The sequence below is a fragment of the Acanthochromis polyacanthus genome, chromosome 6 (genome assembly GCF_021347895.1).
Source record: "Acanthochromis polyacanthus isolate Apoly-LR-REF ecotype Palm Island chromosome 6, KAUST_Apoly_ChrSc, whole genome shotgun sequence".
Taxonomy (NCBI): domain Eukaryota; kingdom Metazoa; phylum Chordata; class Actinopteri; family Pomacentridae; genus Acanthochromis; species Acanthochromis polyacanthus.
Genome location: NC_067118.1, coordinates 11,205,463 through 11,277,551, shown reverse-complemented (window position 1 = coordinate 11,277,551; position 72,089 = coordinate 11,205,463). Strand labels below are relative to the sequence as shown.

The 72,089-nt window shown below is 38.2% G+C and overlaps 2 protein-coding genes across 2 annotated transcripts; one reads left to right on the top strand and one right to left on the bottom strand.

Annotated features, from left to right (window-relative positions):
• The first annotated feature begins 24,640 nt into the window (after window positions 1-24,640).
• On the top strand, window positions 24,641-53,008 carry si:dkey-72l14.3 (Glyco_hydro_56 domain-containing protein). Its single transcript, XM_051949370.1, has 7 exons — window positions 24,641-24,999; window positions 41,912-42,547; window positions 46,406-46,654; window positions 48,478-48,624; window positions 49,201-49,287; window positions 50,075-50,281; window positions 51,252-53,008. Exons 2-7 carry the CDS (start codon window positions 41,969-41,971, stop codon window positions 51,639-51,641), a joined length of 1,659 nt encoding a protein of 552 aa, XP_051805330.1. The 5' UTR covers window positions 24,641-24,999; window positions 41,912-41,968; the 3' UTR covers window positions 51,642-53,008.
• Window positions 53,009-53,106: 98 nt separating this feature from the next.
• borcs6 (BLOC-1 related complex subunit 6) lies at window positions 53,107-68,021 on the bottom strand. Its single transcript, XM_022206317.2, has 7 exons — window positions 67,942-68,021; window positions 65,175-65,770; window positions 64,742-64,928; window positions 63,901-64,083; window positions 59,306-59,469; window positions 56,594-56,677; window positions 53,107-56,133 (listed from the first exon to the last, which is right to left on the bottom strand). The coding sequence occupies exons 2-7, from the start codon at window positions 65,757-65,759 to the stop codon at window positions 56,008-56,010; spliced, it is 1,329 nt and encodes a 442-aa protein (XP_022062009.2). The 5' UTR covers window positions 65,760-65,770; window positions 67,942-68,021; the 3' UTR covers window positions 53,107-56,007.
• Window positions 68,022-72,089: the final 4,068 nt, after the last annotated feature.

Sequence of the window (72,089 nt, the reverse complement as noted above, 5' to 3'; positions counted from 1 at the left end):
TATATAGTCTGATGGCAGTGGGGATGAAGGACCTGCGGTAGCGCTCCTTCTTGCACTGAGGGTGTCTGAGTCTCGTGCTAAAGGAGCTGCTCAGCTCCACTACAGTCCGGTGCAGTGGGTGGGAGCTGTTGTCCATGATGGATGAGAGCTTGGTCAACATCCTCCTCTCACCCACATCCATCACAGAGTCCAGTGGGCAGCCCAGGACAGAGCTGGCCCTCTTGGTCAGCTTGTTCAGTCTCTTCATGTCCCGCTCTGTGCTGCCCGGGGCCCAGCAGACGACAGCGTAGAGGAAAGCAGAGGCTACCACAGTGTCATAGAAAGTCCTTAGTAGAGGTCTGCACACTCCGAAGGACCTCAGCCTCCTCAGAAGGCGGAGGCGACTCTGGCCCTTCTTGTACAGAGCATCAGTGTTGTGGGACCAGTCCAGTTTATTGTTGAGGTGAACACCCAGGTACTTGAAACTGTCCACTGTTTCAATATCCTGCCCCTGGATGTTCACTGGTGGATGTGGGAGTGTCCTTCTCCTGAAGTCGGCCACCATCTCCTTCGTCTTACTGGTGTTGAGGCACAGGTGGTTGCACTCACACCAGTCCAGCATGAATAAGCTGATACGAGGAGGTGATCTTAATTGTGTATTACATCCAACATTAGACCGCTCTTCAAACACCCCTTACAATCTAACAAAAACAGCAAACACTATTAATGCATTCTTTAAAATGTATAACGTATCTGATCCATGGCGCTTTTTGCACCCTCTGACAAGACAGTACTCGTTCTTTTCTCCTGTGCATCATTCTTTTACTCAGATTGATTCTTTTTAATTGATAATCACTTGCTTACTTCCATTAAGACTGGCAGATATGAGCATCGTCATCTCAGATCACGGGCCAACAAGTCCTCAAATTCATACGACCACATAGGTCGTATGTAACATGCACCGGAATACGACCCATGAGAGCGTATTTACGTTAGTGCCCCTACGGGGAAAAGGAACACATTACGGGATTTAATTCGCAAAGCGGCTTTTCCCTCGGGAAACGGCTTTTTCCTCACTTTCCCAACACGGGTTTAGGGTTATGGTTAGGGATAGGGATAGAGATAGGGATAGTGTTAGATAAAAGTTTGTTCATGGTGACGTTTCACCTGTGACACCGGAGTGTCGATATTTACTCAACCGCTAGAGGTCGCATAACGTCAAAACGTAACACTCGGTCGTAATACGGGCGTGTACAGACGACCTATGTGGTCGTTTTTTGTTTGAGGACAGGCTGCACGGGACCCTACTACTCCAACTAGATTTTCCAAAGAAAACTACTCGCTGCCCTTGGCGCTTTTGCAATGTTCTGCTTGCCGATCAGGCATTTGTTAAACATATCAATTCACAAATTGATTTTTTCTTGTCTATAAATGACAGACCTGACAAAAGTAGATCCACTCTCTGGGAATCCCTGAAAGCTGTGTTAAGGGGAGAAATTATTTCTTATGCGTCTTGGGAGGGCAGGACTAGAAAATCACGTCTCAAACAGATTTCTGAGCAAATAGCAGAAATAGATCGTAAATATTCAACTGCACCATCCCCTGAACTTCTTAAAAAAAGGTCAGCTCTGCAGACGGAGTTCGACTTGATGACTACAGGTCATATAGAGTAGCTATTATTGCTGTCTCATTCCAACCTATATGAGCACTCTGACAAAGCAGGAAAGGTTTTAGCCCAGCAGATTAGACAATATTCTACATCCACTTTAATAACAAGTATTCGTACACATGATGGTCAGATCTCTTCTGATGAGTAGGAGATTAATGATGAGTTAAAAAGATTTTATTCCACTCTTTACACCTCTGAAGTGCAGCATAACCCTGAAAAACTTGATTCCATTTTTTCAAAGCATAAACTTACCTCAATTGGATGAAACATTCATGGAACAACTGGAACAACCACTTTCTTTGGTGGAAATTAGAACAGCTCTCTACAGTATGCAGAATTCAAAGGCACCAGGCCCTGATGGATACAGTGTAGAATTCTTTAAGAAATTTGAAGATAAGTTACTCCTGATTTTAGTATCTGTTTTTGAAGAATCTCTTTCACTAGGTCACCTACCACCTACCTTATGTCAGGCCTCTATATCTGTTATACTGAAGAAAGATAAGGATCCTTTAAATTGCGGATCATACCGGCACATTTCCTTACAGCTAAAAGTCTTGCTCACCGACTGGAATCTACTTTACCATCTATTTTTTCTCTGTATCAAACTATCCATCTATCCATCCTCTATACACCGCTTTATCCTCATTAGGGTCGCGGGGGGTGCTGGAGCCTATCCCAGCTGACTTGAGCGAAGGCAGGGGACATCCTGGACAGGTCGCTGGTCTGACACAGGGCTACATATACAGACAAACAAGCACACTCACATCTACGGGCAATTTAGAGTAACCAATGAACCTCAGCATATTTTTGGACTGTGGGAGGAAGCCGGAGTACCCGGAGAAAACCCACACATGCACAGAGAGAACATGCAAACTCCATGCAGAAAGATCCCTGGCCCAACCCGGGATTCGAACCGGGATTTTCTTGCTGCAAGGCGAAAGTGCTAACCACTACTCCGCTGTGCAGCCCCGTATCAAACTAGGTTTATTAAAAAACGTCTGTCCTTTTTTTAATGTCCGGCGACTTTTAAATATTATATATTCCCCTGAACCTAATCACAGACTGCCTGTTATCTCGCTTGATGCCGAAAAGGCGTTCGACAGAGTTGAAGGGAACTACCTTTTTCAGAGTCTTGAGAAATTTGGATTTGGACCCAAATTCATAGCTTGGATACAGTTACTATATAACTCTCCATCGTCCTCTGTTCGTTCCAATAACACCAGTTCTCCTTACTTCCCGCTGTAGCATGGCATAAGACAGGGTTGCCCTCCCCCCTCCTGTTTGCAGTGGAGCCTCTTGCAATTGCGTTGCGATCTTCGTTTGATGTACGTGGCATTAGAAGAGGTGAAGTGGAGCATAAACTGTCATTATATGCCGATGACTTACTTTTGTATATAACAGATCCCCAGATGTCTTTACCTTCTGTTATGATAATAATTCAGAAATTCAGTGAAATGTCAGGTTATAAGATAAATGTTTCCAAAAGTGAACTTTTTCCATTAAACCCGACTGCACAGTTTTATCCATCTGACTCCTACCCTTTTAAAGTAGCTTGTGATTGCTTTACATATTTGGGTGTCATCATAGCTAAAAGAATTCATGATCTCTTTAAGCTAAATTTTGCTCCGCTTTTGGAACATACCAAAGTAACTTTTGATAGGTGGTCATTACTCCCTTTTTCATTAGCTGGCAGAATAAATTTAATAAAAATGAACATTTTACCCAAATTTTTTATATCTTTTTCAAACTGTACCCATATTTATAAAAAAACTCCTACTTTTCACATCTTAATAAGATTATTTGTGATTTTATTTGGAATAAAAAGCCACCTCGTATTCGCAAGGACTTTCTACAGAGACCTAGAGCTCTAGGGGGCATGGCATTACTGCATTTCCAGCTTTATTACTGGGCGTGTAACTTGAGAACTTTAGCATATTGGCTTCAGGCCTATATAGAAGACAGTCCACCCTTCTGGCTACAGATTGAAGCACACATCTCTTGTCCAACATCTTTACCTGCTCTGTTGTACTCAACAATGCCTATTGCACAACAGCATATGATATCTGCCCCCTTATTGAACCAGTCTTTGCGCATCTGGACTCAGATGCTGAGGCACTTTGGCTGGCATGCAGGATCAATCTGTGTCCCACTGTTAGCAAATCATCAGTTTCTTCCCTCATTTCGCTGTAACACTTTTCAGGTTTGGCATGAGAAAGCAATGGTGTCATTTAAGGATCTGTACATAGCGAATATTTTTGCCTCATTTGACCAGCTTAGAGCAAAATTTAATTTACCAAACTCTCATTTCCTAAGATACTTGCAGGTTCGAGATTGGCTTCGCAATCATACCAGATCATTTCCAATAATTCCTGAACAGCAGTCGATCGACACTTTGTTCCCAGCTGATCCATCCGCGAGGGGCACAATATCTAACTTATACTTAAAGCTTTCATCTTATCAAACAACTTCTTGTGACGCATTAAAAGAAGCATGGCAGACTGATCTAAATATTAACTTTAAAGATACTGAGTAGTCAAATACAATGTCAAGAATACATTCCTTATCAATATGTGCCAGGCATGGACTGGTCCAGTTCAAAATAGTACATAGACTTCATCTATCTAAAGCCAGACTTTCAAAAATTTAGCCATCAGTTACTGACTCCTGCAATAGATGCGGTAAATCTCCTGCAACTTTAGTTCATACTTTGTGGCATTGTCTAAGACTTTAAGAATACTGGTTACCCATTTTAATGCGCTGTCCAAAATATTTGGAAGACCAGTTACCCCAAACCCTCTTACAGCCATTTTTGGAATCAAACCTGAGGACAGCAATCTGCCAAAGACTCAGTCGAACTGTATAGCATATGTCACTCTCCTAGCTAGAAGGCTTATTTTAACACAATGGATACACCCTAACCCCCCCTCATTCAAACACTGGGTCAGGGATACATTATACTACTTGAAGCTAGAAAAAATACGTCTTTCATTGCAAGGTTCTAAGGACAAGTTTCTCCATATCTGGAAACCTTTTATTTTGCATTTGTTGGAGCAGATATAACATCATTATATTACAAGTTTATCTGTAAGGACTGCACCCCCCCCCCCCTTTTTTTTTTCTTTGTCTGTTTGTTCTTGTTTATTTTTTTTGTTTTTCTTGTCTGAACTGTTCGTGTTTATTAATTAATAACTATTATCTTTAAGAAGGTTTTTCTTCCTTCTCTCTCTTAAGGTTTTCTCTTGTCTACTATTATTGTTTTTTGCTGTACTATTAATATTATAAGTATTGATAGACATATTTTTTTCTTTTCCTTTTTTTCCTCTCTCTTTTGTATGTTGTCGAAATGGGTAGGGAACGGTTAAAAAAACTTACATTTGTAAGGAAAATAATTTTGTTTGTGATCATTCAAACTTTAAATAAAGTTGTGAAAAAAAATATTCTACTCAACATTGAATCACTAGAAAATTTGACTTCTTAGACAAGAATTCACAAAATTTACAAAAAGCCTCTTTCATGTCAAAGTGAAAACAGATTTCTACAAAGTGATGTCATTTAATTGCAAACAAAATAAAAAGTAAGGGATTTAGATGTGTCCTTCACTGCAATTACAGCATTAAGTCTTTACACATCTGGACACTACAATTTTAAAGTGATAAAACTCTGTCAGATTGCACTGGGATCATGAGTTAACAACTAATTTCAAGTCCAGCCACAAATCTCAGTTGGATTGATTTCTGGGCTCTGAGTTGTCTCTGAGTCAAGAACATTAACTATTTCTGTATAAGCTTTGACTGTTTACTCCAGCTCATTGTATTCATCATCATCATCATCCTTTACACCAAGTGGTGTGTAGGGCAGCAACAAAGTTCCTCCACTTCTGCTTGTCCTGGGCCAGCCTTGTCAATGAACTCCAAGAGTGCTGCATGGCCTCCATCTCACCCTCTACTGTTCTTCTCCATGTTGTTCTTGGTCTTCCTCTCTTTCTTTTGCCATCTGGGGTCCAGTGCAGTGCTGTTCTTGTGATTGACTGTGGGTCTTTACGGAGTGTGTGTCCAATCCATTTCCATCGTCGCCTTGTGATGATGGTGCCCATGTCTTGTTGTTGGCATTTCCTTAGCAGTTCTTCATTGGAAATCTTTTTGGGCCAAAATATTTTTTGAATTCACCGGAGACATGTGGTGTGGAAGGATCGAAGCTTGAAAAGATCTGCTTCAGTCATTCTCCAGCATTCTGCTCCATACAGCAGTGTTGATACAACGCAGCTCTGGTATAGTTTCAGCTTGGTGTTTGTGTTGTACTGTGTTGATCTCCAGACATTATTCATTCCCCTAAACACACTCCTTGCTTTGCTTAGTCTACTATGGATGTCTTCTTTTGTGTCGCCCTCGGGTTTGATGATGCTTCCCAAGTATGTAAAGCTATCCGTTTGTCGTAGATCTTCTCCGTTTACCTGAACGGGGCTGGTCTATTCACATTCAGTGTCATTGTCTCCGTCTTCTTGATGCTGATGCGGAGCCCTATTTGCTGCCCATATGTCTGTGGTCTGGTGGTCTTCTCCTGCATGTGTTGGTGTGTATGGGACAGCAGTGTCAAGTCATCGGCAAAATCCAGATCTTCGAGAGTGGAGAACAGGCTCCAGCGGATTCCCCGAGGGGAGTCCTCGGTTGTCTTTCTCATGACCCAGTCAATGGCTAAGTTAAAGAGAACTGCTGACATCACACATCCCTGCCGGACGCCGGTTTTAACGTCAAAAAAGGTGTCACTGTGTCCAACCGAGCATCTAAAGTTGTCGTAGAAGCTCTTGATCAGGTGTACTAACTTGCATGGGATACCATAGTTTCGAAGAATCTTCCAAAGGCTTTCTCTATGAATGCTGTCAAAGGCCTTTTCGAAATCTACAAAGTTCACATACAGTTGTCGCTGCCACTTGATGCACTGCTCTATGATGTTGCGGAGTGCAAAGATCTGATCTGCACATCCTCGGTGCTTCCTGAACCCTGCCTGTTCTTTTCTCAGCTTGTCATCCACAGCATTTGATATTCTGTGAATGATGATCTTGGCCAGAATCTTGCTTGACACGGACAAAAGGGTGATCCCTCTCCAGTTGTTGCAGTCACTGAGGGCTCCTTTCTTGGGGATCTTGACAATAACTCCTTTAGTCCAGTCTTCAGGCACTTTCTCACCTGCCCATATTGCTGTGAAAAGGGGCTGCAAGATGGTGGCTGCGAGCTCAGGGTCTGCCTTGAACAGTTCAACATCAAGATTGTCCTGACCTGGTGACTTTCCACTCTTGAGGGTCTTTATGGCAGTCACTATCTCCTCTTTTGTTGGCGGCTCGATGCTTATGTTCAAGTCTTCTTCAGTTTCCAGGATGTCAGCTGTTTCCTCAGGTGATGGTCGGTTAAAAACTTCCTGGAAGTGTTCAGCCCATCTGTCTTCTTGTTCTTTCTCTTTTGTTAGCAGTTTTCCTTGCTTGTCCTTGATTGGGCCCCCTGCACTCCCTTTGAACTTTCCACACACTTGCTTGGTGATCTTGTATAGCCTCCCTTGTTCTCCTCGGGCTGCTGCCTCTTGCGCCTCAGCTGCCAGATGTTCCATAGCCTCTCTCTTGTCACGGCGTGCAAGTGTCTTCACTTTCTTGTTGGCGTCTCTGTAGATCTGTTCGTCTCTCTCTTTCAGTCTAGGGGACTTAGTCTGCAGCATCTTTTTCTTGATCTCTCTTCTTTCTTCAATAGCATCCCGGGTTTCCTGTTGTATCCAATCCTTCTTGATTTTAGTCTTTCGATGTCCTATCTCTTTCTTGCTACTTTCGGTGTACAGTGCAGCAACTTGCTTCCAGGATGTATCCACATTGGTGTATTCTTGCTCATTGTATTGATGGAAAACAATTCTTCTCCCAATTCACAGTTCTTTTACAGACTGCATCAGATTGTCCTCAAGGATTTCTCTATACTTTGCTGCATTCATGCATTCATTTAACCTTCTACCTTAACAAGCTTTTGAGGGCCTGCTGTTGTGAAGTATCCTCACATGATGATGCTGCCACCACCATGCTTCACAATAGGAATGTGTTTGTAATTAATGTAAAGGTTTGGTGTCCATCAAAGACGGCATCCATAAAGCTCAATTTTAGTTTTATCAGACCAAAGAACTTTCTTCTAGTTAAGTTCAGAGTCTCACACGTGACTTCTAGCAAAGTCTAAACGAGTATTTACCGTTTTTCTCAGTCGCTTTGGTACATTTCTCGAATTATCCTCGACATTTGCAAAACAGTAAGTGCATTTCTCATAACAATTAGTACAAATAGCAAAACACCAAGGATTACCTGCAAAAGCCTCAAAAGTAAATATCTGTGTCAATAAACATGTCTGTGCCATCAGAATGGCAAGTCCTTCTGTCATTGTGTGGATAAGACAGTCAATTGCTTAGTCATGTTGTTAATATAACAGTGTACTCTGGAGGGATGTTCTGATGTAAACTATGGCCAACGTTTTGTTGACAATTATTGTAAATTGTAAGTTACACCTTAGTGGATGTGGGAGATTGACTACAAGAGACTGGACAACATTCACATTTACTGTAATTTGTTGACACACCACGTCATTGTAATACAGAAAGGAAAAAGACAGCACTGCATAGCACAAAGAAAAACAAAAAAACTAAAGTAGAAATGTGAACATAAGAAAATCTGCATAGGGAAAACTGTACATGCAGTGCTGTAGGAACCCCAGTGCAGTGTTCCTACTCCTCCTGACGTTCCTGTCTGTTGGGCCACAAATTCTCATCCACATCACAATGAATATCTTCTCTTGCGATGCAGCGTGGAAAGAATCTTTTAGAGTGTCTTATCCAGCCTCTGCAGGCATCTACTGTGATATCATCACACGCTGCATCCATGGCAGCCAGAAGGGTCATCTGTGTATGTGGCAGGTGATCTTACACTTTCCATCTCCATGCTGAGAAAAATTCCTCAATGGGGTTAAGGAATGGGGAGTAGGGTGAGAGGAACTCCATCAGTATCCTGTTGTGGGTGGAAAACCATTTCCTGATGATGTTGGAGCGATGGAAACTGACATTGTCCCAAACTATCATGAACTTTGGCAAGTTCTCTCCAGTCTGACCCCGCTCTTGTTCAGGGATGAGATCCCTGTAGAGAGTGTCTAAAAAGGTGACAAGATGCTCTGTATTGTGTGGCCCAGTTATTGGAATATGAGTTACCGCACCATTCTCAGAGATAGCAGCTCTCATGGTTATGTTGGACTGACACATCAACTGTAGCTCTGTGGCCGGTGATATTTTGACCCCGCCTTCTGCATTTCATTAGGTAGAAGCCAGCCTCATCCATGTAGATGAAGTTGTGTGGTGGTTCACTTGCTTCCAGTTTCATTATACACTATATCCAGAAGACACTAAATGAATTTTACAAATTACATGCATTTCATTTTGGATGAGATATAGTTATGTCAAATGTATACAGCACATATTGCATCTTCTTTACTACAGCCATAGCAAACGTGTCAAAGTCACACTTACCGTACTATATATCACTATACCATGTTGTCGTGTTTACTGTGAGGTACAATTACTGCATGCTCATACATGTTTTACCTGTACACACTGGTAGTGCAGCTCCTTCACTCTTTCAACATTTCTTTCAAATGGAACAGTGTATAACTGCTTCATATTAAATTTGGGTCTTTTCAGCACCCTGTCAATGGTTAAGATGCTGACTGTTTGGATGTTTTCAAAGATGGAACTCCTTCAGTGGAGTCATAGGTGTCTTGGTGGCCTCCCTCACTATCCTCTTTCTTGCATGGTCACTAATTTTTACTCTAGACCGATTTTCGACTTCTTTCTTTCGTAAATATAGATTTAGCTCTACTCCAAGAGATATTCAGTGATTTGAAATTTCCTAGATCCATCCAGACTCATGCTTTTCAAAAACCTTTTCGCAGAGTTTCTTGGAGTGTTCTGCAGTCTTCATGGTGTAGTTATATGTAGGAGAACGGATTCAACAGTGACCGGACATTCCAGATACAGGTGTCTTTATACTACAACCACCTAAGACACATTCACTGCACTCAGATGATCAAAATTTCACTAAATGTGTGACTTCTAGCATTAAAAGTCTCACATTTGGCTCACTTTAGACTTAATGAGTCACTTTAAAGGCTTATACTTATGAAATCACATATTTTACATTTTAATTTAATTGCCATCACTTTGTATACTTTTAACATTAAAGCTGCTGTCCGGAGTTTCCGTTTGTTTTCAATTTATGTATCATTTTTTAACAAAGCTTAAATGTGTTAGTCTAGTTCGATACTATAATATAAAGTTAGTATAACACGATATGAAAATTTATTCCTGAGCTCCGCCTTCCTCTCATAGACCCCCATGTTATTCCAAAAAGCGCCAGTTGCTGCCGACCAATCAAGTTCGAGCTTCAGCTTTGTCATGCTGTCAATCAACGGTTACGCGCACAGCAAGCAAGCCCATGCAGAGCTGTGGGAGAGCTACGCACTACGCAACCGCGCGCACATTTGTTTTGCTTGTGGAGGAGCTGAGAGAGCATCAGGGCTCAGCAACTTCCAGAAAAGTTACCAATCTCACGGCTTGTCAGGCCAAGAGACTGCAGGACGTTTTTTGGCTCGGGGTGCTCGCGTCGCTCCCCGACCACGGCCTCCATAGCCCACCTGCGGGCTTCGTTTAGATGCCGTGGTCGGGGTGCTCGCCTCGCTCCCCGACCACGGCCTCCATAGCCCGCCTGACGGCTTCGTTTAGATGCCCGACCTCTGGAGGAAGCTGTTGGGGCGTCTGGGACATACTCTTCGTCAGAGGAGTCATGCAATTCTGAACTCTAGATAGAAATAAATAAACAATCTAACACATATACACGCGTAAATGCACTAAGTTTAATAAACAACGTCATCGAGAGGGATACACGAGTGTAATCACATATTGAAACTTTACTCGTTCGTCCTAGCAGATTCATGTTATTTTGGTATTAGGACAAGTTAGACTCAATACAGCATTCTAACGTAATTCCTTTATTATTTACTAAATGTACGAAATGCAGAAGAGGGGAAAACAGCAAAACAGGCCATATGCTGCAGCACTCCGGGCACTTCTCTCATGTACTGCGCGCGTGCACAAATAAAGGGGCGAAATCACAGGCAGGGAGGGTGGGACCAACAGCGTTTTGGGAGACGCTGCGATTCAAACTCCGGACAGCAGCTTTAAAGAGCCTTTTTTTGTAAATACTTGTCCAAAAAGCCAAATTATTTTGACCTTGATTCAATGTTGAAAAGCAGCAGAAATGAAAAGGAGGGTGAATACTTTTTATAGGAACTATTTGTATGTGACATATACAATGGCCTGCATACTCAAGAGTGAGCTGATGTTAATAATTGGCCTTTTTCAGACAGGAAATCAGTATCAGTAGTGGCTTTCTCTGTTAAAACAAAGGCTCTCTGGCATTCAGACATGGCACAGATGTTCCACAATGGCTCTACTTAATCATGACAGGAGCATTATGGGCAGAGCAATATATGGGACCTGACACAAGACTGCTGAGCTGGAAAATAATCATCTAGACGATGAAGAGTGTTTGCAGCTTCCCCTGGTAATGGTTTCTAAAACATCATAGTTCAATGACTGTTAGTCTCCACAGCTTAATTAATGATCACAGTCAGCTTCAGGGATGCTTGCCACCACCTCTCACTCATCTAATTAACACTTTACATCAGTGATAAATTTTCATTTTCACATCAGTGCCATCATTTATTGGACCAAATACAGAATTCTGCTCTCTATTAGTCCAGATTTTAACACTGTCCAAACTTCAGACACAAAAGCATTCAACATAGCAACAGGTCAGATTAGGCTCTTAGTTAATACCTCTTTGCTCACAAGCAGCTTTGGGTATTCATATTGTAAGCCTGCCTCATGGTCTAATGATTATTGTGGCGACATCAATACAACAACAATATGAATATAACAATATATATATAACATGTCTTTGTATTTATTTAACAGCATTCAATTCTGAAGCTCTGCTGGAAGTTTTATAGAAATGTTTTGTTCAAGGAGGCCTCCATTCATGACTTCATGAAACAGTGACTCAGACGTATTTATGCTGTAGCTGAAAAAAGACTTGAAAAACTCTGCAATTGATTGCAGAGAATTCTGTAAAAGCCGAGAGGTTGAAAGTATATATAGAATTTCTTTAAATCATTGTTTGATCACTCGCTGATTTAGTTAGATCATAATTAAGTCAACACAACAGGCCTTCACCACTGATAATTTAGTTTAATGTTATCATAGTGAGTAAATAATGACAGAATCATCTAAAAGATATAAAAAGGTCTTATGTCTTAATTATTCAATAATACAATAAATTATGTTTAAAACATGATGTGCAAAAATTTCAAAATGTTCACTTGATGGCTAAAAATATGCTTTGAGTTGCCATTTTTGTGTGTGCATAAATCAAAATATAATCCAAACTAAACTATCCCTCAACAATGTCTCAGAGAAGAGAACTCCGAGATCGCAAACGGCTGCCATCTTGGTTCTTAATGAATGAGAAAGCTATTGCTGACTGGCTTGGAATCAGCAAAACAACGTCTGTTACAATCTTAAGGATAAAATGCAGTGGGCTCTACCAAGAATCAGAGGAATGAAGCAGATAACAGTGGTCACAGTGGTCTAATAATCATCTCCAAAGCTGCAATATACAGATTAGAAAAAAATTAAGATAAGATAAGCTGAGATAAGATGAAGTAAGATCAGATAAGATGAAACAAAGAATCACAAAGGAAGTTTTTGTGCCAGATATTACTCAGAAAACACTAAATGACAACATAATAAGTGCCTAAAAAGTATAAAAGCAATATTAACATTTTATAGAGTTTACAAAATGTAGAAAAGCAATAAGATATTAACGGAAAAACCAACATGAAGTGTCTTTAGCAAAGGCGTTTAGACCATTACAAGTCACCAAAAACCAGCTTCAAAGCACCTTGGCATTGATTCTCCAAGTCTCCTCAACTATTTTGGAAGAATAAACACCATTCTTCCAGAAGATATTCCCTCAATTAGAGTTTTTTGATGATGCAGATGGAAAGCTGCCTAAAATGTGCAAAATGTTATGGAAGGTCAGCGAGGTCGAGAGATTGAGGAAGCAGACACAGAGAGACACACTGAAGACTCAAAATGATTTAAGCTTTGAGTAAGATTTACTGATGTCAGGAGGAATGACACCAACAGAGCAGCAATTCATGCAAGCAATGCCAGCAACAGTTCTGAGGATTCTCTCTTATCTTTGGGTAAATATTGCAGTTGGGAGAAGGTCAGATTTAGATTACAGACCAATGTGGAGATAACTAGTCTGCTTAGTCACGTCAGAATAGACAATTTCTAATCTCCTGCTGTGTCTGCCTGTCTGAAGGCCATTTTGACCTTAGAAAGGGAAAAGAGTAATTTTTCCTTCCCACAAACTAGGTGTTTAGATGGGCTCAGATCTGGTGATTGTGAACGCCATAGCATCTGACTCACATTGTTTCCATCAAACCAATCACTGAACCACTCATGTAACTCCCTTCAGGTCAGAACTGTTTCCACATTGGATGAATGTGATCACTCAGAACAAACCTTGTATTGATTTGCATTGACCTTTCCCACTAATGGAACCTTACATATCGTACTAATGCACAACCATCATGGTAATCAAATGTGTGCTTCTGAACACAATTTTTTTTACCCGATTTACCTGTTTCTTTCCCATAGATCTAAATACAGATGCCACTTTAGTCACTGTTCCAGTCAAAATACCAGCTTTTCGTCATGGCTGAAGCTCCTACCATCATGCCCCAACAACACGGTCTAACTAGTATACCACAAAATCTTAATCCTGCTCAGATTTTTATACCAGCCACAGAGCACGACTGCATGCTAATTGCATAATTGTATCAGGCAGTGTATCTGTGTGAAACAACCTGTAGTCAGTATAATTTTCCACTTGTTTATGGGTATTTTTCTTTCATTTGTCATGCAGTTGATCAAATGATGATATAAAATACTCCATTTTTCACTTGAAATCCCATTGCTCACTGATTTGAGGAGAATAAATAAATGAAAAGCATCTTAAAACTGTCTCTTTTTTTGCAAACTGCATGTTGGAAAGTGCTGAACTAACATCCATTAATGGCAGGGTGAAGGCTTGAAGTCTAACAGCTGGATTCAAGCCCTGCAATCACCTCTCACTACAATCACTACACTGAAGTGGCTACTCATCATCGAACACTCTGTTCACACTGAGAGGCTCACCGAAATGGAAGTGAGTATCTGTAATGAATGAGTGTTTCAGAGGAGATTCACACTGTGTGAAAATGACAATCAAAATATTCAAAATTGCATCACATTACACAATTGTTAGTGGTTTCCTCCACTGCCCAGTCAAAAAAATGGCCACTTTCTAAGTTTTCCTCTTACTGCTTTTTAATATTTGAATTATGGTGCATGTCGTTTAGCTTTTTAAATGGATATTTATTAAAATAAACTCTTTTATTTCGGAGTGAAAACAAATTTCCACAAAGTACTGCTTATATGAACAGAGACTGTTGTCAAATGATTTAAAGTTTTCCTCAGATTAATCACAGGGTTGCTGTGGATTAATTTTGATTAATCAAGATTAAATATCATTAATTTTTAATCTACATTAATCATGTTTCGTTTTGCATGAGCAAACATACTCAAGAAAAAAGGGAATATATATGCATTTAGCATGTCTAATAAACACTTGTGCTTCAGCGAAAAGAAAACTCCTTCCTGCAGAATGTGCACATTACTGTATGTCGGACGACTGTTCTGTCCTGGTTTTTTTCATTCAGATTTTCCACCGAGAGGCCCAGCGTGCTGTTTACAGGCCTTAAAGTGAAAAATATTCCTGAGCCTGAACTTTTTGGCTTTAAGGTTGGAGTACAATCTAGCTAACTAGTTAAAAAATAAGACATCTGCTTTCACAAACTCAGACTATAGATTACAGTAATACCATAAAAGGTCAGTAGGTCATAGTAGGCACTCCATCTGACTACAACATAGTGCAAATAAATTGTTTAGCAACCAATCAGTAAAAAACATGGAAAAAGACATTGATTTACCTTTTAACAATATTTAACACCTTTTAACAATAAATATAGGTTACAACAGCAAACTATAGTTCAGTTCCAATAACAACAACAAAAAAACATTAGTGCTCCAAGAAGTGGTAACTTAAATAATTAGGAATAAATAAGAAAATAGAAAAAAAACAAATGCAGTTCACTACAGACAACTACAGTTTAGCTCAATTTTTTTTAAAAAAAGAACATTTATGGTGCTCCAAGACCTGGAAAGCTGAATCTTTATTTTTTCCTATCTATTTGTTTCTTTTTGACATCTTTTACTTCTTGTGTTTGCGTTGAGGCATTGGCAATGTTCACTTGTCTGCTCGCCTGATGTTGAGTAGGCACTCTGACCGTATCATCATCAAAAAACTGAACAAACACATTAAGAATTTTGTCCGTGCTCTGGCTAGTGGCTTCATCAATATTCAGTGAAAACACACATTTTTTAAGCTGTTCAGAAAGACTTTTCTTAAATCCTGGTGCTATGCCATGTGTATTTATGTAACCAGCATGCTGATTTGACACGGACAGTTTATTATCAGTATGGTTCTGCCACTACCAATCGGATCAACTGCCCATTTGTGCATGCGCAATGGTGAATGTACTTGGTAAATGTGTTACCAGAGACGTTTCAGTGATTCTGAGTAATTCTGTGCTGCAGATGGGTTAATTGCATTCAAATTTTTAATCACATTAATCTTGCTGATAGATGAATCTGCATTATTGTGTAAATTTTGATAGCCCTAATAAAAATTTTTGGTTGTTCTTCACCAGTCAAAACTTTATGAAAGAGTGGCAAAGAGAAAGGCACTCTTAAATTAAAGCTGATGTTCAATTTTCACTGGAGTTCATTGGAAGGCTCTGAAGTCAACTGGAAGAAGCTTCTTTGGTCAGATGACACCAAAATTGTGTTTTTTGGCCATCAGAGTAGATGCTATGTTTGTCTTTTTTTAACATTTGAAAAGATTTGAAAATACACATTACACATTATGTTTGCATTTTATTCACTGATACACCATTAATACTGTTAAGCACAGTGGTGGAAGCATCATGATGTAAGGCATGGTGGTGGCAGCATCATGGTGTGAGGGTATTTCTCAGCAGCCGGTTCTGGAAGGCTTGTAAAGGTAGAAGGTAAAATAAATGTAGCAAAATATAGAGAAATCCTGGAGGACAACTTGGTGCAGTCTTTAAGAGAATCGCTATTTGGGAGAAGATTTGTTTTCCATGAAGTCAATGACCCAAAGCAAACAAACCAAGCTACACAGAAATTGTTAAAAGACAAGGTGATTGTTCTGAGTGACTGAGTCAGATCCCAAACTTTAGTTCAATTGAGAATTTGTTTGCCAGACTTTAAAAGGGCTGTTGACTCATAATCTTTGTGTAAACCGACAGTTTTGCAAAGAAAAACAAGGTAAATTGCAGTTTTCGAATGTGCAAGGCTGACTGAGGTCTATCCACACAGTCTCAATGTTGTAAATGCGGCCAAAGGTGCATCCATTAAATACTGACTTCAAGAAGTTCAGTACTTATGCAATCACCTATTACACATTTTATATTTTTAATTAGCTATCACTTTGAAGAAATCCGTGTTCACTTTGACACGAAAGTCAGTGTACGTTGACCACGATTAAAGGATGAAAAGCAATAAACGTGGAAAACTTCAAAGGAAGGTGAATATCTCCTATGCCCCATAACTCCCTTAAAGCTATGCAATGCATTCCAGAGACAGAAATCAATAAATCAAGTTTTCCAATAAGAAAGAAAAAAAATCAGTTTTGTTGCGTAGTCATGGACCTGTATAAACCCCGTTCCAATGATTGCATTACGGCCTCATTTAATGATTGGACAGCATACCTGCCTGTCCAACTGCATACCTGCCTACCAGCACACGCTCTGTCCTTGCACCACACTCAAATCAGCCACAATCCTTGAACTTGTAAGCAAGAAGCACAAGAGTAGCAGGAAAGTTTTACAGTTTTGCCTTTATCAGATGGTTGCTTCCACTGGTATTTTCTTTAATGCTCGTCGTGGTCTCTGTTCTGCTCCAGTTTCTTTAAGGTCAGTTCATTCACCACCTATTTGTATTGTGTCCTAGTTCTGAAAAAATGTCTTTTGGTGACATTTAATATGTGTAAATCTTTATTCGTTCTGAACTGGGTGTTTTAGCCTATTTGTGTGTTTTTGGACTTGAGGTACTTTCAGTGTGCCACATTTGTCTCCCTACCAATGCGTTCTGTCATGGATTAGCAATACTCAGCCAGTGCACGTTCATGTCTTTAGGGGTTTGGAGGGGGACCTGACGGGACGAGGTGTTTTGTAAGGTGTTTTTTTTTAAGTTGCATGGTTTAAAAATCTAGCTTACTCTTGCCATTTCTACAATCTTGCATACTCTGGCATGAAGAGATCCAAGGCTCTCAGTGGGTCTCTTAAGTACCGAACTGTTCCCGTGTTGTACTGTTGCGGATTTTGGTATACAGAATACCAACTCACATTTCACAAACAACTACAACTTGGATACGAAAAGAGGAGGAGGTTCAAAAGTTCATAAATTTTTAGTGCAGTGCCAGACAATTTTGTTGTTTACTGTTGTCAATTTAAAAAGCAAAGTAATTTCTGATGAGACACGAAATCAAACCCCATACTGACACCTTCCTTTTTGTCCAAGTTCACATATTTTATTCGACATTTTTTCTATAATTTATTCACAACTGAATGAAATGTCCACAGGCCTGTTAGGGAGGCAGATTGTGTTTTTCTGTCACTGGACGCTGAACACTCTGGGCTGACATAAACCCAATCTGACATCTTTTGCATCCCCTCCGTCTACAGGCATTTGGAGGACTTAAACCCAGCGTCCCTCTGTGTCATATGGCCAGACTCCTAATGACTTCAGCACTTTATCAATGAAATACAGAAGGCAAAACAGATGCCAGAAACTGATGAGGAACTCAGCCTGTGTCTGGCTTCCAGGGGCAAACAAATGTCACAGAAAAACTACTTGGCAAACAGGTTGCAGTTCAGCAACTCTATAATCTACATGTCACAATTAAACAAACGCAAATGGAGCCAAAAACCCACATACAATCCCAAATGTTTATAATTCATCATCTGGTAACATGTGAATTGATTTAATTGTCGAAAAACCCTGCACAAATCCAGCTCCTTATCGGCCTCCTAGCGTCTTATCTGATTCCTTATCTGCTCCCAGTGTGTCCTGTTTCCTTCCGAATACACCGGCTTTTGAGTTTGCGATCATCACCTTCATCTGCTTGCTGATTTGTTTCCAAGGAAACACGACCTCAGAGCAAAGCAGGTGACATGAGGGTATTAAATACATACAATCTGACTGGTGTGCTGGTGTGTGTGTGCGTCTGCGATGGTCTGTGTGCATTTAACCTGAAGGCATTTTCGGTGACCTTTGTTTAATCCGAGTACTTTAAGGGCTCCGTCTGCTCCACCTTTTCGAGGGCATAAGACTTCTTCAGGCCAACATGATAAACACATGCACAATTTGCTGTACGAGTGAAAACACGTCTACTGTGCTTCCCAGTATGTTGTACATACATAAGCCACGAAAAAAAGCTTCAAAAAGAGATAAACATGCAATTGACTCGCATTTGCAGATTAACCGGACATAAGACAAACACCGGTGCAACAAATCACTGGTCCACAAAGCCACAAAATGACAAACAGTACATGCAAAGATTTGCATAAAGACACACAGATGTGTTTAGGTCACAAACATGAATACAACTGATATGCATGTTAATTTACACATACAGTCTAAAAACAACATAATCTCATGCAACCACACCTACAAACACGCAAAGGGAGTTGCTCGTCTCTGCTTAAATCGTCCCTTTTTCCTCACGTGTCCCATTTAGAAACTTTAAAAGCATCCAATAATCTAGAAATTAAAAGATTTTTCAGCTACAGAGAATAAATTGGCATGTTTGCTTCATCATTTGTCTTTGTAAAAAAAAAAAAAAAAATCTCAAAAAAAAGAAGTTGAATTGAATATTTGCACATTTTTTTTTACCAGTGATTTTAAAATGAATCTTTGCTTGATTTAGGCTGTTGCTCAAACAAACAAAAACATCACAGAATTTTCCACTTAAAGTAACTGAGATGCACATTTTTAAAAGAAATAATCCAAAATTTTAAAACCATCATAGTGAATAAATATAAATTTCTAAATAAATGCACAAACTTTTTCAATTTGTCTTATCGTTTTTATCACTAAAATATAGGTGATAATGTGAAAATTGTCACGGTATAACAAAAATACACTGTATTCTGTTATAAAAAAGAAAAGCTAGAATCATTTGTTCAAGCTGTAGAAGACTGATATGTAAACAAAACAATGATTACCTGGAGCCCTACATTTATTTACTTTTCTAGATGTGAATTACTTTGAATAGAAAACACACAAGCACAGCAGAAACTAAAAAAAAAAGGTCTTTTAACACACTACAGCACTACAAGACCAGGCAACAATAATAGGAAATTAGGGGCAAATTTTTAACTCACACCGCAATAATTTATATTCATAAACTGTCATCTGATATAAAGTGAACATCGAGGTCTTTGTTGCTGCTGAGCTGCTCTTGGTTAAAATACTAACCTTACAGCTTTTTCATGTCAATACTCAGATCAGAAAGTGATTTTAAGTGTAGCTTCTAGATGTATGAGTCTTATTCAACATATAAATGAATATGAACACAGATTTACAAATGTAAGCACATAGGTTATGGCGGTATATCTGGAGTAGATGCAATATTATAGCTGCATGTCTTAATTGCATGCAAGGGGAGACTCAGTCTACACAACAACTGGGGAATTGGAAAATGCACAAGCGCACGATCCAGACATACAGATACACAGCATGGCATGCGGCGATGCTTTTATCCTGAACTCCCTGTGGTGTGATGCATGTATTTTTAGTGCAAAAGGCCTCAGTGGGTATAAAGAAGAATAAGAAAAAAAGTGGAGCTGTAAATGTAAGAGCAGCCATGTGTTAGATGCTGTGAGCAAAGCACCAATCCCCTCTAAAGTGTCTTTTTACAATGAACATGCACAAGAAATGCTCACATATCTATCTGTCTATCTGTCTGTCTGTCTGTCTATCTATCTATTAAAGAATATTCAATATGTAGCATTTAAGTACAAAAAATCATTGTGTTAGAAAGTGATTGCATATTGATTTTTTTTATTTCAACTAAACATGCTGTGAATATGTTGCAGAATAAATACTAATCCACTAAATATTTATTTTTTGCAAAATAAAGAAGCAGATAGTCTAACATTAACTGCTACAAACTCCAACAAAAAAGGCAGAAGCAAAGATGGAGGGATAATAAAATGAACGTGTTTCCTGAATGGATGCAGTGGATATTATGAGAGTCATTCATTTTAATAAACAGGCTTCATGCTGCATCCACAGAAACAGACGCTGTGACAGTTACAGGGTGAAAATCTGAAGAACAAACCAGAAATGAGGAGAAGCAGGGAAAAAAACTTTAAAAAGGGGGAGAGAATTTATAGAAAAAGCAGCAGAGCACAGGTGTTATTCTTTGAGCAGGTTATTAGCTATTGTGTGCAGCGACAGCTCTAATGGAAAAATGACAGCTAACTTAAAAGAGAGAGATGGAATGTGAACAGTATAGAGCCTAAATAAAGGGCTGGGATGGAAATGTTAGAGGCAACAGGAGGCAATATCACTACTGAAACCAATAGTGATATACTGTTAGAAATTCTGTCTTGTATGTAATTAACCTTTCCTGTATTGGTTATACTACGTGCGTAACCATCACATGTTAGGTTTACAGAAATATCACACTCTGGTTGACAGAACAGTGTTTGATGCTTCATAGGCTCCAAACTAATGTGGTAAACTTAAAGAAAATATCACATTTTGGGTAAAAACACAACCTTTTTACTCACAGTTTGAAGCTTCTCCTCCATTTTTGAATTACCAGGGTGATGAGTTCAGCACCGTCCATAAGCTTTAATCACTGCAGGTTTAGAACAAATGTGACAGTATATGGTCCAGATCTGGAATGAAGATGGGGTTGTAAATGCTGACGGGGCTATAGAATCAGGCCAATTCCTGGGAAGGTTTTTCGTGGTGCAGCCGAGGAGGAAGTTGAGTTGCCAAAGAACTCACTATCTGAGGGATAACCTCCTTAAAGAGGGTTCATTTTTGACAGTTTGGTCAATATTTGTGCAAAATGCTCTTTTAAGATGCATTGAATATTTTAGCACAAAGTTTCTTTTGTAATGTTGAGTACAATCCCCCTTTTCCCTCATGGTTGTTGTCTTTGAAACAGTAAAGCAATGACATAAACAGCATAAGATGGTTTATCTGAAATGGATTTGTGATACACAATGCAGCAGAAAATACCTTTTCCCTTAAAATTTAATCAGTTTAGATGGCTGGTAACATAATTTTTCTAAAATTTTGCTGTAAAACTCTCATGTTAAAGTTTTCAACAGTTTTAAATGTAGTTTTAAAAAAACATTTTACTGTTATTTTACAGATATTCAGCATATTTATTAAATACTGAATCACAGAAAATATTCTAACTTACAAACAGTAGTGCATTCTCTCACAGTGTTTGACTTGTTTTTACTGAATTTAAATCTGCAAAAAATGTTGTTTTACAAGTGTTTTCCACAGTTTGAAAGAAAAGTGATGTATAATAAGAACAAAATAAAATGTTCTAACCGTTATTTTATAAATTTTCCTGATTTTATTAAATTACTTATTATGTCTTGTAAAATCATACATAAATTTTCACTGTCTAAAAACAGGACTCTACATAATTTCCATATATCTATTTTTTTTTTTTTTTTTTACAAATGGTAATTATTTTATAACATTTGGAAATAAAAGTTAAACATCTTTACTGTATTTAAATCAACAACAACTGTCGCTATTTTAGATGTTTTCCATTATTTAAGGAAAAATTATATTTAAGAAGGAGTAAAAAAATGATGTGTTTCTACACATAGAAATTTGTTCTTAAACATCTGTCCACAGAATTACTTAGTCTTTACTATATGTATGTCAGCAAAAATATTGGTTGATTTTTTTGGGTATTCTTTTTTTATTTGAAAGAAAAATTATTAATTTTCAGGACAAAAGAAATTTGTTGAAATACATATTTTACAGATTTTTCCTGTTTTGTTACATTACAGATATCTAGTGAAATCATAGGAAAAATATACATGTCAACAAAAAATCAGACCAAAACTGACAACAACATCAAGTATCTGTATTTTTTACAAATATCAATTAATTGACAGTGGTGGACTGTAATATTACTCTATTTTTACTGGATTTAAATCAGAAAAAAAAACATTTTACAGGTGATTTTCATAGTTTGAGAGAAAACATGTATATTTAGGACAAAATAAAATGTTTTTAACTGTTATTTCACAGATTTTCCCCATTGTAGTACCTTACTTTATATTATTACACTACTAATGTCTAGTGAGGTCACAGAGAGATGTATTAATTTACAATTTCACTGTACCAAAAAACAGCCACATCAAATATCTGTTGTTGTTTTGTTTTTTTTTATAAATGATAATTCATTCTTTTACAGCATTTTGAAATAAATTACAACTGTATTACTATATTTAAATTCAGGAAATATATTGTTATAATACAAATGCTTGCCATTATGTGAAAGAACAAATCTAGATAAGAAAAAAAACAACAACTAATATTTCCACATATAGAAAATTGTTCTTAAACATTTGACTGGATAATTACTCAGTCCTTTACGTATTTAAATCAGCAAAAACATTGGAAAAATGAATGAAATGAATTTTAAAAAATGATTAATTTTAGGTACTAAAAAATTGAGCATACCTTTTGTAAATAGATATTTTACAGATTTTTTTTTTTACTAAATTACAGATAATATCTAGCAAAATGTCAGTGAATTTATTAAAATTCTAATTATTCTCATTTTCACTGTAAAAGCAAAACAAACAACAAAATTCCTGCATCAGAGGTCTGCAGAAATAATGTTTTACCTTCAGTGGTATATGTTGCTCATATACAGCATATATCTCTAACCTACCTCTTATCTGGAGCAACAAGAAGTACCAGACCAGATGTATTCCATAACTCATTTGTAGATTCACTCTTTTTAAAGGTTGTATAATTTCCCAGAGGTTTGATGCGTTGTTGCATGATTTTGTACTCTCTGTTTTAAAGTTAAACAAATAGTAAAGGACAAGTATTGTAAAACAGTAAAATGTTCTGCCTGTAGTTCATATCTTTGTTGTTGTAAGCATTAAGGGGCCAAGAAGAAGTTATTTTATTCATTATGTATTTTTTAAATTAATCAGGTGATTAATCAGTTATCAGAAATTTTTTCTGTCAAATACTGGAATCGGCCTCCAGAAATCCATATCGGTCGGGTCCTACTAAACAGCATGTTGGCCCTCTCAGTGGGAAGTTTGAGTACAAAAAACCCCGCAGATGAAACAGTTGACCAACATCCGGTAGTATGCACACTCTGCAGGAAGGAGTTTTCTTTTCACTGAAGCACTTCCAGCTTGAAGTACCACATTAACAAGAAGCATGTGTTAGTCTGGGATTCTAACCTTTGAAGGTGTTTAATAAACACCTTTCGTGCATAAATATATATACATGCATATATATTCTCTTCTTTCTTGAGTCTGTTTGTGTATGCAAAATGAAACCCGATTAAATTAGATAAAAACTGAATTAAATTGTGATTAATCTAAAGTAATCCACAGCAACCCTGCGATTAATCTGATTAAAAAATTGAATCATTTGACAGCACTAATACAATGTAAAAAAAAAAGTAAAGTAATATACACTACCATTCAAAAGTTTGGGGTCACTTCGAAATGTCCTTATTTTTGAAGTTTTTTCAGTGAAGACAACATTAAATTAATCAGAAATACAGTATAGACGTTGTTAATGTGATAAATGACTATTCTCGCTGGAAACGGCTCATTTTTTCTGAAATATCTCCATAGGAGTGCAGAGGGGTGCCCGTTTCCAGCAACCATCACTCCTGTGTTCTAATGCTACATTGTGTTAGCTAATGGTGTTGAAAGTCTATCTGATGATTAGAAAACCCTTGTGCAGTTATGTTAGCACATGAATAAAAGTGTGAGTTTTTACTGAAAGCATGAAATTGCCTGGATGACCCCAAATTTTTGAACGGTACTGGAAGTTAAAAATAAAACAATACAACAGCGCTTTTAAAACGGCAATGACTTCCTTGTGCAAAATTTTATTGGGTGTTTAGAATAATGGGAACAACATGTGAGCATGAGAAGAAGGAAACAAAGAGAAGAGTGATATATTTGCAGTTTCAGTCCAACCCAAACGTTTTCTGTTGCTGCTAAATCCTGGAAAGAAAGAACAACAAGAGTTCAAGTGTTGAAAAAAGAACTTTAGGAGGTGATGGAATTAGAGAAGGAGAATGAAGATGAGATCTGAGAAATCACAGGTAAAGGAGCAGACAGGTGAGGAAGAAGAGAAGGAGGACGAAGGGAGACAAAGGATGCAGTAAGAGGAAGGAAGGCAGGTGTGATCCTCCACAGCTCCGGTGTTTGTTTAGCTGAGAGCAGCAGTGGCAGAGCAGAGGATTATGGGATTACAATAAGTGTTGTTGGTCATGTGAGCCACCGTGGTCGACTCTGACCCTGCTTACCTCCTCTCAGGAAGGCAGCTTAGCCTGGCTGTGAAGGTGAGGTCAGATCGTCCACGTACACACCAACGCTGAGCGCTGCCCTCACATCCTTCTATCTCCTAGAGGACCTCCGATGCCTCCTCTATCTCCCTCTGGCATTCTTTTTTAGCCTTTTTTTCTATCCTTTGCTCCTCATTTTTCCACCCTCTCCCCGTCTCCCGACACCTTCCGTCTCTCCCTTCTATTCTTGTCTCTTTATCTGCTTCACTCCCTCCCTCACTTTCTCCCTCTTTCTCTCGTCGGCCTCCTTCTTGTCGCATGTTATACATGCACAGCTTATCTATGCCCTCACAAATCCTGCAGGATTTCTTGGTTTTTCTGTCTGGGAGACTAAAGAATACAACGGAGGACAGAGGATTAAAACATTTTAGCAGCAGAAACTCAGACGTTGTCCAGACTGCGAGGGGTAAATACAGGAACTATGTTGGCCTTGGTAAGTTTCATTTGGAGGAATTTAGTCAATATTTGTTGCAATTTTATGCTCTGTTATCTTTAAGTAAAGTAATGAAGCCAGTAATTAAAAAAAAAGACAGAGAAATTTCTGTACATTCAACGAAGTATTTCAGATAACACCTTCAATTTAAAGACATTTGGACTAAACACAAGCGTGTCCTCGTATTCACCTCTTGTATTCATTACATCATATTCATCATTACTGTCATTTCACATTTTATTGCTGATTCTGTCAGAATCATACAAGAAATTGGAGTTGTGGGCAAAAATTCTGCTCTATGTAAACTAGCCACAAAGTAAAAATAACATTGTTATTCATTGAAAAAAGCTTCAGAAAAGTAGAAATTTTATGCATATTGTAGAAAATAGTCCAAATAGTAAAAATGAAAACTATGTTTGTTTACAATGTTCTGTTATATTTAAGTAATGTAATGAAGCCATTAATTTTTTTTAAAAAAGAGGACAATTTCTATGCAGTCAGCAAAGCATTTCAAATAATACATCCAATTTAAACAACATTTGGACTGAACACAAGAGTATTCTGATGTTCTCCTCTTGTATTTGTGACAGGAGAGACTGTCATTTCACTTTTTTTTTTGCTGATTTTCTTAGAATCATACAAGAAATTGGAGTTGTGGTAACAAAAAAAAAAAAAAAAATGCTCTTTGTAAACTAGCCAGGCAACACAAAGCAAACATAACATTGCTATTCCTGTAAAATAGTGAAAATTTCCTGTATATGGTAGAAAATAGTACAAACGGTAACAATAAAAGCTGTTGGTTGCCATTTACTGATTAGGCCACTAATCTCCATTCAGTGCCACAAAGAGGCCACATGAATGTTAGGACTCCTAGATTTTAATGAATGAATTCATTTATAAATTAATAATTTTAATTTGAAGAGCAAAACTACTGAAAAATTATACAATTAAAATAAAATCTAAGATGATGATATGATGAAGATTTATTTCTTTAAAATTAGGATTACTGAATATTGCTTCAATTAGTGAATAAAATGTTCAAAGTGCATAATTGATATTTTGAACAGTATTTTGACTGGCTCCTTTTAAAAGTCACAGGACTATAACTGTATAATTTCCTCTCAGCTGAAGAATGTGCCATAAATCTCTTAATTTATTCAATGATTAAGACAAAGATGTGAGCTTTGAGGTCAACACTGACAGAGTTCGTTCGATAATTAAAAAAACAAATATTGTAATAAGATCTGACCGACACATCTGATTAGTTACAGGTGTGAATGTATAAAATGTGTTGACTGATTTATACAAAACATTTCTGAAACACTTGAAATAGTGCTATTACACTATTACGCTACAGCCTGTGGGATGTAATAGAAAGTTGAACATCTTGTCTGGAAACTGCTAAAACTTTATTTTTGAGCATTCATAGGCAGCATATGAATTTATTTCCATGTATATAATGGTTTATAACATGCAATATTGAATTTTTTTAGCACTTTTAAGCATTTAATAAAGTATTTAACTATATATAACTGCATTAGTGGATGCCGGTGTGCAAACAAATGATAAATGACGATACAAAAAACAATTGTAATAATGTAAAATATGTCTTCATTGGATATAAAATGAACATAGAAATGTACACAAATCTTATCGTGTGTTTACCTGTGAAGTTTATTAGCAAGGTTTGATTTAACTTGAGAGGTATTTTTGGAGCTGCAGTTTTTGGTGTTTTATTACTGAATTAGATGAAAATATCACCGGAACCACACACTTTTATTGTTCACTAGTTTATCTGTAATTGCATCACAACAAGTCACCGATATCAGGACCAAAGCTCAGAGTTTACAGCTTAACAATTATGATAATTAGGGCCACTGATTGAAACACAGGATGACATGAAATTAATTCTGTTGTATGAGATCAGGAGGGCAGCTGAAGATAATTAGGATTCCGTCTCTGGGGACTGTTAACCTTTTAATATCCATTCCTGATGTTTTACTAAAAAAACAAACATTGTGTTTTATATAATGGATTAGCTGCTGCTGCGGCTTTTGTTGCTGTAGCACATTAAAATGGCTACATGAGGGCCTGTTGCTTCCAAAAATGTGCAATTCAAACCTGAGAGTAATTCTACAAATGCTGTTGATACATGTTTATGACGAACATATGACTGTAATCCTATTTTCTTTTCTATCTCTAGCCACAAAAATCTTTCGTGGACAGGTTTTTTCATCATATTCCTAGTTGCTGTAGCTTACTCTGTTCCCGTTTCTGCAGTTTTTCATCTCTTCAGCTCTGCCAAACAAATAATTTAAGATTAAAGTGCATCATATTATCACCACAGACACCAGATTTAAAGCTCCAGTACACTGTAAAATCCAAAGAGAGGCCCCTGCTGTTGTTAATTAGTGTTACAGTCCCAGATTCCAGCTTTAAAAATCCAAAATGGATGGACTTCAAAACACAGCATCAAAGTTCAGGCTGGTGAGAATTAACAGGTGAAGGCTCAGAGGGAACTTCATGAGATAGAAGGCATCTTAACCTGATGTCAACTTAACAGACAGGCTCACGTTGTTCTCATTTTTGGTGCAAATATAGAGTTTCATAGGAGAATTTGGGAGCTTTGCTATTTGGGATTCCTCTAGTTGTTGTAATATCAGCCACTGGGGGCCTTTAGTAACTGCAGATCTTTATAGAAAATAAGGAAAGATAGAAAACATGCAAAAACAAGTGCTGAATTCGAACTGGGGATATTTCTGCATATAGTTTTCACCACTTGGGGACTCAAATTCTCTTATCTTCCTAACAGTGCAGTTAACATGTACATATCTCTGCTCAGGAAAACTGCAGCTTCTTATCACTGCTGCAGAAAAAGGAAACATTTCTCAGATGATGAAACTGATAAACGGCACACAGAGTTGCTAAAGTGCATTCTAGGCTGTTGGGACACTTTTTTAAATGTGATTTAAATGTACTTTAGTCCTAACTAGTGTCTAACTCTAAGAAGAACCTCTTAAAGCCTGCACGTCTGAAACAGAAGGAAATTTCCTTTCATTTTAGTCCTGAAAAGTTTGGGGGGTGAAATGTCACAGGGAGGTTTTCTGATGCACAAATTTCACTGAACACACTAAAACCAAGCAGTGTGCCCTAGTTCCTGTTCACCTGTTTTAGCTGCATTTTGCAACAAGATGCATGGAAATTATTGCCTAGCCACGCTAGACCCAGGTCTGAAGACACAAGGGTCTCGGAACTCTCGACAGGGAGGGAGGCGGGCTAAAAGGTTGTCTTTCAAAACACTCTGCAGCAATTGGGTAGGTATACAACCAATCAGCGCAACGAATAGGCTGACGGAGTTCCTAGAGCGCCGGAAATCAGAGGATGTGGTAGTTCGGTGAAGCCTTATTTATACAGTCAATGGGTGAAGCTCAAGTATATTACAGACATGTTAACAGAAAGATTATTCAGAGTCGGTGCTAATGGAGCTCAATGACTGTTGTCGTTTTTGTTGTCGACCCTGGCAGAGAATTAAATTCGTTGCCGTGGGTTGTCTAGCGCGGCTAGGCTAGTTGTTTCCGGTTGTTTCTGTCAGAATCGTCGCGCCTCTGTCGTCACTTAGTTACACCCGCCTTCTGACTCTACACTTCATGGTGATTGGTCCGGCCAGTTTTAGGAGAATCCAACCTCAAGCCTTATGGAGGGTAACTAGACCCACCCTGGCAGAGAATTAAATTCGTTGCCGTGGGTTGTCTAGCGCGGCTAGGCTATGGAAATGATACTTTCTGCCAACATTTTGTTGTCAAACACGGTGAGCAGCTGCCATTGAGGCCGGAAACTTTTCAGTTGCCAGCTTATTAAATGCAGCCCTGAGGTCTAATTCTAAGATTACAACCAGATTTGTCTCATTGTAGTGGCTGTTTTTCCCCTGATTGCTGCTTTTTTTTTAGCTTTATTTAATTACGACAAGATCAAATCAGGGTCCCATCAGGTTAAAATAACAGATTTATGTGAGTAATTGGCCCAATGTGGCGGTTTTCATGGGAGAAGAGCCGACAAATGATGTGTGAGATGAAAACCAAGCACATTAGGAAATAATCAGAAACGCTGCATTTATGAATTCATTAATTCCTCCTTTGGCTGAAGGGTAGAAGAATGAAGTGTACGTTTAGTGAAATTAATTCAATATTAATTAAATCTGCTCTGAACAATCAACCAAAAATGATTTTAATCAACATTTTTTTCCCCACAATATCTTCTTTTCATTCATTCCTACACATTTACCTCTGAACTGTACTGTAAAACATATGTGGACATTTTAGAGATTACAGGTGAATATTAAGGTGCTTTTCTCTGCTTGGAGCCGTGCAAAAGGAGAATTTAAGGTGATCCAGACAAAAGAGTAAACACAGATCAGAGTCTTAGTCTGAACAGATTATTTAGTTGTCATGTTCAACACCAACTTCCACTGTAGCTAAACCCGAGGCATTATGGACAGTGTGACAGGTTTACAGCTACTGGAATAAAAAAAGGAAAGACCAGATTAGTGTCATGTTGGAAAAAGCAAATGAGAAGTTGAAATGACAGTAAAACAATCCTTTATGTAACTGCTCTCGGTTTTTCACCTTTGCGATGATGTTTTTATATTTTTTTTAATATTATGGCCTAGAAACTACCCTGTAAACCCAGGAATCTAAGGCAATACCAGCTGTAGTAAGAAGTGAGCATGTGTAAGACGTAAGAGGACATAAAATGTGAATTTAAGGAAGAAAAATATACTCTAAAAGTACTTTTCTATTACCTTGCATTGAGAAATTACACTGTAAAAACAGGAAATCAGCAGATTTATGGTAATTTACTACAGATACTACAGTCATGAAACTCAGTTCGCGTAAGTTAAAAAAAACAACAAAAACAAAGAACCGCTTAATAAATTTCAATGTAACTGATAACTACGCTAAAATTCGATTTTAAAAAAAGTAGGGGGACGAAAGATTATTTTACATTAAAAAGAAATAAAATCCTTCTTCTGAGGTTAAGTCTATGGCTAAATTAATAGTAAAAAACAATAAATTAATACATCTAAAAAAACCTAAAAACTACATTACAATTAGCCAGTTTTTTTGTGAATATATATATATATTTTAAAAGAGAATAATTTCACATACAAGTACAAAATATCCTTTATAAATTGTTATTTGCATTTGTAGCAGCTTCATATTGTGCTATTTCTTATTAAGAACCTCTTTAATAATCACAATTTTTAAATTATTTTTTAATGAGGCTAAAACTTAATTTTTACTATAAATAAGAAATAAATAATAAAACCTAAAAGTCTTAAAATGTCTTTTAGATCACAAAGTCTAGAAATCAAATCTAGAAAAACAATTAAACAACACTAATAAATCATCTTATTTCACTTTATCCTGTTATAAAATAATTCAAACAAGCAAATGCATCTACTACTCGTGTTTTGTTTTTGTGGACATTTTGTTGATCTAGGAACAGATTTCTGTGACGCTGTGCAGGACGTAACCTCTGACCTCCTTGGAATTAGTGGCTTTGAAGTTGGTGGTCTGGAAGCTTCTTCACTTCCTGTCAGCACCAGTTAAATACTTAAAGTCAGTCCTATTGATTACTGGAAATTTGCTACTCTGCTGGAATCTATTTTTATTTCTATGCAACATATTTTTATTGGTATAAAGCTGAGAAAACATTGAGGTTAAGTCCTGAAATGCTGAAATTCAATCTAACAGCTTTTTACTCGAGTGTTTATCAGGATTTTAAACACATTTCACAAAGAACACGCAAATTAACCTGAAGCTGCTGTAATAAGTTGGCTGAGTATTGTGAAGTGTTAGTTAGAGAAAAAGGCTGCGCTTTTTAAATGGGAACAGACTTTTTTTTAAAGCAGACAATTTGACTTGTTACTTTTACAATGCAGTGCACATTGTATCGAATCAGTGGCATTAACTTTCTCAGTGATCGATGACAGTAAGCCAGCTTAAAAGTGGAATAAATGAAGGTTTAATTACATCTTTGTAGTTATTAAAAATATTTTTAATTAGTAGCAGTATTTCTTCAAGTATATTCTTACTACTCGCGGTTGCTTTAGCATATTAATTGCTACTTTTTTGGATCTATTATCTGACTAAATCCAGTGTGAAATATTTTTTATTTGTTATGTAATGTTTTTGATCAATTACAGCTTTTTTATCTGATTAATTATCTGATTTGAAATTTAAAAATGTGTACCAGGACAGTTATGCATATTTTTTTCTTCATAAATGTATTATTTTAACATTTATTTTATTTGAGCTGATTTATTTTAGGCTCTTCATTACTTCGCCAAGGAACGGCGGAGTTATGTGACGATCAGCATAGGGCTGAGTACCGAACTTCGGTTCTTTAATGGCACCGACCGAAATGTTTCGGTAGTAATGAGTATCAAAATAAGCCTCGTCTTTCGATTCCATGTTCCGGTACTTATCACGCGATTATGATAAAGCAAACCTGTGATTGGCTGTAACATTACACGTGATTGCGGCAAGCCGGAAAAAAACATGCTGTGGTGCGACCTGCCCATTCACAGACAGGTTTCACGTTAGGTACATTGACTTTACTGCAGTTGTGTAGCGTGTCGTCGAAGTGGGAAAAGATGCCTCTGAGGTCTAAAACGTGGCTCTACTTTGGTAAAATGGACGCCAATAGTGCGCGGTGCAGTATATGCCAAAGCAGGTGGTAAACTCCATCTAAGGCTAAATACCAGCACGAGACCGACAGTCGACAAGTACAAGGGAAAGTTGAAAAGAACTTTGATAAGAGAGTTCAAGAGGGCGTGAAACCGTTAAGTGGTAAACGGGTCCGCACAGTCCGCCCAGGGGATTCAACTCGGTGGGCCAGGGGCACCCGCTCGGTGCGGGAGGATCCCCTCGCGGGACCTCTCCCCGGGCCGTCCCCTGTCGGATGCATTTCATCCGTGGCGGTGCACCGCGACTGACTCCAGGAAGGGTCCGGGGGCGAAGGTGGCTCAGTATGTACTGAACTGTACATTGCCTGCAAATGTTCTTTTGCACCGGAAATCACTGGAAAATTTAACTCAAGATGTGAAAAGTAATGTGTAATGCAATTTTCATTTTGTTAGAATATATATTGTAAAACTGGTATCGAAAAAAGTATCGTTTAGGAACCGGTATTGAAGTGAAGGTATCAGTATTGGTACCGGTATCGAAACTTTTAGATTGATACCCAGCCCTAGATCAGCGTACGTTTGTCTGTGAATCTGTCTGTGTGAAACATTACTCAAAAACGGACTAACAGATTTAGATGAAATTTTCAGGAAAGGTCAGAAATGACACAGAGACCAACTAATTAGATTTTGTCATTGATGTGGCGTATAGTCTGGATCCACGGATGTAAAGATTTCCCATTGGGAGATATAGGTGTACTGTAACCATGATGTGAACTCTGTGTAAGCTACCTGCTGACAACCACATGATTACGATCCTACTACAAACTGACTGATTTATCAGTCGGAAATCAAACAAGGAACAAATTATTAAACTGTTGTTGGTGTTTCTGAGTCAAACTCCAGCCAGAAAATGGTGAAGCTCCTGGTGTTTCACAAAGCCCTTATTTACGTTCAGCCGTCAGCTTTGTTTTGAACACAAATTCACCTTTCTGTCCTTCAGTCATTTCTTCACCGTAACAGCTTTTCCCCATTGCAGCCAGGTGCTTATAAATTTTGACACGTCCTTCGCTAAACAGTAACAGTGTGGAACCGTTTTCTTTCAGCTTTACGTGAATTTTCAGACTTTTCAGCAGCGCCTTCGTCATGTCAAGAAACCTTCAAGAAACTGCTTCTTAGATAAAAAAAACTTCCTTTGTCACTGGAATGGTGACAAAATAAAAGCCCATAACATTAAAAATACATCTTCAAAATAAAAGCATGGAGGGAATGGTTATTTTAACACCAGCAAAACAAAGGCTTTTGTAAGAGTAACTCACACACAATTCAGTATTCATACATAACATGCACAACACATGTCTGTGCTCAGCACAAGGTCATTTTTTTGATAGAAGAGATAGGAAATGGGGAAAGACATGCAGCAAAGGGCCACGAGCAGGAATCGAACCCGGGCTGCTGCGTTGGAGACCAGCCCCTATATATGGTTGGCCTGCTTAACCCATTGAGTTATACAGGTACCTCAAGGTCACTTTTTATTAAAGTTTTGGAAATGATACGTCAACTGAGCAGCCTTGGTGGAGTACTGCACTCTCTGAGTGCTTTTCTAGTTATTATTATTATCATTATTATTATTATTATTATTAATTTCTGTGCAGTTATAAATCCACAAATGGGACATTTGTCATATTATGTTGTATTTTTGTCATTACAATTGTGCATTTTCCTGCTTGTGACATTTCAAAATGCCTGCTAAAAAAGAAATGTGTCCATAATGGGGCTCAAGGTTGCATTAGTTACCATGTTTTAATGCTACATTTTATCAAAATTTAAATGAATTAAACTAAACCAACCTCTAAATTTGTTTTATCTCAAATTATAGCTGTAAAATTATTACATTTGAGGCACTTCATGCAACATTAGCACGTACAGCATTGACGTTACCTTTTTATTTCTGATTAGTGGTGTCATATTTTCCATATTTCCAGCACAGAATTTAATAATATAATCAGAAAGGGTAATAAAATCAGTCTTCTATATGCTAAAGAGAGGCGCTGACGTGTCTCTTCTGTCACCTCCTTGTGTATTTATTTGCGGGTTTGATGTTAAATGTTACAGGATATCCAGTGGCATTTAGATTTTAACTTTTTCCTGCAGCTGATACTCCTCACATAGTGGGACTTTTCCCCTTTTTAATGGCTTGTTTGTGAGCATGCAGCGATCGGTGGTCCTCAGAGGAGTTTGTGGCTGCTAACAAGCAATCGTTGGACCTTTTTCACTGAAATATGACAAGTTTCCTCGCGGAGGGCAAATAAGTTGGAGAATATATAAATGCTGCAGCGCCTTGTTAACACCAAACGAATGGGAACATGAGATGACACAATGGAGCTAAATGTGACAGAAAGCATTACAACAGCAAAAAGAAAAAGACTGAATAAATGAGTGGAGATGTTTTCACTTCTAATCCAGTCATCAGCGGGAGATAAACATCCAGTTAAATGTTGAACAAAACTCCTAATGAGGGAATACTTTATGGAAAGATAATATTCCTCAATTTAAAATACAAGTCAGAACTATGGGTGCATCTCCATTCCCAGGTAATGACATGCAGATAAGGTGTATCTGCAAGTTCAAATCATAATACGGACACAGTTTTTTACTGCCAGCATGGATGTGCAGGGACATCTTTGAAAATGACAAAACTTGAGATGAAATAGCTTCAAGAAGATCCTTCATTTTCATTAGAAACATATTTTGCACCTATACTGTGATGAAATCAAGGAAATGCACTACAAAGCAAGTTCAGCATACAGCAACCAGGAAATATCGATGTTTTCTGGCTTCACTCTCACTAGAAACACAATAATAAGTTTACATTTTCAAACAATTTTTATCCAGATGAGAGATTTTGCCTGATGTTAGAAATAATAATAATCTGATAATGTGTAAACTAATTAGCCTTATAACACATAAGTGTAAATGGTGTAAACATGAAGCAGGAGGTGGATTATTTAGTTGTGTGTGATTTTTTTTTCAATTTTTTTGATGTCTGATTTATTATCTGATTTGAAATTTAAAATGCTTATCTGGACAGTTGTATATCTATTTTCCTTCCTAAATGTAGGATTTTAACATTTCTTTTATTTGAGCTGATTTATTGTAGTATTTTATGTTTTAGTTTTGGGTTTTTAAAATGTGTTTGTGCAATTGTAAATCCACAAATGGGATGTTTGCCATCTTACATTTTATTTTTGTTATGACAACTGTGCATGTTCCTGCTTGTAACATTTTAAAATGTCTGCAGGGAGTAAAGCGTCTCTATATGGGGCTCATGGTTGCATTAGTTTGGATGTTTTAAAAGAAAAGAAAGATTCGAGATTTCCTTAAATACACAACATATTCTAACAAAGATAACTCACAATCTACTTTAAAATACCCAGTAGTGGTCATGTCTCGGCTTTCTTACAGAAAAAGGTAAATCAGAGGACAAACATAGAGACAGAAAACGCCATATCAGGACGAAAACACAAGTGTCAAAGATGAAACTAGAAAAGCACTCGGAGAGCGCATACCTCCGCCATGCCGTTTGTCTGTCCGTCTGTGTGTGTGTCCGTGTGTGTGTGTGTCTGTTTGTCTGTTAACAGCATAACTCAAAAAGTCATGGACGGATTTTCACCAATTTCTGTCCAATTGAGAGATGGCCGCCAGGCCATCTCTCAATTGTCCTTCGACCTTCAAAAAATTCCTGGATCCAGACGGTGATTCGGATCACCTCCAAAATCTAAGCGATTCTTACTCTTGCTTTTCCGGACATCCTGTAAAAATTTGGTGAAAATCCGTCCATGACTTTTTGAGTTATGCTGTTAACAGACAAACAGACGCACACACACACGGACACACACACAGACGGACAGACAAACAAACTCCGGTGATTACATATCCTCCTGGCGGAGGTAATAAGATAAACTACAAAATATGATAAGACAAACTTCACAGGTCCCTCACTAAGAAAACTTAGATGTTAAAGCAAATGGACACAAATGAGGCCTGGAAAAAGATAATACAGTGAAATACATACAATAAGACTAAAACTAAAGCAAAAAGAAAGATTATGTCTGCCTTTCACATGTGCAGATGAGGCATGCTAGATAACGTACCCAATTGTAGGACACACAGTGGTGAGAATTGTACTTACATTTCTACAGAATAGTAGCAATCTGCGTCATTGTTTCCACATTTCTCAGTTTGTGACTAAAATGCAACTAAAATGGGTAAAGTAGTGTTTCCAAATGCCTCAGTTTTAGCGGTCCTAAAATGCACAGTGTGTACAGTGTGATACAGTGTGGGGATATAATCTGAGTCAAACAAACTGTCAAACAAAGCTGGTCCTCAACTCGTTGTTAATCCAGTGGCACCAGACGATTAATCACAAACATGAACATGTCTCAAGCTGCATACTTCTCAAAGGATGAAAAAAAAATCCTAAACCAGTGTAGACTTAGAGACTTACTGACTTTATTAATCCCTAGAGGTAAATTAAGTATATTCAATGTAGGGAATTTAGACGATATAAAACAAGCTGAAAGCAACACAGTGGCTGCAGCTAAAATCAGGAAAGAAAGGTGGGAAAGATTACTGTACAAGCTGAAGTTAAACTGTATTTTCACTGTATTTAATGTACATTTTTAGATTTTTGCTTGTACTTTATACTGTATTTTTTGACTCATGTTTAGGTTTTTCTTTTTAAGTCTTTCAATGGAAACAATTCTAACAAAAGTAAATGTGCCCTCTGTGATCGTGATAGTATTTCTGATTCTGCTTAATAGATTTATTATGAAGGTATGAGTAGATGAGGAGGTTAAAAGCAGAGTGGTTTAACCGTCAACCCAGATATAGCATTACAGTGGTGCTTTGAATGTTAAAACGTTCTTGAAAACACAAAACTTTGAACCCATTTTTCCTCAAAAGCTGTAGAAAGTGGGCTAGACCACTCTGCTTCCAAACCCTTCAATTCAGTATGTACATGTAGTCTATTGTTATGGCATGTAAGACAGTTGCAGTGTCTTTCTTTCAGCTGCTGTTGTGTTTAGGAGCATTTACAGGGCAAATATAAAAATATAATTCAAACCAGTAGGTAGACTTTTTTTTGCAAATCTATGACATTAAAAGTGTTTATCACTCCATTCGTCAGTGTATAACATTTTCTCACTGTGAAACAAGTAAAGAGCATTCAGTATACAATCTATATACCTACACAAATATACGATGAACTGTTCTTATCTTTGACCTGTTAAACTATTGGTGCCTTTACTATCTATCCTTTTGTAGCTGAGATCTGATGGTAGTAAAACGTTGGGTGATTGTATGAATGAGACACTGATTGTTCTTAAGGGCTGTTCCTGTCAACAAGTAATATAGAATTTTAAACTTATCCCTGGGGCTTTTTCCTAACCTCTAAATCTAGACCTAGAAATTTACAAAAGGCCAAATCTATCTATTTAGAGGAAAATCTGCTGTTAAGAGACGTAGAGTAGAGTAATTTGACTAAATAGGTTAACTATTAGAAAAAAGGGGATAGGCATCTGGATTAAGGCAGTCAGAAGCTATGCAAGTTTCCTTGACTCCAGCTGTTCTCCAGAACCTATTAGGGCTAAACTCTTTGGGCAGGTAGAACTTAACCCTAGACACAGAGAGCTCAATGTCCACCATAAAACCCCTCATTGTTGAAACATCGTACAAGATCCAGATTCAGTCGCATACAAGTCAACAAGGTCAACAAGAACAAGGCTTCAGTGCTTTAATGCATCTCTGTTTTAGGATTATTAAGCTACACAGTGGCCTATTCAGCAATGAAATGCAACAGAAAAAAGACAAGTGGAGTTTCCTCCTCTAAGAATTATTTTTACCATCAGAGAAATAAAAAATTAAAAAACAAAATTTCTCATCTTCCTTACACTGGCATGGTGGTATCTTCTACACATGCTGGTGCCATTATAAGAAGAGAATGAACTGGTCTGTCTGCAGTATTTTTATACCAGTTGATCGGTTATCTTGAACACAACCTGCCAGGAGTCTTTGCCGTGGCAATGGCAAGACGTGAACTTCCCTCTTAAGCCTGGAAATCTACGATTAAACTCAAAGTTACCTCTTCAACCCCAAAATCCTGTCCGGCAGAGCCTGGGTCAGCTCAGTCAAATCTGAAAACACGGGAAGGGAACACGCTTCCAGATGCATTGCAACCGAGGATAACCCTTTAATAGTGCCCATCATGAATAAACATGCATATCTCTGTTCAGAAAATTCAACTAAATACAGGCTGAAAACCACAGTGCAGCTAATAGCACCACTGGACTTCATGGGTTTCACAAAGTTACATGACTTTACACCAGAAATACCGTCAATTTTTTGGTCTGCTGGTTAAATTAGTCTTTGATGATGATGAAACACGGGTCTCTTTTGAGTCACTTCGCATAGTTAATGAAGCTACGGGTTCTTTTAAAAAGTTTTTCATTTGAACAAAGTGGTCTTCTGTTTCTCCTGTGGTATTTTCTTTTAAAGCCATGCAGAGTATCCCGTCATATTCAGTTTAAGCGCCTACACAAAGCAACTACACATCATTTAAAAGAGTTTCCAGTTTTGCTTTATCTTGTGCTACCTGCTGAACAAAAGTGTTTCAGTGAAGCTGGGCAGCAACAGTACAATGCGTTTCCCCACCAGATGAACAAATGTCACCCTAATCAGGCCTTATTTTACGGCCACATTATAAAATAGAATAGAAATACCTAAAGGGTGGCATTCAAGCAGAAAGACTAAAGCGACTACCACTACAAATACAAATAAATAAGCATAAAATAAATCTAATAAGAAGAAAAATAAAGCACAAAAATGCACAATAAAGTGTAAAATATTCTATTAGTTAAGTGCAAAATACACCATAAGTGTTCAAAAGTTTGTTTCGCTGCAGCATTTTAAAAAGGAGATGCTGTTCTCATGTCACATTCTTTTATGTTTTTACATGTTAGAAATACACCTGAGGATGCAGCATTTTAGTTTGTTTCTATTGTTGATTGAAAACAAAAAACTTCAATAGATTTGTCTGTATTTGTGTCTTGTCAGTAATTAAATTGTTAAACTTTATTGAACGGAGATGACTTCAAAAGACAACTAGCTGACAGAAAGGATATTTACATAATTTTTTTTTATAAAACTCATGTTTGGACCTTGGTCAAAAGAAGCAGGTTTTGGGGAGCTATGTTGTTTTTTCACATTTTTACTATTTGGAAATACACTTGAGGATGTAGCATTTTATTTATGAGTGAAAACTTCTCTAGTTCTGTCTGTATTTGTGTGTTGTCCACAACTAAATTAATACACTTCAATAAAGAGAGATGAGATTTAGTGATTAACTCAATTATCAGAAACAAACTAAAAGACAATTGGCTGACAGAAAGGATATTTACATGACTTTTTTTCATATAAAACTTATATTTGGAACTTGGTCAAAAGTAGCTGTGTTTTTTTCCTAAAATTAACAGTCATAAAACTGTGCATGGTAAAGATGCAGGTGACTGTCTTTTTCTTGAATTGGTTTCAATTTACTCCAAACGTGCGTTGCATTTTATGAATACACTGAATGTAAAATTCTGCAGCTCTGAAATGTAAAATCTAAACTGCAGTGGATCCAAAACAACAAAGCAATTAGATTTTTAAAAGCCTGTATTTTTAAAAAATGTGTTGTAATGTCGTACTGGACTAAACGTACATTTGATCTCAGTTTTCTTTCACTGAAGCGACTGGATAATCTGGTGCACACATTAGCTCCTCATTATGATTCAAATTAGCTATGTTGAGTCAAACAGTGGTCACACTCTCAATTGAAAATGACTCATGAAGTTAATTGTAAGCAAACAGTGTTATAAATGTGACTGTGCTCAGCAATAGCGTCTCAATAAATGAGAACAAACGCATAGATGTGTTTTTACATTGGCTTCCCCAGTGTGAGACAACAGGAAGGAAAAAGTGCAGTTAAAAAGTAGTTTTACTTCCCAGAATGAAGCTGTTTAGTGACATGAAGACAAAGTAAATGACTGGATATCATATTAAATTAGGTATAAATTGCAATTTACCCCTTTAGAACCAACCTGCCAACATTTTCATCTGCTCAGTGTCGGGAAATTATGCTTTGAGAGAGAAATTGGCCGAGCTACAAGTAATATTGCAGAACATGTCCCGTACTTCATTATTCATTCAGCTCATTACTACATTTTGGGTATGAACAAATCTACAAAAATAAAATGACTGCAGATATTTGTATCACAGTTTAACAATATTTAAAGAAGCCCTCCAGTGAAAACAGGTTTTTTTGCATCATTAACATGTCCAAATGGTGTTATTTTAAGTGCTAGAAGACAGATTATGAGCAAAATAAGCAGCCACTGTCTCAGTATAGCATTTTGACCTTGAAGCTAAACGAACCTAAAGAATTTTCTACATAATTATTCTGACTTTCTGTATCGTTATTCTGACTTTCTGTATCAATATTTTGACTTTCTGAATCACTATTTTGACTTTCTGTATCACTTTTCTGACTTTCTATTATTATTCTAACTTTCTGTATTACTATTCCAACATCCTGTATCGTTATTTTGACTTTCTGTATCATTATTCCGACTGTCTATCACTATTCCAACTTTCTGTATCACTATTCTGACTTTTTGTATCATTATTCTGACTATGTCACTATTCAGACTTTCTGTATCATTATTCTGACTGTCTATTTAACTATTCTGACTTTCTGTATCATTATTCTGACTTTCAATGTCATTATTCTGACTTTCTGTCTCAATATTCCGACTTTCTGTATCATTATTCTGACTTTCTATGTCATTATTCTGACTTTCTGTATGACTATTCCGACTTTCTGTGTCATGTTGTGGGGTTAAATTTAAACCATTTTATTCCAGAAACTGATTGTTTCTAAAGAAAAACACTTCTAAAACTGCAACTTTGATACACAGAGAGGAGTTTTTAGTGGCGAATTCAACCATTAGAACAAAACTTATAGAAAACTGACTGACAGGAACAATATTTCCGTAAGATTTTATTTTATTTTCTTAAAATCATGTTTGGAACTTGGGCGGCATGGTGGTCTTGTGGTTAGCTCTTTCGCCTTGCAGCAAGAAGATCCCTGGTTCTGGGATCTTTCTGCATGGAGTTTGCATGTTCTCCCTCTGCATGCGTGGGTTTCCTCCGGGCACTCCGGCTTCCTCCCACAGTCCCAAAAATATGCTGAGGTTAATTGATTATTCTAAATTGCCCGTAGGTGTGAATGTGAGAGTGATTGTTTGTCTGTATATGTAGCCCTACAACAGACTGGCGACCTGTCCAGGATGTCCCCTGCCTTCGACCGAGTCAGATGAGATAGGCTCCAGCACCCCCCGCAACCCCAGTGAGGATAAAGCAGTGTATAGAGAATGGATGGATGGATGTTTGGAACTTCTATTATGTTGTCTATTGTTTATCTAAGAAACTAATTTCTTTATGTTCTCAGTTGCGATCCAGTATTGTAACCACAGTATTGAAATTGGATGGTTTCTCAGTTATTCGTGCCAACTGGACCCTGGGTCAGGTGAAAGCTGTGAGAGCATTGCTGCAAAACATGTCAGGCCACTGAACTTTTTACACTAAAAAAACATGAAGGTGTCTAATGGGTGCAATAAATTTAACAGAGGATAGAAGGAGATGTCAGAAAGTCTGCACATTCCCACGCAGTCTTGAGAATAAACTGCAGAAGTGAACACAACTGTGGGTGGACAGTGGGTGGGTTTCTCTACAGCAGCCCTATGGACTCTCCTCATGCACAAAATTACAGTTTGCGTTTGCATGAAAACTTATTGTGTGTACCCTTGAGCTTTAACAAACATCCAAAGTGGATTTGCAAAGCCAAATCCAGCTCTGTTTACATGCATGTTGAATAGCTTGCAGTTGTTTCTGACTATAGTGGGGGCATTTCAGCACACAGTACAAGACAAGATTAAAGCAATAGCAAACAAAATCGGAGGACTTCCAGAGGCCAGCATAATGGTTGCTCAAGATCTTAAGTAAAAATGGTTTAAATAAAGGCTTTTCTTCAAGTTAAAAGTGGCTCCAATTAGTGCAAAGCAAGAAAATGTAGTTTCTGTGAAAACAGATGGGAACTGATGAATGTTTGACATTTGCTGTGTTTTCCAGGAACATGATCGGCTCCGAGGGCCTGAAGTGGTGAGAGCCTGAGAGGTGACTGATTCAATGGCGTGGACTGAACCCCAGTGGCATCCAGATCCACATCCAGAACTCAAATTGGCATTGTGCAGCCTCAGGATTCGCTTAGCATCTTCATCAGTCGTCTTCCTCCTCCTTGTACTTGCTGACTTCACCGGCCTCTGTACAGCCGGTCCACCCCGGCCAGCCCGACCTCCTCTCCTGTCTGGACAGCCTTTCATTATATTCTGGGGCATCCGTGACTCTTCGTGCTCCGGTCGGCCAGATCCCAGGTCTTTTGGGATGGAACGTGAAGGCCGTGTAGCCGTCTTTTACGAGGACACGTTGGGGAATTATCCATATTTTGTGGACAAAGACACACCGGTCAATGGGGGGCTGCCGCAGCACACTCGCCTGGACAGCCACCTCCAAAAGACACAGCAGGACCTGGAGTCAGCTCTACCCGCACCGAGGTACCTGGGGCTGGGGGTGCTGCGCTGGGCAGAGTGGGTCCCTCAGTGGTCGAGGAACCAGGAGAAGCAGGCGACGTATCAGGAGGCGTCGAGGAACTTGATGAAGTCTTTCTTTCCCAGCTGGACCTCAGAAGAGGTGGAGAAGTGGTCACAGGTAGGGAAGTCTAAATACTGATAAGAGAAAAAGGAAGCCGTGCATGAAAATGAAAGCAGCATAAGCTCAGGGTTGAGGGAGCAGTGACAGAGAGAAAACTTTCAAAGCTGCAGGCAGATGCGGGGGGTGGGTGGTGTGGGTATGATTTCCTCTCAAGTGAAAATCTTTGATGGAAAATGCAAACGGAACGTGGTCACTAACAACCCCACAACAGTCCCTTTTGGTCATTACACTGAGGTATTGTAATTATACTGGCAATATTTCCAAGCCGTGATGTGAGCACCTTTAAAGACGTACCAAAGGAGGAAAAATTAGTCACGAAAATGAAGAAGCAATATGGCAGGCAGGATAAAAACACAAGAGCTATTGCTGTATTTTATGTGATGACTCACCATGACTAAGCAGGATTTTCTGCAGAATTTTCTACATCAAAGCTTCACCAAAGAAAGAAAAAAAAAGAAAACTATACTTTGATGTCATTCAGTAAATTTAGCCAGTTTGGAAAAATCCTTTACAGACTACTCATTTTTTCATCGGCTTCCCTACAAAAAAAAAAAGATCTATGAGCTGTGATAAAAAAACAAACAAACATGCAAACAACAAGATGATGTGAATTCAGATAAAATGGAAAAATTGTAATTAACATGATAGAAATCTACTTGACTTGTGGTTTAAGGGGATCATTTTAAGCTAAAATCTGAGGTGGGTAATATGTATAAAATCTTCTATCACAGCACATGCATATATCATTTAGGTACTACGACCAGCAGTTGTTTAGCTTAGCTTTGCATAAAGATTAGAAACGGTAGGAAACAGAAAGCCAGGATCTGTTCAAAGGCAAAAGGAAATCAGTAAATTTGTCCAGTTTGGAAATATCTCAGAAACTTTGATCTTCTGCTTAAATATGCAAACAAGCACATGTATACAATATATGTATATGCCAGGGTAGAGACTGCGATTTGGTAGAGTTGGAGTCTCTACCAGTAGAGATTGCGATCGCAACCTCTACCAGTAGAATTGGAGTCTCTACCAGTAGAGACTGCGATCGCAATTTCTACCAGTAGAAACTCCAATCCTACCAGTAGAGATTTGTCAGGGCTAAGGTTAGACTTTTAAGGTTAGGGTCAGGGGTCAGGGCAGGGGTCAGATTTAAAGTTCCATCTCTACTGGTAGGATTGGAGTTTCTACTGGTAGAGATTACAATCGCAAACTCTACTGGTAGAGACTCCAATTGCAATCTCTACTGGTAGAGACTCTAATCGCAATCTCTACTGGTAGAGACTCCAATCGCAATCTCTACTGGTAGAAACTCCAATTCTACCAAATCGCAGTCTCTACCCTGACATATATATCATTCATCTCATATAGTATATTTAAGTTATACTTACATTAATATAAATATATACATATTTAGAAATTGTTAACTGTTTTGTTTTTTTGTGGCTAATTCAGTGAACTAAAGAAATACTTTTTTGGAAACACATTTTAATGAAAAGATCCACAAGACTCACTTATCTGTGAAGTAAATACAAGGTCACAACCAGCAGCTTAGCTTAATGAGTAAAAACAGTAGGAAGCAAGTTGTTTGGCTCTTTTTAATGGCTAAAAAAATCTCATGAATTGGCTGACTATATGTGCATCCTATAACATGCGTTTTAACAGCAAGCTGGTCTTGTTCAGGACATTTGAAGTTATGCCGGACTATTAGCTGAAGCCCTATAATCAGGTTATCAGGCACTAGTGAAGACTATGGAAAGTCACAATGCTATTTACTAATCTGTTAAACTGGCCAGTAATAAAACTGAAACTAGTAAAACTATAGTTAATTCAGTTGAAACTGTGAAGGAAAAATTACTCTTTCGCCTTTCTAAGGTATACTGACAGTCAATAGAAACTTTGAGGTAGAAATGTACGCAGAATTCTACTTGTAGGGGGTTGTAATTATTCATTGTGGCTTTACTGATGATCTAGTGCCCTGGTAGTTGAGATAATGATGAGTTGTCATTTTGTCATGATTCATTGCACATGGGTTGGTCACTTTGCAAAAGTGAACCAAATATACACCAAGCAATACTCAGTGAGTATCTGCACAATTTGAGAATGGGTTTTGAAGGCCTATATAAAGGCCCAAAAAAGGCCACCATTGTTAGTCCAGTGAACAGCATCATGCCGCGTCTATCACATGAACAACGTCTCCGGGCACGGGGTATGGTGGAGGCCGGTTTGAGCTACAGTGATGTAGCCAGGCGTATGGGCTGTTCCCAACCCACAATCAGAAGCCTGGTCCAAAGCATGCGCCGACGGATTGCTGCCTGCATCGAAGCAAATGGAGGCCATACTCGGTATTGACTGTTGTGACTTTGTGTTTGGCAGGTGCCGTTTTCTTTTGTGAAATTCTTTATTTTGAAATCATTCTTGAAACTTTAGATTTTTGTTTCTGTATGCCAATATGCTAAACAAATGATTCATATGAAGAAAATCCAGTTTCGGGCTTCAAAAAAAAAATTATGTTGAAAAATATGGTCTCAAAGTTTCTATTGACTGTCAGTGTATTTCCTTGCAGCTCTTTGCTGACATAATCCCAAATTATCTTCCGACAGTCAGACGCTGTAGGTGGAAGATATACCACCCAGATAGCAAACTATGGGTGAATCAATGTTGAATCTATGTTGAGACCTAACGTTGAAATTATACAGAAAGTGCAAGGTTGATAAAATGTTGAGTCGACGTTTGCTTTTCAACCATAAATCACACTTTACCTAGATAGCAAAAGATGTTAAATCAATGTTGAATTAGGGTTAAGAAGGTTGAATTTTGGTTACGGTTGAAGATTGATGTTTGGATCAACGTTGATTCAACAACATTTTGTCAACACTGAAGTTTGTGTTTAAAAGATGCCATTGAATCTACATTGTATTTTGGTTTAATTAAAATGTTTGACAAGTCAATGTTTAATTAATGTTGAATCTGTGTTTGCAAACATGTAATCTATGTAAGCAAACGTTGACTCAACATTTTATCAACCTTGCGCTTTCTGTATAATTTCTACGTTAGGTCTCAACATAGGTTCAACATTGATTCACCCATAGTTTGCTATCTGGGCAGGACTCTCTGTTTTGGTCAAGGTTAGATATTGTCTATTCTGACATGATTTAGCCTATGAGTTGTCTTCATGTTGGTTTTTAATCTAAATCTGACCCCTCTCCCAATTACAATATACACCTGAAGATAAGAGAGAACCCTCAGAACTGTTGCTGCCATTGCTTGCAATAGCTGCTGCTCTGTTGGTGTCACTTCTGCTGTCAGTAAACCTTGCTCACAACCTGCTTTCTCATTCTCTCGACATCGATGAACTTCTGCGACAAATATATGTCAGTCTCCAGTGTGTCTGCATCTGCCTCCTCATACTCTCTTGACCTCGCTGAACTTCCACAACAGAAGCTTTTGCCAAATTTTATCATCTCAGCATTAGGACTGGACCAGAATATCTGAATGCTCGGAGTACCCCTCCTCTCCCCACTGCTTTACTGTCATTAAGCATTGCTATATCACAGTCTTGTGGACTGCAGTCACCTCTGGGTCAGCGTTACTTTGGATTGGCCAGTCGTGCTGTATCACGTGGACCTACCTACTCTAATGTCACACTTCACTTCGCCCATGTTTGAAAACAGAAGAAAAAATGCAAAGATGGAGATATCCATGCTAATGCTAATGCTGTCGGCCTCCAGTGATGAACACCCCCCTTCATCAACTGGCCAAGTGCACTAGTGCGATGGTTGAAATCGTGGGAATTCACCTTTAAAAAATGGTTTGATCACAAACTGAAAAAACTTAAAATATCTGCTTATCTTGCCACAGGTGGACTTCGAGGCAGCAGCCCAGTCAGTAATGACAGAGACTCTCCGGGAGGTCAAAAGGTTACGGCCCAAAGCATTGTGGGGAATGTCTCCTTACCCCAGCTGCTACAACAGCAACCCCACACAAACCACGTTAGGCAACTACACTGGCCAGTGCCCTGCTGCAGAGATGGGCCTGAACAACGAGCTTCTGTGGCTGTGGAAGAGAAGCTCTGCCCTCTACCCTCTGTTCACCTTAGAGAAGCTGCAGGTGGGGACCTTTTATTGTATTTGCTTGTACTAACTGTTCATGCCCACTCATATCTTCAAGCTACAACAACAGAATAGAGTATAATCCATACAGGGGGCATCAAAACCTAGAAAATTATCATTACAGATATTAAATTAAATTAATGAAAACAACTTCCTGACTGGGCTGCACAGTGTTGTAGTGGTTACCACTTTCACTTTGCAGCGAGAAGATCCCCAGTTCAAATCCTGGCCTGGGCCTGGGAGCTTTCTGCATGGAGTTTGCATGTCCTCCCTGTGCATGTGTAGGTTTTCTCCGGGTACTGCAGCTTCCTCCCACAGTCCAAAAACATCCATCCATCCTTCCATTATCTATACACCGCTTTATCCTCTTTAGGGTCGTGGGGGAGCTGGAACCTATCCCAGCTGCCGTGGGGCAAAGGCAGGGGACACCCTGGACCTCAGAATATTTTTGGACTGTGATAGGAAGCCGCAGTACCCGGAGAAAACCCATGCATGCACAGGGAGAACATGCAAACTCCATACAGAAAACATGCTGAGGTAATTGGTAACTCTAAATTGCCCGTAGATGTGAATGTGTGTGTGATTGTTTGTCTGTATATGTAGCCCTGCGACAGACTGGCGACCTGTCCATAGTGTCCCCTGCCTTCGCCCTAAGTCAGCTGGGATAGACTCCAGCCCCCTCGCGACCCTAATGAGGATTAAGTGGTGTATAGAAACTGGATGGATGGAACTCCCTGACTGCAGAAAGCCAACTTGTAGAATAAAACCGAAAACCTCTACAATTCGTTTGACTTTATGAAAATCCCTGAAAGCCCAGAGATATAGCAAGAGTAAAGCCAACAAACCAAAAGACCAAAGTTATGGTTTCCTGACTTTCAAGCAGACACAAGGTTCTGTCTTTACTACAACAGGTGCACATAGGTTGCCTTCCACACTTAACACAGAAAACTACACAAGACTCCTGTGGATGTTTCTCAATGCCTCAAAACCTTTGCATTGCATTTGTCTTCATTTTTTATTTACCTGTGTCAAAAAAGTCAAGCATAGGTTAAGAAAAACAATGTTCCCTGTCTCATTGGGCAGCCAAACTCATCAATAATCATAGATGCAGGATTCTAATTGGTTGAAAGAGCCTGAGGTGTAGGACATTGTAAACAGAAGTGAGACTTTTCCAGTAATATAAACACTTCTGCACAGTATGAAAATCAGTTACTAATCTCTGCAGAGACAATTAACTCAGATGTCTCTTCTCTGACTAATTTTTGAGTTTCATCCACCACACTATAGCATAGCAGCTAGTTACAGATTAGACTGTAGCTCCATGTTAATATAATTATTCCTAAAGTGTCTCGAGCACAGTGGATGGACATCGCACAGGATGGAAAGCATGAACAAATCACATCACCTCCAAAGTCCTGCAGCAATTACTGTAATTACAAATATTTAAATGACAACTATAAAGATGTGGATGTCAGAGAATGTCTTTGCCTGGTATCTTCTCTAAACACACATTTGTTTTGAGCAGTATTTGTTTTCCTGGCACCTGTGCTGTTGTCATGTTTGCAGCATTGACAGTCCTAACCTTAACCCTTCCAGATTTGTCTACCCTTGCTGATATGTAAGGCATGAACTGGCCTGAAGAGTTGACATTTTCAGACAAAGGCAACCTAGTTTCAAGTGCTCAGGCTGCTGTGAAACATTCTGATGTACACACAAGAAAAACCCTGTGGAGTGAGCTTAAAAGAATAAAGATAACTGAGATTATTGTTGTTTACCTACTTCCGTTGTAAAAATGTGTGCTGCATGTCCTCTTTCCTACAGAGTGGAACTGCCGGAGCCAAGCGTTATTTATCGAGTCAAATAAAAGAAGCACTTCGAGTCTCATCTCTGGCCGGAACAGAGTTTGATCTTCCTGTGTTTCCTTTTGTCAAGAGCGTCTACGCATCGACTAATACTCTGTTATCACAGGTAAGAAATTACATGTGATAAGAATTATATATCTAGTGTCTGATTCAGGGGGGCTACAAATGAATTGCATCTTAGAAATGTTGAAAAGGAAACATAAAACACATGATTATATAACAAACGCTACAAACACACAGACAGCTCACCTTCACCCATCGACTTCAGCTACTGAAGAAAAAATCAGTTACAGAGACACAGAATTGCATCATCAACTGAAGTGGCTTGATTTCCAATTATTTCAAGCCCTAATGAACTAAAAATTAAAAGCACAAACAGGCTGATCCAAGATGACCCGAAGCATTGAAAAATATAGGGTGATAGATCTTAAAGAAGGCAGATTATTCCAGTCAGAGTGAGCTTTGGATTGGAATGCAGCGCATCTTTTAGAAAAGAATCAATAATAAAACAACAACAAAATGAAGAAGGGCAGAAGTAGGCTCCAGTAGTATCAAAGCACAGTTTATTTCCTAATTCTTACATTTGAAACGTTACTTGTAAAAGAGAACAAATCCAGGTTGGAATTGTGTTTTTCTCTTTTTTTGTAGATGTTTTCTTTCATTTGGTATTTTCTCTGTACAGGATGACCTGGTCAGCACCATTGGAGAAAGTGCTGCCATGGGAACAGCAGGAGTTGTCTTCTGGGAGAAAAGTGAAACGAAGACTGAGGTAATGACTTTACACTTACACAAAGTGCATACTTTATATACTACATATTTCCCCACTACAATGTTCAGGATCACCAAACAAATGTAAATATCAGACAAAGGTAACCCAAGTAAACACAAAATTCAGTTTTTAAAATTTATCTATATTTTATCTTTATTTATTTATAATTTATCTTATTTATGAAGGCAAAAAAAACTATTCAAAGCTTCCTGGCCCTGTGTGAAAAAGTAATTGGCCCTCTTGTTAAACCATGAATTAACTGTGGCTAATCACTTTTTTTTGGAAAACAAGTTCGATTTCTTTTTCACAGCACTGTATTTCCTCTAGTGCAGAGTTTATCTGGCCACTCATATTCATATGTACGTCCATTTTTTCCTGGATTTCAGTTCATAAACACAGTTTTAGCTTCTTGTCTGCCATAAAACTTTCGCATTGCATTTGTCTTTCTTTTTTTTTCATCTGTCATAAAAATGCAGCACTGTTTACGAAAAATATTAGCTTATAAAGGAAACATGCAGAGTGACTCCTGTATCCTTCAGTAATCACAGGTGGAGGATTCTAATTGGTTGAAACAGCATGAGAGGGAGGAACTTGGAAACAGACAAGAGAATTTCCTAATTATATAAAAATGTATGCACGCCGCATTAAATGCAGTTCTCTGCAGAGGCAACTGACTCACATCTTCTGTCATTAAATAGGAGACCATGATAATGTCTCCTGAGTTTCATCCATCACACTATCGTCCAGTTCCACCGTTTCTTTTATCATCAAACCGTTTGCTTCTCAGAGAGACTGTCAGGACCTGGCAGAGTTCGTCCGTAAAGTCCTGGGACCCTACTCCATCAACGTAACCACAGCAACCCGACTCTGCTCAGTCTCCCTTTGCCAGGGGAAGGGTCGATGCGTCCGACAAAACCCAGAGAGCTCCGTATATCTCCATCTACCACCTCCACCCACAGCACCAGACAAGGTGACGGAAAAGGTGACAGAAAAGGTGAGAAAATGAAGTTTTCGGCAATTCAAGATTTCTGTGTGTTCAGTTGATAAGGTCTGCTTATATATTGTACATGTCGTGACCAAGTCTCATGGAAAATAAAACAGGTCATATCTAAACTGAGGAGTTTCTGGTTAATTAGCTAACTACAGCGAAAACTACCATGGTCTAACACAACTGCCCTGAAAAGGGATCAGTTTGTGTTGAAGTTTTAAAGGTTTTAAACATATAGTCTGTTCTCACTCATATAAATTTAACACATTTGATGTTGTCACCAAGATTTATGTTAAAAAAAAAAACAAACAAAAAAAAACTTGAACCTGTATTTTAAGAACAATCTCTACAGAAACCACAGTGAAATCTTGTTTGTAGCAGGATTAATAAACATATTGGAGACTGGTGAGACAAATGAGCTTTCTACAATTTGCTGAAAAAAAATGAAAATTCCTTGAGAATGTCTCTAATCACTTCTTTGATTTGTCTGCTAGTAAACAGTTGTTTTTGTTGTTTGTTTTTTTTTACAAAGTCTGTATGGGGCATGCTATGAAATTACACCATTTTGCAAAAACTGTCATTATTTTACCCACGTTTGATGAAATTTTCACAATTTATCAATTTTCACTTGTTTTTGACCTTGGATGCCAGATTTTTGTCTTTACGGAGACGCAGAATAGAATAGAATAGAATAGAATAGAATAGAATAGAATAGAATAACCACTTAATTGTCATTCATTACAGTGTGAAATTTGTGCTACATATCAAATTTTGCACATTTCTCAGTGGAGCTTTGGTAATCATTTGTCATTAAGTAGAAATATTGCTTTGATTGTCAACACTATAAAAAAAGTCTTTCTGAGTTTCAGTCACATCACCAGATTCAGACTGATATCATAACATGTCAAACATTTCCTCTGAGATGCAGCTTTTTGTCTTTGCTAAAGTTAACATTAATTTATATCTTTCCTTTAAGCCTGAGGCAGCAAAAGTGACAGAACAACCAGACACAGACACTAAAACAGCCGAACCGGATCCAGCTGAGATCTGGAAGAAGGACTTCCAGTGTCAGTGGTACAAGACTGCAGACGGAGACGTGTCAGAGCAGCAGTCCCCCAAAGATGGAGTGTCTATCAGGAGGACAGTGCTAGAAAGCTCTGGAGCTGCAGCGTTGGCTACTAGAGCTTCTGCAATAGCTTCTACAACAAAACGTGCCACTGTGACTGAGTTTAGAGGAAGTAGTTCACCTGCTACTTGGAGTCCGATGCCTTCAGTACCAACAGACGATGGTAACAAACCACCGAGTGTCCCAGTCTGGACTGGTTTGCTGCTGCTGTTGACTGCAAGCCTTTGCCTGGATCCTTAAAACTATCCCAGCTGCCACCTGGGAGAGTAAAACTCTGAGTATAAGAAGTGCCCTTGAGCCAGACACTGAATCCCTGCTTGTGGCAGGTGTACTGCTTTGTTGCTGAACACAATCTGAATAGATTCTATAAAGGAGGACGACAAACTATGTCTGGAGCTGGATGTGCCAAGACAATTGTAAAACCCTTTGCTTTGCCCCCCCTCCCCCCTTTCAATTTCTACTGAATGTATTGTTTTTTCTGTAAAGGCAAAAGAAAAAATGACAAAATTGAGTTTTCTAACCTCACCAAAGACTTCTAAATTTATGAAACTGCAGTGAAGTATGTCTTTGCACATTTTGTTTTATGTTAAATGTTTGTAATATGACAAATAATTCTTCAGTTTAAGACTTACCGTAATCTGGGTTCTCTTTCTGGTACATAGAAGAGTCAGGTCGAAGAGCAAGTTCACCAAAAGAAAAGAAAAAACAACAAAACAATGAATTTCCATCGAAAAATCTATAAAATCACAGATAGTGACATCTGTAGATTATTCAGGATGAGTGGCAGCAGAAGATTGCCACTCTACAAATGCAAAAAAAGATTTATTTTTTTTTTACTTGTGATTTGGGTAAACTGAACCTTTAATCTGTCTTAAAAAGTTATTAAATTTCAGCTAATTTACAAGCAACATGGTCCACTGAGACTAAATATGGTGCAATTCCATGTCAGCACACTGTCTAAATGATTTATTTCTTCATTTGGTCATGAAACCGACCAACCAATAAGTGAAATATTACCTTTTTGTATTGCACTGACTTCCCTGCAGTAACTTTGATAGAATTACAGTCACAAACTTCAAGTTATTTAGCTGAAGCTGAATGTAAACCACAAAAATGGCGTCACTAAGATTTAACCATTTTATTTCTAAAGCTAAGAAAAGATTTACTTTTGAAACAAAACAAAAAAATAAACATTTGCTTTCATAGTTTAGAAACTGAACAGCTCGATACAGCAAAATAAAAATCCTTTGGGGGCAGTTTTAAGCGGTTTTAAGTTAGTGTTTGCTGTTGAAGACAATCTAGGAGAGGATGAAAGATGGTGTTTACTGTTGTCTGCCAAAAAAAAAAAAACATCTCTGGGCTAAAAACTTTGCATCTTTTATTTATTTATTTATTTATTTATTTTTACCTACCCCAAATGTTAAGTCTTCAAAAGGCCCATCTGTTGACCTGCAGCAAATATTTTCACAGCTCTCTGGCCCCCTCTGCCTGACTTCTGGTGAAACTACATTTGCTTTCACTCCTGTCATCACAGAAAAAGTTCATTTGTAAATAATAAAATTACTGATAACTGAATCCCATTTAGATGCAAGGCTCGTAGTATTGTACTAGTTCACTTCGTCATGATTCACACCTGCATACGTTTAGATATTTTTACAAATCTGTGTCGTTTCTTCTATGTCCTGTTAACACAAAGATCAGACAGTTTGCATTTTTGCAGCTCATGTAAATTTATTTGTTATTTCTCAATAAAATATACACTCAAGACGAACGGTATCTAAATCATTTTTAGTTACAGAAAGAGATCGTATGTACACAGGTGCATCTGATTGTACAACAGAAAATGAACCAATTATACATTTTTATATATTATAAACAAGAAGAAGACATTTCTTCTCGTCATCTCTCATCTCAGGGATCATTTCTCACTTCGAAAACACCTACCAAGGCTTCCAAATGTCCAATTTTGGGACATTTTATTCACCTACAAAAGAGCATTTACATCCTTATAGCTGTGGACAAAGGATTCAGGATGATCATAAACTTATATACTATATATATGTATGTGTGTGTGTAGGTTCTATATCTTGATGATGCTTCCATTTCTGTTTAAATTTTCTCCCAACAAATTTCAGACTTTCCCTAGCAGGTTAAGGAAACTGACAAGAAGATAAACAGCAGATTTAACATTAACAGCCAGAATAAGCCATTTTTTGCAAAGCCAATGATCTTGAAAGAGTACAGAGTTTCATATAGAGACAGTCAAGAGGTGTGCTGCTTCCAAATTTGTCATTTAATATCAGATTTAAGCATCAATTTCATGTCTGAAATTAAAACGTGTACTTACTTTGCTTGCAGTATTGCTCTCACAATGTTTTGGAGATCAAATATCCCAAAAACTACTTCAGTTGTGGGTTTAGATCAAACAAATTACACATTGGCCGTCATAAGAAATAGGTACAAGTATTTGGGTGGAAATCTAGAACACGTACTATGATCTACTATGAGTGCAATACCACAGTGTTTTTATGAAATCAGGTATAATGATTTATATTTAATTCAATGACACTGATGAGAACTAATGGTGAGTAAATTAAATACATCAACCAATACTCACTTTTGTTCACATCCAAAGATTTTGTCCTGAAACCTTTATTGACTGAATGTGACTTTTAGGATTTTATTTTCCAAAAATGTTTTCAATGAGGAATTTGAAGAAATCACCCAATTCCACAAGAATAAAAACCTGTTGCTCCATCCACAAACTAATTCCTACATGATGTTTAGTTCAACCCTCAGCTTGCAAAGAGTCGATAACGGTGCTTCAAGAGCGGCTTAATGGATTCAAAAACATGCTTTGAAACTAAGCGTTTCTATTGCATAAATTATTCCTTAAAAAGTGGCAGAACTTAAACTGAACCACCACAATCCATTTCATGAATTAAAAACCGTCTGCCTTCCGTGAAGAGTTTTCATCACTTTTCCTCGACAATTGACAACAATCTTCACTTAAATAATCCATTATCTAATCTATCTTCGTCATTTCTCGGTTTGACATGTGTTATCACAACGTGCGCAATAATGTTATTTTAAGGTAATTAAATTATTAAAGTGACTTATTTCGAAGCAAAATAGCCACATTCACGGCAGGCATGACCAGGATACACTGAAACAAATGATCTGAGACCTTATTCGGTGTTTTCTGAAGATGTTATTTTTCACTACAAGATACGGAGGCCTGTAAGTTGAGAGAACTGCGTTTGGATTTTACCGTATTCACTCAGTCCCGGCTGGGTAGCTAATGCTATCAGGCTGATGTGTTTTTAAGCAGCACAGATGAAACACTTTGCAGATTTTTAGTCCCATCTGTGCTCAAAGTGATAATGTATTTATTATTAAACTACTCACAACGATGGCATGCTTTGAAGTCATACAACCAGGGAATGTGGTTACAATTTAGGTTTTAGCGTGCGGCTCGAGGAAGCAGAGAATTATTTGTTCCCACGATAAACTGATGTAACTGAATCATCAGAAATCAAATGGATTCTGGATTCTGTGACTGTGCATTTTCTCAGAAGATCAGCGTCTATATCCAGTCTGACTGATGTCATCCTGAAGTTTCTCAGTATCGTACTATTTATTCTGTGAATGCTACATAAGATATTTTTCCAGTTAGTTTCTCTTCCTGGGTGTCACTGACTCAGAAGACTAAAGTGAGGTTTCAGCTCAAACGTCGTGGCTGGTTTACATTAAAGAAGAAAACCTGTGATTTAAAGCTTGACAGCTTTGTATAAATTGATGGACAATGTGAGAGAATCTGAGTGAAACAGCTTCAGTACTGACTGAGCTCATTACATAGTACCCTTCACTGACTGTACCTGCTCCCAGTGACACAGACACACAGTGTTTTTGAACAAGTATCGCATGCTGAGGAGACTGAATAAATAAACATATAAAAAAGACACACAGACACACGCTCCTCTCCCCTAATTTAGCCTGCAGTGAAACAATCTGTTGCATAAGATTAAAAAATAGACTTTCTGTTCCTGTGCAAAAGTCACTGTCTTCTCAGCAGTTTCTCTCGCCTCTCCACAGACAGAGAAAGAAACATCACCTCCATGTGGGCAGGAGAGGTTAGTGCAATCTGAACCGAGCAGGCTGGACGAATACTAACAAACTCCTTCGACGGTGAACGTGGAAAAAACGGGGCATCTATTCCGCCATCTTCTCAGTTTGTGTCCAGGGCACAAGTCACTCCAAAATAGGGTTAATTTCATGAGATTCTGTTTCTTGACAACTTGATTAGAGGAAATGCTTTGAAAAAGAGAAGAGAAAAGCTCAGCCCAAGAGCGAATTAAGCACGATTCATTTGAGGTCTCACAACACAAACATGGCCGTCTTCAAACGATGAATACAGGAACTATGAGCGCCGATCATCCAGCATGCCTAGTAGCAATGGTTTCTGGGACTCCAGAGGTGCACCGAGTCTTTGCTGCAGAATATGTGTGTGCTACCTGGTGACAGAGGGAGCTGCTTGCAGACATCCTAGTTTGGGATGTGCTCAATGTCTGATCTTTGCAGCCGGGACGTTTTGTTGTGGAGGGGGTTACTTGCAGATGGCCTCCAAAGCGTCTAGGGTGCGTTTGATGTCGCGGATTTGTGCCGCCAGAGTGTGAATGGGCTGCATGGAGCGATCCAACTCCTCGCAGCGAGCCATCAGCGTGTACATGCCCTGTTGAAGCAAAAATTAAAAAGACAATGCTTTAATATAGAACTCAGACATACCAGAAAAGGACAAAAGAATGCAAACTTGACAAGAATAAAAACTATGAAAACATTTTCTACTGTGGCTTTGATGACATAAAACATGCTTGTGATGGTGTGTTTTCTTCAAACCATTCATAGTTTAGTCTCAATTTTGTATAAAAAGTCACATTCTGTGAAGCTTGTTCCCCAAGTTCTCTCATCTAATAATTATAATACAATATTCAACAAACGAGAACAATATTTCTGTTCAAGAAGTTGTAGAAAAGTTAAGATAAATTATACACAAAAACATGAAAAAAAGTCCAGCTATATTCAATTTATGACCAGTTTTGAAGTGAAAGTGTTTTATGATTTCCTACATTTCCCAGAATTTCTACAGCTGACGATATATATGACAAAAACATGAAGAAAAACACACATTATACCTTAATACTCATGTCTACAGACTCTCCCAGGCTGTCAACAGAGTCTCTGTAGGTCTGAATGTAGCCCACACTGAGAGCCGTCATCTAGATCAAGGAACAACAGATCAATCAGGAAAAGGAAACAAAAGAAGTAAGTGAGCAACAACATGTATGTAACTTTGTACACACGTGGACAAAATTGTTGGTACCCCTCAGTTAAAGAAGGAAAAACCCACAATTCTCACTGAAATCACTTGAAACTCACAAAAGTAGCAATAAATAAAAATTTATTGAAAATTAAATAATCAAAATCAGCCATCACTTTGGAATTGTTGATTAACATAATTATTTAAAAAAACAAACTAATGAAATAGGGCTGGACAAAAATGATGGTACCCATAACTTAATATTTTGTTGCACAACCTTTTGAGGCAATCACTGCAATTAAACGATTTCTGTATTTGTCAATGAGCGTTCTGCAGCTGTCAACAGGTATTTTGGCCCACTCCTCATGAGCAAACAGCTCCAGTTGTCTCAGGTTTGATGGGTGTCTTCTCCAAATGGCATGTTTCAGCTCCTTCCACATATGTTCAATGGGATTCAGATCTGGGCTCATAGAAGGCCACTTTAGAATAGTCCAACGCTTTTCTCTCAGCCATTCTTGGGTGTTTTTGGCTGTGTGTTTTGGATCGTTGTCCTGTTGGAAGACCCATGACCTGCGACTGAGACCAAGCTTTCTGACACTAGGCAGCACATTTCTCTCCAGAATGCCTTGATAGTCTTCAGATTTCATCGTACCTTGCACACTTTCAAGACACCCTGTGCCAGATGCAGCAAAGCAGCCCCAAAACATTACTGAGCCTCCTCCATGTTTCACCGTAGGGACAGTGTTCTTTTCTTCGTATGCTTGGTTTTTGAGTCTATGAACATAGAGTTGATGTGCCTTACCAAAAAGCTCCAGTTTGGTCTCATCTGTCCAAAGGACATTCTCCCAGAAGCTTTGTGGCTTGTCAACATGCATTTTTGCAAATTCCAGTCTGGCTTTTTTATGAGTTTTTTTCAGCAGTGGTGTCCTCCTTGGTCGTCTCCCATGAAGTCCACTTTGGCTCAAACAACGACGAATGGTGCGATCTGACACTGATGTACCTTGGCCTTGGAGTTCACCTTTAATTTCTTTGGAGGTTGCTCTGGGCTCTTTGGATACAATTCCAACGATCCGTCTCTTCAATTTGTCATCAATTTTCCTCTTGCGGCCACGTCCAGGGAGGTTGGCTACTGTCCCGTGGGTCTTGAACTTCTGAATAATATGAGCCACTGTTGTCACAGGAACTTCAAGCTGTTTAGAGATGGTCTTATAGCCTTTACCTTTAAGATGTTTGTCTATAATTTTTTTTCGGATGTCCTGGGACAATTCTCTCCTTCGCTTTCTGTTGTCCATGTTCAGTGTGGTACACACCTTTTCACCAAACACCAGGGTGACTACTTGTCTCCCTTTAAATAGGCAGACTGACTGATTATGAGTTTGGAAACACCTGTGATGTCAATTAAATGACACACCTGAGTTAATCATGTCACTCTGGTCAAATAGTTTTCAATCTTTTATAGAGGTACCATCATTTTTGTCCAGGCCTGTTTCATTAGTTTGTTTTTTTAAATAATTATGTTAATCAACAATTCAAAAGTAATGGCTGTTTTTGATTATTTAATTTTCAATCAATTTTTATTTATTGTTACTTTTGTGAGTTTCAAGTGATTTCAGTGAGAATTGTGGGTTTTTCCTTCTTTAACTGAGGGGTACCAACAATTTTGTCCACGTGTGTATGTATAAACATCAATACAATATCATAAAATAAGAAAATACTTTATTAAACCCACAGTGGGGAAATCTGCAGTGTTACAGCAGCAAAGAGTACAGTACAAAACTGTAGGGAACATAAGTCCAAAAAATAAAAGTAAATAAGAAAATATACATAAGTTCTGTTGATATTAGGGCTGGCCCGAATAGTGGTTTCTGGTCTCCGAATACTCGGGCCCCTATTAAAGATGAATATCCAAATATTCATTCCGCCACATAACGTCCGACCGGGGGGGGCCTTCAGTTAAACTGAAGAATTAACAAACAGCAGAGGTCTTCAGCATCTTGTCTTGTGTTTATGCAACGAAGTGAAGCGTGACGTCAGAGTCGGCAGCAACCTGGCCATTCGGATGATGGTAAGAAACACGAACGGAGGAGCCGAGATGAGCTGAAGGTGAAGGGAAGAGACGAGCTCCGAATATTTTCGTCTGGGGGGAGGAAGGGGTGATCACATAGACATATGTGTATATGTCATAGACATATGTGTATATTTTTATGTGATCGCAGGACAGGATGAGCCAATGTGGGCCGAAGGCAGAAGAAGACAGTAGCGCCGCATATTCTTCCACCCGGTAACGTCCGACGTGGATACCAAAATTAATATCCGGATACCGCCGTAGCGAACGAATATTCGGATATTCGGGTCCAGCCCTAGTTGATATTGCACAGATTTTTCTATTTGTAGGTAATCTAGATCTTGTACAGACTCCTAAAAGTGGAAAGCAGCAACAATGCGCCGGGTTATTGTCCATGTAAAAAAATGTGATATTGCACAGTAATAGTATTACACAAACTGCAATAAAATCCTGAATCTAAACACACAATATAATGTAAACAGGGGTCATTTGAAAACAGAACCGACAGTTTCAAAGACTCACATTCTGGATGGTTCCATTGAGGCTTCGCATCATCATCTCCACGCTGTGCGCCACTTCCTGGGTGTGTCTCTGGAGGTCCAATAGGACAGCAGGATCAATGGGTGGGATGTCTGCCGGTCTGCGTGACAACCCCCGGCTTCGGTAGATGGGACCTGAACAGTCCGCTGGAGAGAAAAGACATTAGATGCAGAATATACAACAGTAGAGCTGCTTATTAATTTGGTGAATGTATCAACAGTGTAATGTAGAAAATGTAAAAGAAACAAGAATCCACAAACATGAGAAGCTTGAATGGATATCATTTGTGATTATCATGAGTAGTAATAATAATTATGAATGGTTAAGCTGACTATTATTTTTCTGTTGACTGACAATTTGACTCAGGACAGCAGCTAAAAGAAGAAAAAACTGACAAAGAAAAATGATATACACAACAGCCAGTGACAATTTTTTCATATTTCCCCATCTTCAAAAAAACAAGTGCATAAACAAATTATGCACTTAACCTAAGGAAGCCTTGTGGCTTGTGTTGTTAAATCCTAGAATCCACACTATGGGGTCAGTGGATGCGTCTCTATCTCTGGGAAAGTTTCCTGTCGTGCTGCAGCAGGACCTCGGTAATAAATCCATCCAGTTTAAACAAAGTCTCTGAGTCATCCATCTTAATTGAATCTGCAGGTAGAAGGAATGAGTTTCTACAGAGGCTGTATTGACTTTGTTCCTGGTTTTAAATTGAGTGGCCGGTTGAGCCGACTCTCTCATCAGGAGAGGGCAGCGGATTCCTGGAAAATCTGACAAGACGGATGGCCGCTAATGGACACGCTCAATGAGGTCAAGATGCTGAGCTTAAAGATGTCACTTATTTTCTGAAATTGCTTATGACCTTTCAGAAAACATATCCGTTCTTGGGGTTGAATCATTGCTGTCTCTTTATGCCGAGCTCAAACTAGAGGACTATGACGCACATGAGTAGAAACTGAACAGATATTCCTCTTTCTAATCTCAGACATGCACACAGTACGACTATGGAAAATAATGGTCCATCACACACTATTGATGACCCAGAAGGGTCAGAGCACTGCCTCACGTGATCCTAAAGGGAAGTAAGTAAACAAACAGAGTCTGTGGTGGAACAACTTGCTGTAATGGCAATAATACCTTACAGTGAGAAACAACAACATCAGGAAGCAAAATGAGTTTGGATAAGATGTGTGTATTCTGTATGCTAACTAACATTAGCCTCAAAAGCTAGAATGTGTAGCGTTGCCTGACAACATTTGCTGCTTCCAGTGACGGCACAACAATTGCAGCCATCCAGATTGTAATTCCGTTTGATATTATCAAAGCAACAAGTCTGCAAACTGTTCGGGAGGTTTCAGACTCGATCTCTGAATCCTTCAAAGAATTTATTTCAGGATTAACAAAGTTTTATCTTATCACATTACCAAATAATCAGAGCCAAACATCAGTACAGACACAGATCCCAAACCAGATTTCTTTTACGATTGTCGAGAGTGAGACAAGGATAAATCCGACAGAAACTCCTGTAGTTTGAGCCGAGCATTTCAAACACAGACTGCTTTATCAGCCAGGAACCAGCAGGAAGATGGAGAGAGCAAAGAAAAATGATTCAGATAAAAAAAATCTCACCAAGAGAGGTATCTCGTGAGGATTCTGTGAGCAAATCTGTAATTTGCTAGCTTGAAAGATGGTTTCTCTGACCACAAGCTCCTCTATTTTTAAATGTTTCCCAAACTGTCAATTTTGTAAGAAACCAGTTAAAAATAATGACCTGGGAAACTATGGGTGAAAACAATCAATATGCCTCAATGTTTGAAAAAAGACAAGATAAAACAAGAAGAAAAATAAACTCATGGGTTTCAATAGGGTCTTCACACCTTTGGTGTTTGGACCCTAAAAATGAGTACAAACTACTGTTTTCTTAAATATGTTTAACAAGGTTTAATAGCAATCAGAAAAAAATTTGTTGTGCATTAGATACTTGTTTGTTGTCGGGGGCCATTACTGTCTGAGTAACTGAATGTTTAATGTTTATTATGTACTGGTGCTAGAATTACAGCTTACATTATACTCACTGTCATTCCTACATTCACTACTATTTCTCTTTATAACTTCGATCTTTTAGGTGTATTTTGATATTTGCTTCAGAAAACAAAAACATTTCTGTCACAATCAAAGACTAGAAAAGCACTCGGAGAGCGCAGACCTCCGCCAGGCCATCTGTCTGTCTGTCTGTCTGTCTGTTAACAGCATAACTCAAAAAGTCATGGACGGATTTTCACCAAATTTTTACAGAATGTCCGGAAGAGCAAAAGTAACAATCGATTAGATTTTGGAGGTGATCCGGATCACCGTCTGGATCCAGGATTTTTTTGAAGGACTCTGTACAATTGAGAGATGGCCTCCATGACTTTTTGAGTTATGCTGTTAACAGACAAACAGACGCCGATGATTACATAACCTCCTGGCGGAGGTAATAATGATTAAGGACTTCTCTCTGAGCTAAAAACTTTAAAGGTGGTAACAGGAATTTTACATGGCTGCACAGTGGTTAGCACTTTTGCCTCGCAGCTAGAAGATGCCTGGTTTGCGTCCCAGCTTTCCTGGGATCTTTCTGCATGGAGTTTGCATGTTCTCACTGTGCATGCGTGGGTTTTTCCCTGGGTAGTCTGGCTTCCTCCCATAGTCCAAAAACATGCTGAGGTTAACTGATTACTCTAAATTGTCCAAAGGTGTGTATGCAAGTGTAATTGTTTGTCTCTATATGTGATAGACTGGTGACCTCTCCACGGTGTCCCCTGTCTTTACCCTTAGTCAGCTGGGATAGATTCGGGTCCCCAGTGACCCTAACGAAGATTAAGTGGTGTACAGACAATGGATGGATGAATTTTACAGCTTTTATTTCTACATTTGTCTACACTATCCATAGTTAGATGGTGCACTTCCTCATTGACCAAATATATCAGCCTTTCCTGTATCACTTTCACATGTTTGGCTTGTAAGAGTCATTTTGATTATTGAACCTACTCAGCCACAGCCAACAATCAAATAATAACATTAATGAACTGATAACTGAACGAAAAGAAAATTGTCTTGTGCCGCACAGTATGTTAACTGGAGCTACTGCACACTACCAAGTCACAAAATGAATCAAAGAATACACTCAGGTAGAATGGTGATAAATCACAATGCTGATGCATTGTTTGAACACTGCAGGGTATTATCTGATTCATGTAAACCAGTTCACAGCAATTAATTTGTTTAAGCGCACCAGTTTTCCATTACTTCTCATGGACTTGGAATGACCACATCTATGCATAAATGATGACCAGGCCTGTTAACATCTACAGGGGAAACCTATCTGTCAATCTGTCATTGTAGTTCCAACACTTTCACTTCCTGCTCAAATAGTATTTCTGACACCTCCTTCTGCAAATACAACCTCTGTTACAGCCTTCTGTCCTTCGAGTATAAAGATAAAGACATAAATATTGCAGGTGAAATATATATAATCACTTTCCCTGATGCAAACACAGGAAAAAGGCTCCCTCTGTGCACACACACTTAGAGCTACATCCTCTCAGCTGTGGACAGTGGATCAAAGGATCATTTCCAACTCCATCAATGACCTTATACAAGATAAGTCATCAGAGTGGTATTTCCAAAGGCCTCGAAGAAGTAATCAACTCCTTTCACAGCCGGGGTCACGGAGATATGTGGAGCTTCAGGGATTCTGTGTTATGTCTAAAGAAAACTAAAAGCAAACTTGGCTGACTGTATGAAGAGTTGCGTGGGTAGTAATACACTCCGTTGAAGGGAACTGTTCTCTTGAGTCATGACGTCTTTGGTTCTACCTGATATTGAGCGGCAATAAAAGCTTCTACACAAGACAGCTGAGTCATTCCAGCACAAGTTAACCCAATCTCACCAGATTTACACTCTCTACCTAAAGGGGGATAGACTGATTATCGCTTTTGTGGCCAATTTGTTCTACTATTGGTATCCGTATATTTATTCATCAATAAATGATAAGTTAAATGCACAACTTCAGGTCTGATGCAGCCTCTTCTCTCTGTCTATCATAACTCTGCGGTCTAAGAAATAAAAACTGAACAAGAAACACAAGCTGTTGCCACAAATCAGGACATTAGCTTCTGCCACAGTGGCTAAGGCTATGCCAAGCTGCCATAAATTATAGAATATGGAAAACAATAAGTGATAGAACTTAAAGATCTGGATCTTAGTGGGCCATAAGAGTGATAAAACTGTCAAAAAAAAAACAAAACATGACAAACAGCAGCAGGAAACAAACTGATCAATCTGAGTTGACTTCACAGACAGTGCCATAATTTAATCACTCTTATTTCTATTTTACATGTTTCCTGCTAAGACATGCTGTTAAAACATTAAAATTTAATTTAATTTTAGTTCCAAATTTCACTTATTGGACTTTCTTGATTACCAATAATCGGTATCGTCCCTAATGATATTGATTTATCCCTGCACTAAATCTGTGTTTGTGTCAAAATGTCAAGGGAAACTAACTGGATCATGAATTGCAGTGATAAACTCACAGTCACTGCAGTCCAAACTGGGCTTCGAGCTCATTTTGATCTTCTGCTCCAGGTTCTTGGTGATAAAATTAGTCAGGTCTCCTTCATGGCTGACTGTTCCTTCTAGTTCCAGTGCAGATGAGATTGTGGCCCGTCGGCCCTCTGACTGGCCACTTCTTCCTCCTCCTCGTGCCCCTAAACCACCTACAGAGAATGCCATTATCAGCATGGTATGTGGAAATATGGGAGCTGCACATCAAATACAGCTTTGGAAATAAATACTCATCCTTTGTGACCTACATGTTCTGCTTTCTCCTTTGAAAGTCTTGGTGGAACCAGACTGCATAATCTTAATGGAATAGCTGTTTGCTCATTTCAAGCTAGCCAGCTCTATCTGTCTTCATAAGGACAAAGCTGAAGGTCTGTCACCTCACAACTGTCTTCTTTCAAGGATTGTCAAGTTGTAATTTAGTTTTGATGCTCTGATGACTTCACATATAAAGCATATGAACCATGTGTGAATTTTGACATTTTAGCAGTTTCAAAATGTCATATTTAAAAAAATAATTAACTGCATGAACTGAATAATTTAAAATACATTTTCTCATCTCTTTTACAAGTTGCTGTAATTATTTAACCGCTATGATAAAATTCAAACTAAACTCTCAATGCTGAACGCCTGTTGTGCAGACTTTGTGATTAAAACAGCAGGTACTCTAGTAATTACTCTCTAAGTGGCAGTTACAAATTCAACTAATTTTGCTCTGTTGCTTTAATGAACAAGGTTTTACACATATCTGTCAGTTTAGACAAGTAAACAGAGGAGGAAAGAGCCAAACTACAAAAAAGACACATTATCTACCTCCACACGCTTGGCTTATTTCGTCCAGGCTCTTGCTGTCCTGCATCCCCCGGACATTGCGGACCCAGACCTGGGCCATAATGTGAGGGGGGCAGGGGGTGTCGTCTGAGGGATGAGGAGGAGGTGGAGGAGAGGCAGAGGAGGAGGTACTTGGACCAGGGGCTGAGGAGGAGTAGTGTCGGGAAGACTGTAGCCGTACGTGACGAAGCGAAGAAGAAAAAGAGGAGAAAGCAAGAAATTAAGTAAGACATTTGGACAAATAACTTTCATGTTTATTTCCTGGACACCCTATAATCATCTTTTCTGTTGTGGCTTTAGAAGAGACTGTTCTCATTACATCTGCTAAGTGTGTTTTTCTAACTCCCACATTGCTCTTCGGTAAACACAACTTAATAGACATGAAACATCAAAAAAACAAACATAGTTCACGAACCTCCGCCTCTGCTCTCCTTCCTGCATGCTGATTCCGCCACTTGCTCTCATTCTTCTCATCATCCTCTTCATCTTGTTTTTCCCTCTCCCCATCAGCCTCATCCTCCCGGCTGTCTGTGCCTCCGTCTGCTTCTGTCAGCTGAATGTCTGCGGTGGCATTATTTCTACACTGTGATGAGTCTTTGGACTGTCCACACTGTGCCGAGTCCCACAGAAGAACTGCATCAGGAGGATCCAGAGTCTTAGAGGCCTCAGGAATGTCTGTGTCTTTGGATTCTGAGTCTCCAGAGTCTGTCACATCAGTGATGGGAAGTTCAGCTTGTAATGATAAACTAGGTGTTCTAAAATTACCATCCATCTCTGTGTGCAAGTGGTTTTTGACATCATCCACTCTGTTTTCTCCGTCAACATGATTCTCTGTGTGTCCGATGGACCGGTCCACTGTCTCCTCCCTGGGACCAGGTAATCTGCTCCCCACACATTTCACAGAGACAGGAACATGAGGACCGTTCTCCAGAGCAACAGGTGTCACAACCCCATTAGCTGTTTCTGGCACTTCTGTGCCAATCACAGGGGAGAGACTCATCCCTCCACCTGCTGATGAAAAAAAGAAGGGATGTTACTGGAAGACTGCTTGTAGAAATCCAATCCATAATCCAGTTGGTTGGTTGAACCAAATACCAAAAGGGTTTTATGTTTATCACTACTGGAGGAAATAATGTAACCACAATCATGCTTTTGTCTTATCTTTTTTATTTTGAAAACATAAACATGCCTTAACCCATTTTCCTTGCTTGATCATCAGCTAAATCAGTACTTTGACCGAATAAAATATAGTCAGAAGTTTGAATGGCCCATGATTTAAATCATGAAATATGAGATTGAAAAATAAGAGAACAAACTCAAGAATCTAACCAAGGATTTACATAATTTTCACTGTTAATTGCAATGGACAGACTTCAGGTGGTATGTTTAACTTTTGAGGTTCAATATCCAATAATAAGAGTTCACCATGACTATATAACTCCAGGTTATAGTCCTGTTGTAAATGAACTATTCTAGTGTCTGGAGCTGCTGCTGTCTATGCCACCTTCAGGAACAAGACTCTCTCTGCATTGACTGTGAAGCAAAAAAGTTGACCAAAAGTAGTCAATACAGACATGAATGAGTGTGTAGGACCAAGACTTTGGATCACTTCTAACTTTCTCTCTGTAATCATTTCACATGCAAGCATTTTTTAAATTCACTGTACAGCTGTTGTTTTTATCTCATGTGTTTGTCAGATAATGTTATAAAATCATTAGTTCAGCGGTGCAGAGCTGCAGCTTGGAAACAACGCTGTGACTGCAGGTTAACATGTCGTCCTAACAAGCCGCTTTCAGTCATCATTTCATACTTGTTCTGTTGTCTGACGACAGGAAAAGAAAATATGTAAATGACAACAGATTTTTTGGGGAATCCAGCTGTATTAAAGTGCAGTATATGTGAGCACAAAGTGAAGCAAACAGTTGTACACACCTGCTGAGTTTAAGTTGTACTGAAGCACAACAACTGACATGAAAATACTGTTAGCAACACGGTACCTGTTTATTTATTTGAAATCAAACTTATGGCTTCCACCATCTCTGAATGTCCCTCAGCTTTACAGTTTCCACAGAGCTCTGACCATCGAGCATATGATCAAAACTAATGGTAACATTAGCCATACAGCAAGCTAACACTAAGGAATTGTTGTGAGGACATTACCATCAAAACTAAAAAGTAGTCGTCTGCATTTTTATTTCCTAAGGCTCTGGGAGTGCGTCAGAACTGGTTTGTTCACTCTTGCAGCCAACAGGAAAACATTTGGTGTTTTCTTTGTGACTGAGACATTTTAGAGTTAACAGAAGCAGCTCTAGAAAGTAAATACATCTGCTGGACTGTGAATATGCTGTTTATTCTACATGGCTCACCCGGAAATAGCAAGAAGACTGTGCCATTTTATGTAAAATGACTACTTGTTTTGTAGCTTCTACTTCTAAACTGAATAATATTCGAACGGTTCATAAAGCTGGGGCATTATGTAGTAGAGGGAAGGTTTAAGGAATGGCAGTAGTAATGGCAGTAGTGCATTTAGATCTTACCATCCTATATTTTACGAGTAGAAGGCATATACAAACAAAACAAAAGAAAATGGATTTTCACCGTAAGTGAAGACTGCATTTGATCATAACGTACATTAAATCCTTAAGCTCCTGTTACTTCTATCTTCAACGAGATTACCGAATCAAATCAAAACAGTAGCTGGTTGCGACACTTACGGATCAGATAATTTCTCCTGAGGCTGAAATGACGTAATATCAGACTCTTTGGCTTAACACCAGCAACACTAGCGCATACTCAGATAAGTTAACAGTTAACATAAGCTTGCATTTTAAGGTTTTAAGGAAACAACACCCACGAAAAATAAGTAGCTAAATAGTCCAAGAGGAACAACAACGAAAAAAGACAAAGACATAGATAAGCGTCTCTGAGCGACGAGGAAGTTGCTCTTGCTGGTGTTATTAGCCGCCTTGCTAGCTCGCTGTCAGCGAGTAATGTTGTTGAAAGATGCTAGCGGCTAACGTTAGCTGCCTGGGCCTCGAAAACACGAACGTTTTCACGGCTCGCTTCTTACTGTGTGACGCAGCAGCTCAATAATGGGTTTTTATTGCTAATATTCGTATGTATCGGCTGATAGGTTAGCACAATAGGGACACAGAGGTCAGTTGAATGAAGAAAACACTCACCAGAGCAGTTTCAATCCTGGAAGATGTAAGCAACAACCGAGTCCGTCCAAAATATCCTTCCTCGCGAATCCCAAAAGAACCGTTCCGCTTTACAAAAGTAAATGTGTGTTGGACTTTATTTCAAAATGTCAAAAGATGGTAACCTCTTTTCCAACTACATAACAATATAATATACAAGTTCCATTAAAAAAAAAACACATTTATTCTACTTTGTTTTTAGCTGACAAGTCATTGCTGTTATTCTTTATTTAAAATAATCAAAATTGTTTTAAATAAAGGAAAACATTATAGGACTTTGTGATCATGAGCATAATTTAACTCATGCATCCACCAATCAGTCAATCGACCATTCAACTAGATTAGAACAGACTTTATTTGTATGGGACTTTATATAGCATGCAATGAGAAAACACAAAATGAATTAAAGCAAAATAAAATATTGATAAATAAATAAAATGCAGATGATAGATAAACTACAAAAGGAAGTCAAGATTAATAAAAAATAATGAAAGAATACAGTTTAAAAAAATTGGAAAAATGTGTAACAATTAGGAAATGACAAGTTAAATAGCTTGATGACATAAAATAAAAATGAAAAATAGAGTACCGTAATAAATCATACATTGAATAGACCGAAATGTGTAAGTAAATAAATAGAGAAATCAATACATACAATTAGCTCTAAAAAATAGTAATAGTAATTAACCCTTTAAGCTTCAGTCAATTCCAGCCATTTTCAGTACAAAAAATCGCTAATATTCTATTTTTAAATAAAAAAAATTACGAAAAATACGGGGAATATTGGACGCGCATCGGGAGGTGCATTTCCTTGAAAACGACCGATTCGGGGATTTTATACCGACTTCAGGACATGTTTTGGACAAAATAGTTTACTGGCTTGTGTCATCTGATGTAAAAGGTTGGATTATGGCCGTTTTTTGTGGAATCTTTTTTTGTGTGTGTAATAATAAACCCGGAAATGTGAATCGCGCTGTGTGCTTTGAAGCCGTGTATAGAGAACGGATGGATGAATATTTGTTTTTGTCGGACAAATGTGTTTTTCTCACCCGCTGTGGTAATCGCATCTGAAAGTGGTTTATACCGGCGGATTCATGAGAATCTAAGCTTTCCATCGGTGTATAGTGTTTGTATAATCGCGTTTGCACCCGTCGGACATTCTTGAAATTCCTATGCAAATTAGTAGGTGTACCGCCGGCGGAACACTGAAGCTTAAAGGGTTTTAACAAATAAAGTAAAATTAATTACAAGCTTGACTAAAAAAGTAGGTCTTGAAGGTTTTTAGAATCTGTGGAGTCATAGGAGTGCCATAATAAAATATAAATCTGTTTTTAAAAAATAAGAAAATAAATGTGTAAATATAAAGATAAATAAATAAATTAACAAATGTGTAAATATAAAGAGAAATAAATAAATAATTAAATCTGTTAAAAAAGAAAGAAATGTGTAAATATAAAGAGGAATAAATAAAAGAATAAATGAATAAATAAACAAATATATAAATAAACAAACAGGAAAATTTTGTCTTTGCTTTTCCCTTTTCTCTTTTTTTCCTTTTATTTTCCAGTTTGTCATTGTCTTTTCCTTTTTGCATTTGCTTTTTCTGTTTTGCATATTCTGGGAGTTTATTTTTCCAGTCTACACTGCAGGAACACCTACTGCAACATGTGAATCAATCATTAATCAACGTTAACAATTAGAGAATAGATTTACTGTTTTATTCAGTTAAACCTCAGAGACTCAGCAGATATTCAGGACCACTGACAACACTTAACCTTAACCTTACTGTTTTAATCACATTTGGGTTTTCTAAATGTTACATTAATGTGAACCAGCGTCTCCACTGACACTTTTTTTAACTAAATGTCCCACATTACACACATTAAACACAACACACTTTAGCTGTTTACATGAAACTCAACACAAACATCGTTAGCTTAATGATACATTAGCTTTAATCAGGCTACGACTGAGCAGCCTGCTCAGTTAGCATTGCTAATTCACATTAAAGCTAATATTTACTGGATGCTAATTCTCTTCTCTGGTCAACACACACACAAATAAACTCCATCAACATCTAGAGTACACAGCACACATTATATCTGACACTACAGGTGTATATAAAGTGCATTAAAACCGGCACCATTAAGAAAATACACATTAACTTACTGAACTATCAGAGTCCTTTCAGTGTCTGCTGGTAGAATCAGCCAAAGCGCCACGCTGACATCGCCTCACACTGAAAGGACTCTGAAAGTGCATTTTAGAGCTATCACTTACAATAACATGCAAAAGACCCAAGAAAGTAATTTTGAAATGCCGGCTTATTTATAACTGCTTAGTTTCCCCCAAAAAATGTTCACATCAAAAATCAATACCTTGCATAAAATAAGCAAATTTTCCCTCTTTTATCTCACTTTGCTTTTAGTTAACCTGTTATCAGCTTATGCTCCTTTAACCCTTGTGTGGTCTTGCGGGTCAAATTGATCCATTTTATAGTTTTAAAATGTGGAAAAGAATATTTTCACAGTGAAACTTCTGTTGTCCACATTTTCAACATTTTTGGGAAATTTTTAAAAATTTTTTGAAAAAAAAAGTTTTTTAAGAACATTCACAAAAAAAATGAACCAAAATCCAGTGAATTTCGCTGGATTTCCACAGATAGCTTTTTCGCGCGTTGGCATGTTTTAACCAGTTTTCTGCCTTCGGTTGATTCTACAAGCAGACCAGTGTTCCCAACTCCTCAGTAAGAAAAGTAGCTATTGGCTGTCCAAAAAGTCGCTAGCAGTTGCTACATGATGTCATTTCCATAATTTCCAGTTTGCATGTAATTGGAATCAACCTTGTAGGAGAGGGGGATGATGTTGTGGGAGAGACAAAAAGTGAGTATAAAACACCCAAAATATTTTTTGAACTTGAGACTAAATGCAGAGATTTATTTTAGTTTGACAGTGAAGAAACATTTTCATTTACATCCCGCTCTGTAAGCCAAGACTGGGTCTGCAGCGACTTTGTGCATGCACGATTCATCAGTGATGTGGGTCTCCTCTATTCAGACAGTGGGATGCTGCGGGGCTCCTACACGGACCGCCTGTGAGTGCTTTGAGACGGGGAGGAGCTCACAGCAGCCCTTGCTGAGTGTTGAGGACAGTAGCTGCAAAACGATACAAGCTTTCATGTCAGAGTCTCTAAAACACCAGAAAAAGTTGCTACATTTGTCGCTAGTCGCTTTTGACAAAAAAAAGTCTCCAGGAGGCTTTGGAAAGTCGCTAGATTTAGCGAGAAAGTCACGTCCATCAAGTAAAAACGGAAAAGGCAATGACAAAACAGAAACAGCAAATGGAAAATGGAAAAAGCAAATGCTAAATGGAAAAGACAATGACAACATTGAAAAATAAAAGGAAAAAATAGCAAAGTTACAAACAAAGAAAACATTTTCCTTTTTATTTATTTATTTATTTATGTATTCCTCTTTTTATTACACATTTATTTCCTTATTTTTAACAGATTTCTTAATTTATTTTTCTTTATATTTACACATTGATTTATTTAATTATTTCTCTTTATATTTACACATTTATTTCTTTATTTTTTTTAACAGATTTATATTTTATTGTAGCACTCCTATGACTCCATATTTTTTTTTTTAGAAACACCCAAGCTGTGTGAGATGAGAATAGTTTATCCTGCATGTGTCTCTGTTATTCCAACAGATGGAGACAAACACCACAGACCTTCAGGCTTCACTACTCCCACACTGTAAGTTCCTTATTGGTGATTTCACCTTGTTAATGTATTGATCTAAGCAGAGCAGAGAGGGACAAAGACTCCAATCAGCCTGAGGGGTTTTCCAGCTGAACCTGAGATCTGCTTCAGTCATGCAGCTGAGCAACAAGGAAATTCTCTCTAATAAATTATGAAACACTGAGATGTCTGTTATTTTCTTAGAATATTTAGACCCTCCAGAAAAACGCGATTATGCTATCACATGAATTCCCGCATTAATCACCAAAATGCCGCTGATTATGCGGGGGTCAATTATTTCCCAAAAGGCTGCATAATCCCCGCAAAACAGGGCATAATTCCCGCAAGAATCTCACATTTCCATGAAAGAAAGAGAAATATACGGG

What these genes read in the sequence shown, in the direction of transcription:
- si:dkey-72l14.3 (XM_051949370.1), top strand. Translation starts at nt 41,969, where the DNA reads ATGGCGTGGACTGAACCCCAGTGGCATCCAGATCCACATCCAGAACTC. An exon ending in AGGTGGAGAAGTGGTCACAG is followed by an intron (nt 42,548 to 46,405) that starts GTAGGGAAGTCT and finishes ATCTTGCCACAG; the next exon opens with GTGGACTTCGAGGCAGCAGC. An exon ending in TCACCTTAGAGAAGCTGCAG is followed by an intron (nt 46,655 to 48,477) that starts GTGGGGACCTTT and finishes TCTTTCCTACAG; the next exon opens with AGTGGAACTGCCGGAGCCAA.
- borcs6 (XM_022206317.2), bottom strand. Translation starts at nt 65,759, where the DNA reads ATGAGTCTCTCCCCTGTGATTGGCACAGAAGTGCCAGAAACAGCTAAT. An exon ending in GAAGGAGAGCAGAGGCGGAG is followed by an intron (nt 64,929 to 65,174) that starts GTTCGTGAACTA and finishes GTACGGCTACAG; the next exon opens with TCTTCCCGACACTACTCCTC. An exon ending in CTGTAGACATGAGTATTAAG is followed by an intron (nt 56,134 to 56,593) that starts GTATAATGTGTG and finishes TTGCTTCAACAG; the next exon opens with GGCATGTACACGCTGATGGC.